At 54.1% G+C, this 51,101-nt stretch overlaps 2 protein-coding genes and 1 long non-coding RNA gene across 3 annotated transcripts; 2 read left to right on the plus strand and 1 right to left on the minus strand.

The window, feature by feature from the left end:
- Positions 1-1,800: 1,800 nt before the first annotated feature.
- On the plus strand, positions 1,801-17,183 carry PCDH1 (protocadherin 1). Its single transcript, XM_025924825.2, has 3 exons — positions 1,801-2,008; positions 10,210-11,072; positions 14,333-17,183. Exons 1-3 carry the CDS (start codon positions 1,969-1,971, stop codon positions 16,610-16,612), a joined length of 3,183 nt encoding a protein of 1,060 aa, XP_025780610.2. The 5' UTR covers positions 1,801-1,968; the 3' UTR covers positions 16,613-17,183.
- Positions 17,184-20,313: 3,130 nt separating this feature from the next.
- LOC147584401 (protocadherin-9-like) lies at positions 20,314-28,219 on the plus strand. Its single transcript, XM_086701796.1, has 3 exons — positions 20,314-21,180; positions 21,736-21,955; positions 24,183-28,219. Exons 1-3 carry the CDS (start codon positions 21,145-21,147, stop codon positions 24,575-24,577), a joined length of 651 nt encoding a protein of 216 aa, XP_086557922.1. The 5' UTR covers positions 20,314-21,144; the 3' UTR covers positions 24,578-28,219.
- A 1,667-nt stretch (positions 28,220-29,886) lies between these two features.
- Positions 29,887-31,907, minus strand: LOC147584402 (uncharacterized). The gene is made up of 3 exons (XR_015249399.1): positions 31,485-31,907; positions 30,786-30,875; positions 29,887-30,637 (listed from the first exon to the last, which is right to left on the minus strand). It is a non-coding gene; the product is annotated as an uncharacterized LOC147584402 (long non-coding RNA).
- Positions 31,908-51,101: the final 19,194 nt, after the last annotated feature.

Raw genomic sequence — 51,101 nt, forward strand, 5'->3', positions numbered from 1 at the left:
TGATGGTGGTGGAGCAGGGAGGATGGAGGAGAACATCTGGGAAATTAGCATTTCCTGCCCAGCTCCGCGGCTGCCTATCTTGTTCAGCCCTGAGCAAGGGATGAGAACAGAGGAGCCTTTGAATGGCTCCCAGCAAGCCAACTGGGGAGGGTTTGCTGCAGTGGGCAGTGGGCACATGCTGGGGGCAGGGAGCCTGGGGCAGCTCCTCTGTGGAAGATTTCTTCTCTCTGGGCCACTAATTCCTTCCTTGGAAATGTGCTCAATCATGAGGAGAGTGTGAGTTTGGCGGGGGCAGAGGTAGAGAAGCCTGTTACAGGACAGATCCTCCTTTCACTAGCTCATCCCATCCAGAGCCTCCCACGTGGGCTCCTGGGGTTGAGGGCTGGGAGTAGGCACTAGAAGAGGGCCCAGGTCAGAAAGGGAGGCTGAGTGAGGGAGGCTGCTCTGCACGAGATCTTTGGCAGTCCTTGGGTGCCCTCTTAGCTGGCCTGAGATCCCACCTTACCCAGAATAGTATTCCACAGAAACGTGGGGAGACAGAAGGGAGGGGGAGGTGGAGGAAGAAGAAAAAGGGAATAAAAGTGGTAGGGATGGGAAAATGGGGGACAGGAAGGGGACAGAGGCTATGGCAAATAGAGGCCAAACAACCAGTCATCCCATAATAGGCTTTTCCACACCCAGTGCCAGGCCTTGCCAGGGATAGTCTTCCTCATTCTTTTGACCTAGAACACCTGCCTAGGCTTATAAGTGGCAAAAGGCAGGACGTCATATTGAAGTGGAGCATTTTGGATCCTGGGATACCAAACCCTGAGCACAGGAAAGGGAGTTCCCAAGCTTCTCAGAGACCTCTAGATGGCGCCAGAGAGCCAGAGCTGAGAGGGAGAAACCAGAATAGGAGTGTGTAAGACACGGCGTGTGACACCGTGTGTGACTCGGTGAGTGTGAGTGTGACAGGGAGCGTGTGGCACTGCGAGGGCGTGTAACACAGGCCGTGACACTGAGCGGCCTTGTGGGGCAGAGACCCGTGTGAGTCTGTGAATGTGTGTATGTCACTGGTAAATATGTGGGGCCACAATTCCATCCCGCCCTGAGGGCAGGTGATAGGGGGACCCTCGAAGAGCCCAAGCTCCGGCGCTTCACCTCATTCTCACTCTTGTATATATCCCCCATCCTTATTCTAGAGGAGCCCCCGGGTCACATTACCCTCCCCCTCCTAAGGTCCCCTCCATAGCCCCACCCCCACGGCTTGCTGCGGCCTCAGAGGCTGACCGCTCTGCGGCTTCGGCCAGAGGGGGAGGGGTGGACTTCCCCGGAGCGCAATGGGAAGGGAGGGCCACGCGGGGTGATCTGGGGGTCTGGTCGGGAAGAAGGTGGATCTGGAGGAACGGATGCCCTCCAGGGAAGAAGGCACTGGGGGAGACATTTCCCCTGCCCCAACTTCCCAATTGGCAGGGTAGGGGACAGGTGTTTGAGTGAGGTTAGGAAGGGAATTCAGGAGGGGTCCCAGATGGGGGCTCTAGTGGGATAAGTGCAAGGTGAAGAGCCAGGGAGGGGTACTGCCTGTGTATCCGGGCCCGGGGGAGTGGGGAGATAGCGAAGGGGAGTCGTGGCTTTGGGGAGCAGTGCTCGGGGTCCCCTCCCGGAGGGACCAGAGCGGTCCCGAGCTCCACCTCCCGGCCGGGGGGGGGGGGGTGAGGGCGGGGAGGCGGGCGGGAGGCGGGCGGGCGGGCTAGGAGGGAGGGGGAGGGAGGGGGCGGGCCGGGCTGTGCGCTCCGCTCGCTGCTGGCTCCGCCGCCGCCGCCGCCGCCGCCGCCGCCGCCGCCTCACACACTCGGGGAGCGGGAGCGCGGCGCGGACACGAAGCCGCCGGGGCTGCTGTGCCCAGAGCCAGCCGGAGCCGGAGCCTGAACCGCAGCGCCAGCCCGAGCCGTGCCGAGCCGCAGCCCGGGCCGGGGCCGGTGGCGGCTCATGGACAGCAGGGCCGGCGGCCGGCGGTGCCCCGAGGCGGGTAAGGATCCGGTGGCGGTGGAGGCAGCGGCGGCTCCCGGCCAGGAGCGGCCATAGCCGGCGGGAGCTGAGGGAGGGGCGCTCAGCGGAGCGAGGCCACGGGGGCCCAGGCTGTGCTCAGCGCGCTGGGGCTGAGCTGGGGGCGGCTGAGAGCTTGGGCTGGGGGTTACGGCCGGGGCACCCTGGCCTCCAAAGTCCGCGGCGAGGAGCGGAGCGAGGAGAGGGGGTGCTGAACCGGACCTTTGCCTCGGCGTCCCGCACCCCTGCGCGTTTGGACCCGCGGGGAATAAGGCGACTCTAGGAGCGCGCCGAACCGAGGTGGTTGGGGGAAGCGCGCAGCCCCCAGTTTGAGGGGGGGGGGCTCCCCGAGGACCAAGCAAGCAAGGACCCTAATACACAACGCACACACACACTTGTTGGGCGACCAGCTCGGATCACTTAGGTGCTTCAAGCTCCCCGCGGGCAACCAGAGGGCCAGACCACGGACATATGTACACGCATACATACATCCGTACATATATGCACACAGACATACCTCCCGCACACCAGCGCCCACTGGGGCACCGTCACTAGCACATAATCCGCTTCAGCGTCTGCACGCTCAGCAGCACGGACACACAACCCTTGGCCACAACAGAGCGACAGAACATAACCGGGTGTGACATTCGGCGACATGGACACACAAACACAATCCCGTGCCCTCATGTACGAGTGTCACAGCCACAGTTCGCCGAACGAACACTCAAAACCTAGCCTCTCACATACATATTCCTTTAAGGAACACACCCTACCATAAAATATGTTACGCACTCCTTGGCCAGAACATAGATAACACAACACAGGTCTCGCTTGCCCCCCTCAACTGCACCCACATAAACACACAAGCCTAGTGTCTCAGCACACGCCTTGACGGCACACACCCTAACACAGAAAGTAGAACCTACAGCGGCGCCTCACGGGCACAAACACTGAATCTACTGCTTCACACATCTTAACACTGGGTGTCACACACACCTTACACCAACAGTGTCACATTACACCTGCAGCCAATACACACAAATACACACTCAGTCCCTCTCCCTCCGAGGCCAGATTCCGTCCTGGGAAGCCGCTGGGCGGTCCGGCGAGCCCCCAGCGCCCCTTCATCTTAATCACGACATTGTTATTGTAAATATCAGCACAGCGGGAACCCTGGGGGCTGGCTGGACCGGCTTCCCTGCCTGCGTCTCCCCCACCCCCACTCCGCGGCCAGCCCTGGCCGGGTATTCCCGGAACAGGCTGGACTGGCAGGCCGCGCCACCCCGGCTCCCTTGGGCTTCAGGGCCCCAGGTCCCTTTGCAGAGGGTGCAAGCCTGCGGCGGTATTTGCGACCCTCCTCGGGCCTTTTAGCTGCGTTCTGCGAGCCACCTGGGTCCCCAGCACACCTGGGTCCCGCACACCTGTGTCCCTCTCACACCTGGACGCCCCCTCCGCCGGGTGCCGGCTACAGGCCAGTGTCGTGTGCGCGGGCAAGGCCCTGCGGCCCGAAGGGAGATCGCTGCACGCGCTGGAACAAAATTGGTAGGCGAGACGGACTCAGCTACCCTCGGGAGCCAGACTTCTGGCCTCAGTTTCCCCAGCAGTGATTGACGACTGTTTCTTCTAGCTGGAAGTATTCGGTGAGGCGTTGAGGTCTGTGAGGATTGAGTGCGGGGCAAAGACCCCTTTCTGCTAGCCTGGAGAGGGTCCTTTTCTGGAGAATGTCCCCACCCGGCTTGGCTCGCCACGCTTTGTGATTCCGGCGCCGGCTCGCTCCCCGCCCCCTCCCGGCGCCCGCTGCTCGGCTCCCGCCGGCGCCCGCTTGCAGGGGACCCTAGGCAGAGGGCCGAGACGCGGAGGAGGAGGGATTCCCCGCGGCGGCCGCTGGGGCCGGGGGCGCAAGGGGCCCGCTAGCCGAGGCACATTCTCACCGCTCCCCCCTCCCCCGCCTCGCCTTGAGCTCCCGGAGGCCCTGCGTCGCTGGGATGGGGGTGGGGCCGCCTGAGTCCGAGGATGGTGGAGGAACAGCCGTTCCCCACCACCACACGACTGCGTCCTCTGGGAGGAGATGCCCACGCTCTGGGTGTGTGCGGGGAGCGCCCGCTGACCACGGAGGTGTAGACAGGAGGCTGCCCCGGCGATGGAGTCCAGGACACCTTGCCGGAAGACGCTGGGGGCCTTCCATTACCTGCTCTGGGCCAACCTCCCGTAGCTGCCAGGAAAGAGGTCGCCCCGAAGGTGTTTGTGACAGCCTAGAGGTGGGGGCTAGTTTCTTGACGTAGAGGTCTAGGAGGATTGAAATCTGTAATTACAAGTAGCCCAGGGCGTGGGGTGGAATGGGGGAGAGGGATGGCCTAGGGGTAGTGTAGTAGAGGAGCAGATCTGGTTGCAGTTCTAGCAGCGTGTTTCCCCTCTCCTCCGACCCAATTCAGTAAGTGACTTCATCTGGAAGAGGGTGTCTTGCTGGTCTGGTATCTTCCTAGCAGAGGGGCTGATGCTGCTGTGGCTACTCGGTCAGGGGATCTGGGCTAGATAGAAATAGTGAGCTTACTGCTGGGAGGAGAGGGGTGGAAGCACCAGGAGAAGGCCTGCGGGGGCGGGGGCAGGGGTGGGGGTGGGGGTAGGGGGTCGGGAGGGGGATGGGGAGGAGATGGAGAAGGCTTTTCTGATATGGGGTGAGGGCTACCCCTACCTTGAGCAAGGATAGCTGGTGCTGCAGAGTGAGATTCTTTCAACGATGTATTGAGCACCTGCTATCCACCAGGGCCCATGGTGGGTGGTGAGGATGCAATACAGTGGTAAGATACACACCAACCTTGTCTTCATAGGTCTGCTCAACTGGCAGGGGATGGGTGCATTTATTTACTGAACCAGTGAGCACCTACTGTGTGCCTGATGCTGGAAATAAAATGCTATATGTATGTATATATATCTGTCCTTTACAACGTAATAGACCTCAGTGCCACAGATCTCATTTAATTCTCCCAGATACCTTCCAAGGGGCAGAATTTATTATTTCCATTCCACAATATGGAAGTAGGTTCAGAAAGGTGAAGTCACCTGGCCAAGGTCATATAGCTAGGAAGTAAGTGGTGGAGCAAGGGTTTGAGCCCAACAATCTGACTCAAGAATGCAGGTGCCTGGAAGCCCTGCAGAGGCTAATAGAGGGTTGTGAAAGAGAAGGGAGAGGAGCTGAGGGCTGTGCACTTGTTCACTGTGGGAAGTCTCTGAACAGCTCCACCCCACACAGCCCTGCTTGTTTACCCTACTCTCCCAGAGGTTGGCTTTGTCCTTTGTGGTTTTTGTTTGTTTGTTGTTGGTTTTTTTTGCCCCCGGTGGTAGTGGCTGTTGTGTAACAGTGCAGGGGTAAGAAGGGTGGGGGTCAGAGCTGACCTGGTGCTGCCTCTAAGTGTTTTAGCATTCATCAGAAAGTGGACCATGGTCCCTGAGGTGGACTGAAACTGAAGGTTCCAGGTGAACCCTCACTGCTATTCTCCTCCCTCCCCAGATGTTGACACAGATGGCGTTTTCCTTGGCCTTCCCTGGACTCTGCCCCCTCATACCTTATTGCACTCCTCAGGCCTGAGAAGAATGAATCACTGTGTATGCTGCAACTCTGCTTCTCAGAGTGCCTATGTCACTGGGCAGAGGTGGGGACACCCTTGCCAGGAAGGCAGCCAGTGCCTGGGCAAGGGCAGATAAGATGCTAATCACTTCAAAAGCTGCCGCCTGGGACTAATGACTCCCAATAACCAACCACCTGAGCAAAGTTCAGGGATGATGGGGGCCAGGGTTAGGGCTGCCTCACTGCTGGTCCTGGTTCCTCTGACTCCTGCATCCCTAGGATGGCATGCGCCTTATGGTCGGGGGCGGGGGAGGGGGGAGGCCTGGGAGGCTTGGGGTTCAGTCCTTGAACCCCAAGCCCTCTCTTTCTTTCCTTTCCAGGCAAGTTGGTAGCCCGGAGTGGGGAGAGGGAGGGAGGGAGGATATGCTACATAGCAAACACATTCTAGCCTCTGTGACCTTTGTTGATTTTTTCCCCCCCAGACTCTGGGCCTTGAAGAGACATTCTTATTTCCCACGTCCTGACTCTTCACTTACTACTTTTGTGACCTGAGACAGTTCCTTATTCTTTCTGAGCCTCAATTTTATCATCTGTACCATGGGGAGCTGGGTAATAATAAAGTACCCGTTTCAGAGGGTGGGGAGGATTAGATGAGATAATGTATGCAAATGGAGTAAAATCTCAGGGAGTGTTAACTGGGATGATAATGATAGTGATGACAGTGATGATGATGGTAAAGGCGACTGTAGAATTTGCACTTCTTTCTTAACTCCAGGGACCTAGTGTTTCCTGATATTGTATCCTGCTGTCTGGGGTGGGGTGTTCTCTAGGTCCCTCCCCCTAGAATCAGAATTCCTGGGGTGGGGGCATCATTTTAAAGCAACTTTCCAGGCACTTCATGGGCCTTAAAGCTTCTTCAACTCTGGCCCTCACTGTGTGTAGCCACACCCCCAAACCTATGTTCCCCTAAATTCCTACTTCCTAAAAACACCTTCCCTATACCTTCCTGGCCTTGGATATTCCTCTGTGGTTCTCTTTCCAACTCAGAAGTTGTATACCACAGTCCTTTCCTGACTCTTCTGCTGGATGGAGGTAAGGGATCTCCTAAGGGTGACAGTGTGAATGAGTGAGAGAGAAAAAAATGTGTGTGTGTGTGTGTGTGTGGCGGGGTAGGGGGTGGTTACTGTGTGCGCTGCCTGGGAGGCCTGAGGGGTTAGAACTGTGTATTGTGACCCTGAGAGGGGGAAGGAAGGGCTTAGCCTGTAGCTATTGGAGCCGCTACAAATCAAAATCACCCTGACTCTGTCAGACCACAGACCTCTGAATTTATAGCCAAAATGTGTGAGCATTCATTTTTTTCTTGGAAAAATATGCACCATGGTTTCATAAAATTCATAAAGGGGGCTATGATCTAAAAAGGTTAAGAATCCCTGTTCTGAAGAGAGTGAGTGGAGGCAAGCAGTCACTGCCTTATTTCTCCTCTGTGTCAGGTTTAGGGTAATTCCCATATAACCCCACCCTCCCAAGATTTATACATAGAATTGGTGTGCAAGAGGATTCCATCGTGTGTGTGTGTGTGTGTGTGTGTGTGCTGTTCCCCTCCCACCCCCATGGGGGGACAGAGGCTCAGGTACCCAGCAGGGAATGAGGTTCTTTGGTGAGAGTCCATTGGAGGTGTGATTGGGTTGGAGCTTGAAAGTAAGATGAGCCTTGTGCTAGGTCCATGCAGGTAGAGGTGAAGTGATGGGAGGATGGTTCCACATGGGGCATTAGATAAATTCCTCCTTCCTTTACAGAGATTAAGATTGCAACTCAGAACAAGCACACACACTAATCTGATAGCAGCCTCACACACTCTGAGCACCTTACTGTCAAGGAGTGACGGTGGGAGCTGGTGTGGTTCGGGAAGGCTATGTGAAGGAAGTCAAGTGTTTGACTTGCGTAGGGAATCTGCGTTCAGTGAACATTTGCTAAGAGTCTACTGTGGACCTAAACAGAGAGGGATTAAATTTGACCCCGGTAGGTTCTCAATGGAGTAGGGGAATTGGGTAAGGAAATAAGCAGTAACCACCCAGAAAGTGCCAGGATAAGCTAAGCCTGGGAGCTAAAATAGTCACTCTAGACCTCTTTCTGAGTGCCTGCTGTGTCCTGGGTCCAGAGCAGCATCCTGGGGATGTAGGAGCAAACAAAGCAGAGCCTCTCCTGCTGTATGTTCAGTCTTGTAGGAAAGACATTTGACAAATTACTTCCCAAACAGTCACATAACTACAATCGTAGGTGCTTTGAGGGAGCATTTGTTGACTATTTACTGTGTGCTAGGCATTTAGCCCACAAAATTTCAAACTCCCTAGACAATAGGTAGTATTATTCCCATTTTACAGATAAGGAAACTGAAGCTCTAAATCATTTCCTCCTGCTCAGCAGCCAGGAAATGGGCAGTTAGGGTTCACCTCAGACTGTCTGATGTCTTCTCCATCCCGCAGCCTTACATATGCCAAATGATTGCAACCAAACAAGATTGACAAATAGTCATTGAGGTAGAACTGTTGTGAGCTCCACGGTAGCAGACTGAGTCTATCTTGTATGCTGTTGTGTCCCAGTGCCTGGGACAGAGCCTGGCATGTTGTAAGTCACAATAAACATTTGTTGAATGCATGGTGCCCATCATTGTGAAGGTGCGTGGGTTGGGGCAGGGAGATGAATGTAGGGAGCCTGGCCCTACCTTCAAGGAAGTTTGGCGTTTGCCTGGAGAGCCAGAGAACGCAGGAATAGGTGCACAGTACTGGGGTTGAACAACACAGGCAGGAGGGCGGTGTCCCAGAGAGCTCAGTGATTCATTGCCACAGGATTGGAGCAGACAATAATGGCTGTGAGTTGGAGAAAGGAGAGGTCACCATGGGCTGGAGAGGCCTGGGAAGGCTTCTTGGGGGACCAGAGTCTGCCTTTGGTGGGATAGGTGCCATCTAAGACAAGGCTGGGTAGGATTTCCAGGTGGGAGGCAGGTACTTCAGGTGCAAATGGGGAGGTGGGAAAAGGAGAGTGATCCTGAGCCCTCTGCAGGAAATGCTTGACTTTGGATTTATTAATAGAGGGGCTGGCCATGGCCATGGCCTCCTATAGGAAGAAGGGGTCAAGACTGGGACAGTAGTAGGTCTGGCTGGGGTCTGCAAATGCATAGCCTCAAAGCTGGAAGAGATGGGCAGAAGTGAGTTATTGGGGTGATGGGAGTGCAGCTTGTGGTTGGCTGTGACACACAGGGGCTCCAATTGGAAGGACCTGGGGGCTGGCATGGAGAAGCATGTCTGAGATGTGACTGGACCAGTTAAGGGGGGAGGGGCAAGGTATGAAATAGGAGCCAGATGTCTGTGAGGAGAGGGGTCAAATAGGAGCCAGATGTTTACTGAGAGACTCTACATAGGGCCTGGAGGGGAGTGGTCAGGGAGAGGCTGGTGGTGTGGTTGGCAGTTCTGTCCCAGTTAGACCTGCTGGGCTCGCAGTTGCTAAAGACAGGCCAGGGCAGCTCCCGATGCCACTTCCAGGGCTAGTCAGCCCTGACCACAGTCCTGACCCCAGTGTGAACCTCTACACTGTTCTTCCACACACCTGTCAGTGTCTGGTCTGCCCGCAGTGGAAGTAGGGGAGGGAGGGAGGAGCTGGAGTCCTGGGAACTGGCCAGCACAGCATGTGTCTGAGGGGAGGTGGGTGGCTAACTCCTTCTCTTCAACTCCAGCTATCTCCAAGCCTTGATAGGTGCCTAGTTTCAGCTGGTCCCCCCATGCGGGTGAAAGCATTGGGCACTGTAGGTGATTATTGTCAGAAATGAGTCATTTGAGGGTGCCTCGGTGGCTCAGTCAGTTGAGCGTCCGACTCTGGCTCAGGTCATGATCTCACGGTTTGTGGGATCGAGCCTGGAGTGGGGCTTTGCTGACAGTGTGGAGCCTGCTTCGGATCCCGTGTCTCCCCCTCTGCCCCTACCCTGCTTGTGCGTGCGCTCTCTCTCTCTCTCTCTCTCTCTCTCTCAGTAAGTAAATAAACATTAAAAAAAAAAAAAAGGCATTTGACATGTCACATCTCATACACATATATTGACTGGCATTTCAGAAGGGAGAGAAATGAGAGGTCCTTCCCACTCTCTCCAGCCATCCTGAGTGGCCCTCCTTGTGGGGTCTGGGGAATGTAAGGGGTGCCTGTGTCTCTTTCCTACCACGTATGTGGGGGGTTGCTTAAGGCCTTCCCCTTCCACTTGCTGTCTCTCTGTATCTCAGTATCAGGGTAATTACCATGGGTGACTAAGGCAGGATGCTGGTGAGAAGGAGGTGTTGGGCAAAGCACAGAATAGAGAGCAGGGAGGAGGGAGTGTCAGGAGGGTCAGGGCGTTCCATGGGCGGGAGCTGCTCTAGACTTGTTCCAGGCCCCTTACCTGCTCCTCCAGCTGGGGCAGACACTGCTGCTACACCCAGCTGTGGGTGAAACTCAGGGTTCCGGGTTTTGGAATCAGGATTCTGGGCTGGAGCTGAGCTCTCCTCATGGGTTAGTGTATAGGTGGCAGAGGGAGAGTCAGGGGCTGGCTTGGGTTCCTCCTCCCAGCTGACCTCCTGTTTTGCCTCTTCCCCTTGCAGCCCTCCTGATTCTAGAGCCTGCCAGGATGGGGCCCCTGAGGCCTAGCCCAGGCCCTGGGCGGCAACAGTTGCTGCTGCCTCCCTTGTTACTGACACTGCTGCTTCTGCTGGCCGCATCCCCAGGCCATGCCACTCGGGTGGTGTACAAGGTGCTGGAGGAACAGCCACCCAACACCCTCATTGGGAGCCTCGCAGCTGACTACGGTTTTCCAGATATGGGCCACCTGTACAAACTAGAGGTAGGCGCCCCGTACCTGCGGGTGGATGGCAAGACGGGAGACATCTTCACCACGGAGACCTCTATCGACCGCGAGGGGCTCCGTGAATGCCAGAACCAGCTCCCCGGTGAGCCCTGCATCCTGGAGTTTGAGGTGTCTATTACAGACCTCGTGCAGAATGGCAGTCCCCGGCTGTTAGAGGGCCAGATAGAGGTACAGGACATCAATGACAACACGCCCAACTTCGCCTCGCCAGTCATCACGTTACCCATCCCTGAGAACACCAACATCGGCTCACTCTTCCCCATCCCGGTGGCTTCTGACCGTGATGCTGGCCCCAACGGTGTGGCGTCCTATGAGCTGCAGGCCGGGCCCGAGGCCCAGGAGCTATTTGGGCTTCAGGTGGCAGAGGACCAGGAGGGGAAGCAGCCACAGCTCATCGTGATGGGCAACCTGGACCGGGAGCGCTGGGATTCCTATGACCTCACCATCAAGGTGCAGGATGGTGGCAGCCCCCCACGTGCCAGCAGTGCCCTGCTTCGAGTCACTGTGCTTGACACCAATGACAACGCCCCCAAGTTCGAGCGGCCCTCCTATGAGGCTGAGCTGTCTGAGAACAGCCCCATAGGCCACTCAGTCATCCAGGTGAGAGGCCCCTCCATCTAACTGTTAGGGTTCCCACCTTTAGAAATGGGAGCCCAACCCAGCCTGATGAATGTTCCCTTTACTTAAGGGGAAACTGCCAGGGTACTGTGGTAAGAGCTTTTTTCCCCAGTCCCAGTGAGATCTTCCTATAAGCCCCACCCTACCCCAGAAGGTGATATGGTTTTCCTCTATCAAGCTACTTAGAGTGACATAGCATAGCACAGATAGCATATGAACAGCAATCCCCGCCCCCCCCCCATTCCCAAGGCCGACTCAAGTTGAAGAAACCTCTGAGAAGTGAAATCTCCTCCCAAGTCAAATGATATTCTCCTCCCCAGCTGAGTGAGCAAAGTTGGAACAAGAACAGTCTCTCCAGAGATGAGAATATCTTCCCAACCAATGGCCCTTTAGCCACATGAGATTCTCCTGAAACTAGAGGACAGAGCCTTACTTTGCCTCTCCCTGACAGTCGAATGAGATTATTTTAGCCAAGTGAGTCCTCACAGTTCTAGAAAACTGCAGTCAGATGTCTGTCTGTACACCAGCTTCCTTCCCTGGTACAGGGTGCTCTTGAGTATGGGATGCTTGGTACAATGGAGGGTCGGTTGCTTCTACTGAAGTTCTCAGCACCCTTCTCCATGGGAACTGCCCCAGGGGCTTGGGCAGCTTGGTGGAGCCAGGGCCTGGGAGGGAGCAAAGAAAGCGTCCCTGCAGACAGGTGGGCGTATCTCCTGCTGTCATCTCAGCCCTGGCCTCCTGCCAGCCCCAGCTCCTTTCTCCTTCCCCCTGGGCTGAAGCTGTCTGTCTTTGAAGTGAGGGAGCTGAGGAGGGCACGGCCTGCCCTGTATACCGTTACCATCCTGGGAAACCCTTCATTCTGTATCCTTAAACTGAAGCAGGGCATGGGAAGGAGTTTCAGTCCTGTCCTTTTTTTTTAAGAGGCTGGTGGACTTGAACGTGTAGAAGAGAGACTGAGGAAGAATAGGGAGACAGACCATCAGAGATGGTGAATAATAACAGCCTGGGTGCCAGGCAGTGTTCTGAACACACTATGTGTATTATGTCATTTAATCCTTACAGTACAAGGTAAGCATTATCCCCATTTCACTGATGGGAAACTGAGCCCATAGAGATTTGGAAACTCACCTGATCTCACCCAGCTGATGTGTTCACATCCCACCCTGACCCCATCCAGCAGTCTGGCTTCAAAGCCTATGCATGTAACAGCTTACATCCCCTTCCAGTGGGCTGAAGCAAGAGAGCAGGGCAGAGATGGGGCTAGAGGAAAGGCAGAAAAGAGAGGATGAGAAAGGACAAGCAATGGGAAAGAGGCAGGAAGAACTCAAAAAGGCGGGGAGGGAAACAGAGACAGGAGTGAAGAGTCATCCAGACAAAGGGAGGTAAGATGGCAAGACAGGTAGATAAGAAGCAGGGTGACCAGTCTGGAGACAGGGAGAGGTGGAAATCATAATGAAAAGGTAGGGGACAGATAGACCGGGGACAGGGCGGTTGGTGAGAAGAAACAGGTTGGCTCTCACAGGGGTTAGCAAATACCAGGTTGCTAGGAAGCCCTGCCCAGGTGTCTCCACTGTTGAAAGAGTCCTGGTTCCCAGCCAGAAGGAGAGGAGACTAGCCGTGGTTTGAGGGCGCACCAGATGTGGTGTCCAGCACTGTGTTAGCACAAATTTTCTGAGATGGACAGGTGGATGGACAAAAAGAGGGATGAATGTTGGGGTGTGTGGGTGGCTCAGTCGGTTAAGCATTTGACTCTTGAATTCGGCTCAGGTCATAATCCCAGAGTCATGGGGTTGAGCCCTGCGTTGGACTTTGCATTGGGCATGGAGCCTGCTTACATCTCTCTCTCTCTCTCTCTCTCTCTCTTTCTCTGTCTCTCTCTCTTTTTCTCTTTTTCTCTTTCTCTTCTTCTGTCCCTCTCCCCAGTTCATGCTCTCTCTCTCTCTAAAACAAAGCAAAACAAAACAAAAAAGAGGGATAGATGCTATTTAGGGAGCTCTTGCCACGTGCCAGGCAGTGTTAGGCAGTTTTAGAAGTATTATCTCACTTAATTCTCACCACAACCCCGTTAGATAGGTTCTATTATCATCCCCATTTTATACATTTTGTAGACTGAGGCTTGAGGAGGTTGAGTAATTGGCCCAAGGTCACATAGTTAGTTGGAAAGTGATGGAGCTGGGATTTGAACCCAGGACTCGTCCACTGTGCTTCTCAGAGACTCTGCCAAGTTATACCTGTCTGTTTATCCCCAGCACCCACATCCTACTGCCATCACGTTCTGTCTGGCTGTGACGTAATTCGAACCCTCTGTTTCTCCCTGACCAGTGGTACCTCATAGCCATTCCCACCAGGTTCCTGTTGCCCCATCACCACCCATATTTGTAGAGTTGGGCCGAGTATGCGTCGGCATTGGCGTGGGAGGGCGTGCCCACTGCAAAGGGACAGACAGTTCATTGTTTGGTGCTGGGATCCCAGCCCACTGCCAGCAAGCTCTGTGGCCTGCACCAACCCCTCCCTGTTGGCCGCAGCTCGGCCGCCCAGATTCCTCAAGTTGGTGCCTAGCCAGGGCCAGGCAGGAGGGAAGAAGCTGCTGAAACAGGTTTCCCCGGTTTGAGAGAGCAGTGGCCTGGCAGGCTCATTCTGACCCATATCCCCACCTGGCTCCTTTCAAAAGAAATCCCCTCACCTGTGGCCTCCAGGTGGGGCATGTGGGGCTCTACTCGTGTGCAAATACACAAGCGCACAAACACGTACCTTCTCACACAATAATAACCCCAGTCTTGTAACACATGTGTGTGCATGCGTGCATGTTATACACATATGTCATGCATACATGCCATTTCCACTACTCACACCTTTCCAGCTCTCCAGAAGGGTTGAAGGCCAGTTTAACTGGCTGGAAGGGCTGCCCCAGTTGCTAGCTGGATCCTCATCCCCATATTTGGGCACACTGGAACAGGAATGGTAAGCAGAGTTGAATTATGCCCCATCCCATCTCTACTGGTTGCTTGTAGCGCTGCTGAGGATTTGCAGGCTGCATCTGTGCTCCTCCGGGAAATAGATCAGTGATACCTGCCACAATGTCAGGGTTGGGAAAAGGGCAGTATAGGTGCTGCTTTTGGAAATGGTGCCATGTTCAATGAATTATATCTGCTGTGCTCATTGGAAAGGCAGCACACGTGTCCCTGACTTTGCTATCCCCAGACTAACTCATTCCTGTTTTCCTCTTCTCCCCCGCCCTGAAGGTGAAAGCCAATGACTCGGACCAAGGTGCCAATGCGGAGATTGACTACACCTTCCACCAGGCGCCTGAAGTGGTGAGGCGTCTTCTGCGACTGGACAGGAACACTGGACTTATTACTGTGCAGGGCCCCGTGGATCGTGAAGATGTAAGTACCCTGCGCTTCTCAGTGCTCGCCAAGGACCGAGGCACCAACCCCAAGAGTGCCCGCGCCCAAGTGGTGGTGACTGTGAAGGACATGAACGACAATGCCCCCACCATTGAGATCCGGGGCATAGGGTTGGTGACCCATCAAGACGGGATGGCGAACATCTCAGAAGATGTGGCAGAAGAGACAGCTGTAGCCCTGGTACAGGTATCTGACCGAGATGAGGGAGAGAATGCAGCTGTCACCTGTGTGGTGGCAGGTGATGTGCCCTTCCAGCTACGCCAGGCCAGTGAGACGGGAAGTGACAGCAAAAAGAAGTACTTCCTGCAGACCACCACCCCACTCGACTACGAGAAGGTCAAAGACTACACCATAGAGATTGTGGCCGTGGACTCTGGCAACCCCCCACTCTCTAGTACCAACTCCCTCAAGGTACAGGTGGTAGATGTCAATGACAATGCACCTGTCTTCACCCAGAGCGTCACTGAGGTTGCCTTCCCAGAAAACAACAAGCCAGGTGAAGTGGTCACCGAAGTCACTGCCAGTGATGCTGACTCGGGCTCTAATGCTGAGCTGGTTTACTCTCTGGAGCCTGAGCCAGCCGCCAAGGGCCTCTTCACCATCTCACCTGAGACTGGAGAGATCCGGGTGAAGACATCCCTTGATCGGGAACAGCGGGACAGTTATGAGTTAAAGGTGGTGGCAGCCGACCGGGGCAGCCCCAGCCTGCAGGGCACAGCCACCGTCCTCGTCAACGTGCTGGACTGCAATGACAATGACCCCAAGTTTATGCTGAGCGGCTACAACTTCTCAGTGATGGAGAACATGCCGGCACTGAGTCCAGTGGGCATGGTGACCGTCATTGATGGGGATAAGGGGGAGAATGCCCGGGTACAGCTCACGGTGGAGCAGGACAATGGTGACTTTGTTATTCAGAATGGCACGGGCACGATTCTCTCCAGCCTGAGCTTTGATCGGGAACAGCAAAGCACCTATACATTCCAGCTGAAGGCGGTGGATGGCGGTGTCCCACCTCGCTCAGCTTATGTTGGTGTCACCATCAACGTGCTGGATGAGAATGACAATGCGCCTTTTATCACCGCCCCTTCCAACACCTCCCACCGGCTGTTGACCCCCCAGACCCGTCTTGGTGAGACGGTCAGCCAGGTGACAGCTGAGGACATTGACTCTGGTGTCAATGCTGAGTTGACCTATAGCATTGCTGGTGGCAACCCTTACGGACTCTTCCAGATCGGGTCACATTCAGGTGCCATCACCCTCGAGAAGGAGATTGAGCGGCGCCACCACGGGCTGCACCGCCTAGTGGTAAAGGTCAGTGACCGTGGCAAGCCCCCACGCTATGGCACAGCCTTGGTCCACCTTTATGTCAACGAGACCCTGGCCAACCGCACCCTGCTAGAGACCCTGCTGGGCCACAGCCTGGACACGCCACTGGACATCGACATTGCTGGGGATCCGGAATACGAGCGCTCCAAGCAGCGTGGCAACATCCTCTTTGGTGTGGTGGCTGGTGTTGTGGCTGTGGCCTTGCTCATTGCCCTGGCAGTGCTCGTGCGCTACTGCCGGCAGCGGGAAGCCAAGAGTGGCTACCAGGCCGGTAAGAAGGAGACCAAGGACCTGTATGCCCCCAAGCCCAGCAGCAAAGCCTCCAAGGGAAACAAAAGCAAGGGCAAGAAGAGCAAGTCCCCAAAGCCTGTGAAGCCAGTGGAAGATGAGGACGAGGCCGGGCTGCAGAAATCGCTCAAGTTCAACCTGATGAGCGACGCCCCTGGGGACAGCCCCCGCATCCACCTGCCCCTCAACTATCCACCCGGCAGCCCTGACCTGGGCCGCCACTACCGCTCTAACTCCCCACTGCCTTCCATCCAGCTGCAGCCCCAGTCACCCTCGGCCTCCAAGAAGCACCAGGTGGTGCAGGACCTGCCACCCGCAAACACATTCGTGGGCACAGGTGACACCACGTCCACAGGCTCTGAGCAGTACTCCGACTACAGCTACCGCACCAACCCCCCCAAATACCCCAGCAAGCAGGTAGGCCAGCCCTTGCGGCTCAGCACACCCCGGCCCCTACCCCACCCCTATCATGGGGCCATCTGGACTGAGGTATGGGAGTGACAGAGCACGTGTATCAGACCTGTGTGCTCACCAGCCCGTAGGGGCCGACCCGAGCCAGTGGTGGGAGGTGGGACCAAAGATCTGGGGATGCTGGGGCCTTGGTGATGACACTGCTGCCTCACCCAGGCTCAGAGCATTAGGCTTAGTGAAAATTGAGGGAGGGTGTGCTCTGTGGCATCCTCCTCCTTGCCCCCGCCCCACTGGGAGAAGCCTGTGATTGTCAAATCCCGAGACACTAGACCCCACCTGGTCTAGCTGGTGGGGGCTGATGGGTGGGTGAGCAGAGGGGTTTGAAGGCAGAAGATGTGGGAGGGAAGTGAAGAAGTCTATTCCAAACCTGGGTCTCTAGCTGAGACCCGCCATTGGTGCTTCTCTAGAAGGGAAACAGGGAGACCAGGGGTCCTAGGGGGTAACTGATAGGGACTCTGTCAGGGAAGGGGGCCTCCCTATTTGTGCCTCTAGGTGTGCTGTGTCAGCCTCCTCCCCACCCCAGGCTCCTGTGGCTGGGCCCCAGCTCCCCTTCCCCAGACCCAAACGCTTACCTCTGACAATAAAGTTCTCTATTTTTGGAGTTTTGGTTTCTTATTTTCCGGGAACTGAGAGAAGGAGTGAGAGAGACTGGAAACAGCCCTTTGTCCTTAGGTTTCCACCCAATTTCCCCATCCCTTCTCTTTGCCCCTTCCCACTTCCTAGACCTGTGTTCAACCCCAACCCTATCTTAATTTACTGTCATCCCATCTACCCCCACATCTGACAGCATGTCCCCTCATCCCATGTTTGTGAAGCCTTCTCCCTAGGAATGACGTCCTGCGCCAAGAAAGGGCAGCTGCACCCAAGTGAAATGCACCCAAGTCCCGCCCTTTGTCCATTGGCTGAGACTTGACCCTTCCAATCTGCTCACATTGAGCAGTCCCTGACAGAGCTCAGGCCAGAGCACTGGGTGAGGGAGGAGTACAGCGAGGAGTACTGCCCGCCCTTGATTATACCAGCCACCTTCCCCCAGGGCACGGTCTCCCCAAGTCCCTTTCCCAGCTGTTTCATCCCAACAGCACTCAATTCCCAACAATTACTGGGCCCTGCCCTGCATGTCCTCACCATGATCGCCAGCCTGGGCTACTGGGAGGGAGGGCCCAGGGAGACGGGAGGGAATCCTGAGGTTCTTTGGATTTGGCCTGCTCTGTATCCCCACTCTTAGGGTGCTCCCTTCTGACTGAGGCTGAGGTATCCTAATCCTACCCCTCCTCACTTCCCTTCCTTCAGCTCCTTGCTCTGGCCACCCCTGGGCTGCTGGCTCTCACTCACTCTCTCTCTCTCCATCTCTCACTTCTTGCTCTCCTGGGTCTGCCCTGTCTCTGGCTGTGCCCAAGGGGGACAGGGGCTAAAGCCTGGGTGAGGGGCCTCAGGTCCTGGGAGAGTCTCTGAGGCCAGAGGCAATGCATCTCCATGGTGACTGAAGAGCCTTGAGACACTCCCAGGAGGTTCAAGGCGCCAGCTCTCTACCCTGATTCTGTCCACAAACTCCCCAATGCCCTGGGCATACCCCCAAAGTAAAAACTCCTGGGGGCTTTGGAGGAGTGGGGCATGGGCAAGGGAAATCTAGTTTCATGTCATTTCACCTGGACAAATAAGCATCTCTAGGGGGACCTCCAGCAACTCCTGACCAACCATTCTTTCTCTTTTGTTCCCATGCTTGCTGCTGCCAGGTGCATCTTTCTCTTTTCCCTTTAGCTTCTTCATCTCTTTTTATTTCCCAACAGCTGAGGGATTATCCCTTACTCAGCTGCAACCCGACACATCCACGGAGCCACATTGCACATCTCCCAACATTCAGACACAACCAAACCACGACACCATGGTTGCCACTGAAACACCTAGGCCAAGTTTCTACTGTGTGGTCAGCGTAGTACTAGACCCTGAAGGGAAATGGTCGTATTTGTATGACACATGCAAGGCGAAAGATGAGGCAACTGAGAATCTTAAATGTCGAATGGGACATAGTAAAGCTTTTTCCAAGTTGTCCCACTATAACTTCTGCAACTAGATGCTTCCATTTTTTTTTTTTTTTTTTTTTTACCTTATACTAGGTACAATGTACCCTACTCAGCACTTTATGTGAATTAGCTCATTCAGTGCTCATAAGTCTTTGTGACAGAAGTCATTATGATGCTCATTTTCCAGAAGTGAAAACTAGTTAGCGATGGAGTCAGAATTCAAACGGAAAGCATCAGGAAATCTGACTTCCAGAGTCTGCTCTTTTCCATAATACTATACAGAAGGGGTCCTGTGATTAAGTTAGTTTGGGGAGTAAGAGATGCACTATCACATTAACCTATTAAAGGCTCTGCCAGTCCTGTGAGAATTGGGGGGAGCCTGTTACACTTTGTATAACTCTGGGTTTTCCCAATTTATTTGACCATAGTGCCCCCTCCCTTTCTTTGAGGAATGCAGTATAACACCTGCAGAGGACACGGGAGTGGGCTCCTGGAAGGAAAATGTCAAACTTGAGCCAGCTCTTCAGTGATGAGCAGGAGCTGGGCAGGAGGTTCAACCAAGGGAACCAGCTCCTGAGGCAGCAGTGAGCATGGCCAACTTGGGGACAGGGAGAGGGCAGGAAGCGGAATATTCTGGTTGGCATGAAGGCTATAGAAGAGAGCTGAGAGAGGAGACGGGAAGAACTGTAGGTTGTAGGTGACACACATGCCATGCCAGAAGTTCCTGAACAGGAAATGGGAGCCCCTGAAAAAGCTCATGAGTTTTGGATGAACTGAGTTTTAGAAAGTCCAGTGGAACGTATGGTGGATATAAAGGGGGTAAAGGTGAAGGTACAAGACTGAAACTCTAAGGTCTGGACTAAAATGGTGGCAGTGGGGACAATGAATGGATGGATTTGGCTAAACTTAGGGAGAAACAACCTGTAGGGCTCACAGGATGACTGGATATAGGGTAAGGAGGGGGAATGAGCATGACACCTACCAGGATTCCCAGGTAAACATTTTCCTTCTGTGTCTGGGTGATGGGACAGTGATGAAGTTGCTGCCCATGCATAAGCTGGTGAAAGAAAAAGAAGAATTTGGTTTCAGATTTGTTGAATCTGAAGGACCAGTAGGGATGGCCGATAGGAAATACCAAGCAAATGTCTAGAACTTCAGGACTGGAGTCAGAGAGATTTGGGATCTAGGCTTTTTAAGATTTGATAGTGATAAGAATTACAGGGAATGTTTAGGGTTGAGTATGATCCAACCCTTCATTTTACAGAAAAAAAAATCCAAGGCAAAAGAGACCAAGGGGCATGCCTAGTAGGCAAGTCTGAAGCTTTGGATTACCAAAGGTAGTAGGTTCTTTGGGGAGGGAGAGTTACTGGCTGTCATCTTGGAGAAAACTGGAAGGAGAAGCACCTGACAACCAGACGTCCCTGTGCCTCACAGACCCCCTCCTGGAGACCGTTCACTTCAACACCAGGTGGACGATGCTCCTTTACAACATCCCAGCCCCAAATGTCCAGGTCCATTTTGGGGACCTCGTCTGTCATCACCCAGACCATTCGGTGTTTTGGATAACAACATGGATCCCAAGAAGGGTTGCCTATTCCTGAAGACGAGGTGGGAGCCAAGATGGGAAGGTAGTTCTGGGCTGCCTTCCCAAAAGCTTCAGGGCTCCTTGTCCTGACAGCTCCCGTCACCACCCCAACTGCCTTGGATGGGATGGAGATTGTTATGGTATCAGGAGGGTGGGTCTGCAAACTCAGGACCCCTTCCTCTGGCCTTGTTGATAAGTTCCTATTGAGGGCTTTAGAATAAAGACAAAGCACCAGTGAAGTCTTAGAGGATTGGAGGGAGCCTGGAGACTCAGCCCCAGGAGAGCCCTGGCCTGAGCTACTCCCACCCCTAGCTTCCAGGGACCCTGGGTCTACACCCTCCACAACTCCTGATTTCTGGTTGGCAGGAAAATCAGTGGCAGTCCCAGGTGGGTGTTTGGGTGACTGGTTGGTGGCGCCAAGTGCCAAGCTGAGGTTGCCAGGTTCCTGGGATGATCATTAACCTGTGGCAGGCAGACAGGGCTGCCTGGAGCCGCCTGTCACGGTTCCACTGCCCCAATCCCCACCCCCAGTCCAAGCTTCTAAGTCCTGGCTCCACCAAGCCACAACCCCTCCCAGAAGCTCCTTCCCATTTCCTAGAAGGAGAATCCATTTGAGGCCCACCTTCCTAATTCCTGATGGATGCCAGGCCCATCCCCCTATGCCCAGGTCCTCCTGGGCCCTACCCTCTACAGTTAATACTGTTTTCCTGATCTGGAGGATGGAGGAGTTTCCATTGTTCTGCTTCCCCACCCCCAAGGGGCCCTGGTTTGTTATCAGGCTCCCCTTCCTTCTTCCCTCCCACCTTTTTCCATTCCCAGGCCTCTGTAGAGGGGGATGAAGTGGGGACAAGGGGCTTGAGTGGGAGGGGACGCAGGAGGGAGTCCTGAGGCAGCCGGCAGCAACACACAGCAGGGGTAGGAACAGAGGATCAGAAAGACCTTGTGATCTCATTTGGATGGAGGCAATGGGAAGTTACAGAGCAATGAGACAGGTGAGGAGCTGAAGTTCGGGGATGCTATTTGGAAATTAGGGAACCGTTCTGGTATCGGTGAGCTGTTTTGGAACAAAGAGTTCATACTGCTTTAAGGAAGCTGTTCTAGAAATCGGAAGCTTGCTCGTGTTTGAAGGCTATGCTGGAATTAGGGGAGTTGGCTGGTATTGTGCTATTCTGGTGTGGGCTGTTCTAGAATTAACGGCTGTGGCAATACTGGGAAGCTGTGCGGCGGTGAGTGGTTGTACTGGATTAGGCTTACTGTGGTAGCCTGGGGGCTCTAACAACACCGGGGCCTATGCTGTGTTGGGACTTTCAGTGTGGCCTTGGCTATCCTGGGAGCTGTCCTAGAATTAAGGGGAAGTCCTCGACTGGCATCTGTGCTTTCTTGGGGGCTCTGCTGTTGCTAGGGGGGCTGGGCCTCCTCGGGGGTGCTGCTGAGGCCTGGGGGACCGGAAGCTCTGGGGCAGGCCTGGCAGGGGCTGGGGTTCGCGGTGGTGGTGGGCCCCCTGGGACCAGCCCACCTGCCAGCAGTGACACTCCTTGTCCCCGCAGTTACCTCACCGCCGCGTCACATTCTCCGCCACCAGTCAGGCCCAGGAGCTGCAGGACCCGTCCCAGCACAGTTACTATGACAGTGGCCTGGAGGAGTCTGAGACGCCGTCCAGCAAGTCATCCTCGGGACCCCGGCTCGGCCCCCTGGCCCTGCCCGAGGACCACTACGAGCGCACGACGCCTGATGGCAGCATAGGAGAGATGGAGCACCCTGAGAACGGTGAGGAGCATCAGCACGGTCAGGGCGCCCCGGGAGTGGGCAGGAGCTGAGAATGGTGACCGGAGTTTAAACATACCTTCCATTTATTGAGCTCCTGCTGTGTGTTCAGCAGTAATCGCGGTGCTGAGTGCTTTCAGCCATATACCCATTTAATCTTCACAACTTCTCTCTGATCTGAGAACTTTATTGTTCTCTTTATAATGGAGTAACGGTGAGCTCAGAGAGGTTGAGTCACTTGCCCAAAGTAATACGCAGGAAGTGACAGAGCTGGGAGGGATTCAAACCCAGGCTTCTCTGACTCCTAAGACCTTGCATTCAGTACCACATTATACTGACTTCCTGGGAACAGGGACCAGGAGAATGGTGGCCAGAGGGCTCAGGTGGTGGTGAGGGAATCTTGGGGGAACCTCGAGGTAATGAGGGTCCTTTAATGGGGTCAGAGGGCCTTGAGAAAGGGGAGGGGACCCTGGATGCTGTGAGGAGCTCAGAAAAGGGTATGATGATCCCCTGAAAGGAGGAGCCGGAGAGGGTTTAGCTGAGGAAAGGGAGCGGGGAGGTGTGGGGAGGGGAAAGGCTTGTCTGGGAGGGGTTTGAAGGGTGATGGCAGAAGGGATGTCTGGGCCAGAGCAGAGGTCAGTGTGGGGATAGATGGTGGGTGTGCTGTCAAAATGTGTGTGTCTGTGTAGTGCGTATTGCATGTGTGTGTGTCTGAAGGCATCCATGGTAGCTTGTGGAGGGGGAGACTGAATAAGCTTCCCCTTAGGACTGAAAGACTCTCCACCTTATAGCTGTCTTTGGGTCTTGCCCCCTCCCTCCGTCCAAACTACCCCCCCAAAAACGATGAAAAGTTCCACTCCCCAGCTCTCAGGAACAGGGCACTTGTCTGACATCCCAGGCCCTAGGTCTCAGAGGGCCCTCCACCCCACTATGCCCCTCCATGCTCTATCTCATGCCCATCTCGTCCTTTTTGTGCCCGCGCAGAGCCGGCTGGCCGGAGCAGGCCCTGAGGCGGAGTGCCAGGTATGTGGGAGCTGCTCTGGGGTCTGGGGTCTGTGGGACTTGGCCCAGCACCCAGCTCCGCCCACCCAGTGCCCATGCTCTGCTCTGTGCCAAGTTGGGTCTCCCAACTCTGCCCTGAGCTGAAGAGCCTTGGTGCTTTGAGGGTTAACAACAGAGCTGTCCCCTCCTCACCTTGCACTGGCAGGAGGCCAAGCCAGGGTGGGTGGTACCAAGGGAGCCCCTGCCCCAGGCAGTGCTGCTCAGTCATGTCCCTGAGGGAGGGTCACCGCCTGGTACCGTCCCTGAGCAAGGGCGGGACAGGGGCAACTGTGACAGGAAGTGCTCATGGCCCAGCCGTTCCCATGGAGACCCCCGCTGCCCAGCAACCACACCGGCTACTGATGTCAGGCGGCCAACTCCTGTTCCCGTGGGTGTTCTGGGCAGGGAGCCGGAGCTAGGCCAGGGGTGGTGGTTGGCATAGGGGGCTGGAGTGAGGTGGGGAGGGGTTGCATGAGTGTGCTTGTGAGTACCTGGGTGTGTGCTTCTATGTGAACTGTCCACACAGAAGCTCATCCCCTCTCCCTGGCTTTAAAGAAGGGCCTTGCTATGCTGGGGAAGGGTGGGGTTCCAGGACAGCTGGGAGCATGGTGAGTTTGAGGGGGTTCAGAAGGTATGTGCCCACCTTCGTCTGAGGATTCAGATGCCCAGTGTAGATCTGTGTGTCCATGCCTATCTGAGGATAGGGGTGTGTGTGTGTGTGTGTGTGTGTGTGTGTGTGTGTGTGTTTGTGTGTGTGAGAGAGAGAGACAGACAGACAGAGATATTGTGCCTTTAAATGAGGATGGGGGTTTCACACTCCTAAGGGTAGATTTGCTCGTTTAAGCCGGTCTGGAGATAGATGATGGGGTGTGTAGATGGGTTCTGTGTTTATGCACCTGTCTGAGGGCAGATTTGGTGGGCGTGTTGATAGGAGAGCTGGGGGGTGGCTGAGGATGGAGGAACGCATCTATTTAAGGATAGATTGTATGAGAAGGAGAGAGAGAAGAGCATGCGGTGGATGGTAGGAGGGTGTGTGTCTATTTGCAGGTGTGTGTACCTGTGAACTCAGTGGGCAAAGAGGGCGCGCACCCTGTTCTGAGGCAGAGTGTGGGCACCTGTGGGAAGACACGGAGTGGAGCTTTGTGAGGTTTCTTTGCCTGAAGACTGTCCTCCCCACTGTCTCCTGCAGACCTGCGCCCTTTGCCTGATGTTGCCATGACAGGCACATGTACCCAGGAGTGCAGCGAGTTTGGCCACTCCGACACGTGCTGGATGCCTGGCCAGTCGTCTCCCAGCCGCCGGACCAAGAGCAGCGCCCTCAAACTCTCCACCTTCGTGCCTTACCAGGACCGAGGAGGGCAGGAGCCTGTGGGCGCCGGCAGCCCCAGCCCCCCGGAAGACCGGAACACCAAAACGGCCCCCGTGCGCCTCCTGCCCTCCTACAGTGCCTTCTCCCACAGTAGCCATGATTCCTGCAAGGACTCGGCCACCTTGGAGGAAATCCCCCTGACCCAGACCTCGGACTTCCCACCTGCAGCCACACCGGCATCTGCCCAGACAGCCAAGCGCGAGATCTACCTGTGAGCCCCCTTCTGGCCTGTGGCCATGCCCCTCCCCCAGCCACCGGCCAGCTCCCAGATGGGCCCATTCCAGGGCCCTGCTCCTGACCCCTCCAGCGTGGACTTCCTGGCCAGGGCCCTACGTGGGGGTGAGTACTGGCCTCATGACACGCAGGCCCTTCCCCCATGCAGGGTCCAGGTCCTTTCTCCTCACTTCATCCCCCAGCCCCTGGGAGCCCTTCTTCCCCTTTATGGGGCTCCCCCCAGCTGGTGCCCAAGAGGGCTCCTCTACAATGTCTAGGCTCCCTTCTCTCAACTTCCAGGGAGCACCCCCTCACTTCGGGCAGATGGTGGAGTCAAGGGTGGGCAACACACTTTTAACTCATTGTTTCTCGCATGGCCGACTAGGGTGGAGACAGGATGTCCCCATTCCGGCCCTGCTTCAGGGCTGAACTGGGGAGCCCCTCTCCCTGGGAACTCCCAGAGGAAACTCTTGACCCCCAGGGGCTCCCTGAAGGGCTTTTGTTACCAAAGGTGGGGTGGGGATGGGGGTGGGAGTGGGGCGGAGGCCTTGTCTTCCTATACTGCTCCTGGGCTGGCCCACCTGCCTGCCACATGCCCATGCCTGATCCCATCTGGGCACCCCCCTTCCCTACTGGTCATGCAGTGTCTGTATATAAGGACCTTGGAATGATGTCCCCATTTCTGCCTGATTTGCAACTTTTCTTGTTGATGTTGTGTTGTCTTGGGGGACCCCTCGGAGGGGGGGCTGCCCTGTGCCCCCTCCTCCCTGCCGCAGTGCCCCCCACCCCAGGCCTCTACTGTTCCATGTTGTAAATACCCCTGGGGCCGTAGTGGGATGGGGGTGCAGGCCAGGGAAACAGTGGGTGGGTGGGGGTGGGAATGGGGGTAACATTCGCCTATCAGCAGAGCTGGGCTTTTATTTAATTTTTTTTAAAAATACAAATCTCTATTTTTTTGGAACTGTTGCGCTGTGCCCTGGGGGGGGGATCCCTGCTCAGGCTGGCCCCCCCACATCCAGATGAGCATCACAGAGGGGCCCTGAGGCTGTGGGGGGCAGCTGGACAGGGGTGGGATGACTGTGCCTCTGGCCTGGTTGGGTGAGTTGGGAGCAGGAAGGTTTGCTCAAGGGGTGGCTGGTCGCTGCCCCCAGCAGGGGGAACCTGCACCCTGCCCCCTCCCTGCCCCCCAACCCCCAGCCCCTGCCATGACTGACCCGTCAGCCTGTAAAACCACCATTGCCTTGATCTCAGGGGGTGGGAAGGGCTGCCTCAGGGCACCCTGGGCTCCAGGCCCCCTTCTTCCAGTTGGGCTTCCCTTTGCCAGGGTCAGGGGTCCCATGGGGGAGGGGGTGGGGAGATTGGGGGGCAGAGAAGCCCAGTCAGCCATGATGAGGTGGGATTCCTTTCTGCACCTCAGGGGGCCAGGGTGTGAGGGGCATCCTGCAGAGCCCCCATCTCCCACTGTGGCCATCTCAAAGCCTCAGTCCCTCTCCCTTCCAGAAACCCCCACTGCCTTGGCCCATACCTCTCCAGCTCCCCAGGGGCCCAGGCTGGGAGGCTGGAGACTCAGGGTATGGCCTTTGCTTGACTTAGTCTAAGCTTGGGGGGCAGCCCAAGGGTGGGAGGGGGTGGTTACAGGCTGCTGGGTCGTCTGGTGCCTTTGGGAGCTGTGCTGCTGGGGTCTTGACTCCTGTAACCCCAGAGACCCCATCTCCACCTTAGAAAAGCCAGGGGCCTGAAGAATCACCCTATTCTCTGCTCCTTGCCCCTAACTTGGCTTGGGGTAACAGTGCTGGGAAGGAGAGCATTGTTAGGCTGGTGGCCTCAGCATACACAGCCCTTCTATTGAGGGAAGAGGGTAGAGTGGGCTGGGGTGGCAGCAACCAGGTCTGGGGGTTGGCCAAAGGCTCCTTTCCCTGGGGGAGGCCCAGAAGTGGGCTGGGGGCTTATTAAAGAGACAGCCCCCTTCCCCTGCACAAACAGGGCAGGTGCAATAGTGGTGGAGTTGGTAACATGAGGTGCCCAGCTGGTGGGGCAGTAGCCTCAAGGGCTGTCCTGGGTCCTGGAGGTCAGGATTCTGGCAAGAAGATTGTATGAGGCCCATTTGCTTGGTGGAGAGGGTGGTCCAGACAGGAGGCATTCCTGGAGTCAATGGACTCCCCTGGAAGCCCCTGGTGGCCTGGGCACCTTGCCCTGGTCTTGGAGACCCCTGAGCACTGAGTGGAAGGGCAGAGGAGCATTTTGCACAATGGAAAAGCCAGAAGGAAGGGGGTAGCCCAGATGGCTGGGAGGGCTGAGAAGCACAGAGGGGGAGCCCTTCCCACAGGCCAAGGCAGAGTCCTGGCCCCCTGGTTGGGGTCAGGGTGCTGAGTCTTTCACCACCTGGGCACTCGAGAGGTGAAACCAAAGGTGGGCAGGGGATGGGTGACAGCACTGGGGATCACCCCCATTGGTCCTAGGTCTGTGAAACCCTTCCCCAATGCCTTGTGTCGCGTACAGTTTTATGTACAAATAGGCGACATTTGGCCAGAGGAGACCCCCTCAAACCCGGCCTGACCCAGTCAGTGTCTTCCTAGAGGGGACCTAGTTGGTCCCCAACCCCCTACTTCAGAGCATGTCTCTTGGTAGGGGGAGGGTATATGGGACCTCTCCTGGGGTCCCTGAAGCGTGTCTCACATCCCTGGGGGAGGGTCTCTGGGGCATCTCTCACCTCTGGGGGCTCCCTAGGCCCTATCTCTCCCTTTGGGAGTCTCTGGAGGGACATGTATTCCCTCTGGGGACCATGGGAGCATGTCTCCCCCCTACCCAGGCTCTCTGGGGAGCCTGTTTTCCTCCCAGGGTTCCTGGGAGTACTTAAGGCATGTCAGTCTTGGGCCATCTCTCTTCCCAGGGAAGGGGGCTATCTCTGCAGCATGTCTGGGAAGGGATGTTTCTGGCCCTCCCTGTATCTCTCCTCTGGGGGTATCTCTGACCTGCAGCACTCTGGGAAGAGACTGGGCAGCTCTGAGTTGTCTTTTCTCCTGGAGGCTCTGGGATACCTCTCTCTCCTGAGGACCCGGCCTCTGGAGCCATTTCTTCCCTGGGTGTGGGCTGTCTCCTGGTGTTGGAGGGCTTTTGTTGGCCATGAGAAGGTCTCTTAGGGGGCATCTCCATGCGGGACTTCTCTGGGAGGGGGGACTGTGTCTCGCCCATGGGGTTCCCGGGCGGGTGTGTCTGCCCGTGGGGAGAGGGAGACTGTGTCTCCTCGGGTTATCTGAGTGGGGAGGGGGGCCGTGTCTCTCTCGTGCGTTGGGGGGTGGGGTTCGGGGAGGGGGGTTTTGGGCTCATCGGGTGCCCACACTGGGGTCGTGTTTCTCTTGGTTCGTGCCACTTCCCACCGCCTCGCTCCTCCCGGGAAGGGCCCCCGCCCCGCCCTCACTCGCCTCCCATCCCTGGCGCTGCGAGCACAATCCCGTTGATTTGTAATGATTTCTGTCTCTTTCTGTCTTTCTCTTTCTCTGACCCCCCCCTCCCCCGCCGCGAGCATGCGCAGGCACCGCCCCTACCCCCTCCGGTTCGGTTCGTTTCCGGTTTGTTTGCTGAGCTGTCAATGGAAGACCCGTGTAATTATTCCCGAGCTTTACAATAAAAGTGTGAAAACCGGACCCCACCTCGCTTCTTCCGGGCCCTCAGGCCTGCGTCCCGGGAAGACTGGGGGCTGAGACTGGGTTAGAGGCCTTTGAGGGGGCCAGGAGACGCGGCCGAAAGGAGGGACGGAGACCCATTGAGATCAACCGGTGCCACTCTGGAATGGGGGCCAAAAGGACGCAGATTGAGGACAGACATCTACTCTGTGCTTGTCAAAGTGGCCCCTCCCCCAACCAATCCGCTGGCCCAACCCGCTCCAGGCAATCCCAGCCCCGCTGCGAGCTAAGGTGCGGGCTAGGGATGGGGGGGGGGGGGGGGGGCGCTGGGGAAGGTCACGCTGTGCTGCCTTCTTCCACGGGGCATGTATCCTTTTCCATTCCCCTTTCATTTAGCAACAAGTATGAATTACGGATCTAAATGGAAGAAGGGGTGAGAGATATCTGTCGCTGCGTCCCACACTCAGGAACCAGGGTTGGAGATCGATTTAGGGGACCTGAGAAAGTCTCACCCCAGTCTCCGACTGCGCTCCCCTCCCCCCGCTTCCGGGCCCGAGCGGCCCCGGCCTCCTCCGTCCGGCTCCCCGGTAAACACTGGCTCCGGAGAGGTCGAAGAACAGAGACCGGATCAGCCGGTTTCCCGGCCCCGCCTCCCGGGGTGCCCCTCCCTTCTTCCCCCTCCCCCCCACCCCCGCCCGCCTGCGCTTCCGCTCCTCCTGCGAGCCCCGTCCTCCCGCCCGCGCAGAATGGGCCTGGCTCCTCGACCCCGGGGTCGGTTCAGCGGCTGGGAGGCTGGGATTAGCCGAGCGCAGGGACTAATCCTGGATGAGCCTCCGTGTAAACCCGGATCGACTGCGGGTACAGCGGAGGTCGCAGGCGCCCCTTCATCCGTTCCCATACGCAGGCTTCGCAGGGCCGGGCGCCCACCCCAGGTCCCCTTACTACATTCAGTGACCAGTGGCTGGATCTTCTGTGAGGGACGGGACGGGCTGGAGTGGGGGGATGAAGAAGACACCATCAAGATCAGGCTTGGACCAGGGGCTCCAGAGCCTGGGGTGGGAGGAGGCCTGGAAGGGCTGAGGCACCTTTGGCAGCCTCTGAATTCACAAGGGATCAGGTCAGCTCTCCAGCTCAGTGAGCAACCCGCAGGCCCCCCCACCAATCCTCCAGTTACAGAATCACAAACCCTCCCTCTACCTGGCCAGAGTGACCAGCCCTAACCTTGAGGCTTCACTTGATCAAAGGAAGCAGTGAATCAACAGGAGGACCTCACAACATCCCCACCCCTGACTCAGCCCCACGTTGAGGGTAAGGAGCTCCTGTTAAGGTCTAACCCTGGAAAAGATGTCAGGGGTCAAGAGACATGGATATTAGAATCACTTATTCTGTAAACACTTCCTGAGCCTGTCCCTTGTGCCAGCCCAGCATAGGGTACCGGGACACCCCAAGAATGACACACGGTCTCTATGGGAAAGGCAAACAGGTAAATAATAACCACAGCATGTGTTCAGCCCTGCCCTGAGCTGTAAATTTAGGCTGGAATGCTAAAGGAGGTGTCTCCTCCAGTAGAGTCCAGAAGGCTTCCTGGAAGGGGTGGTGTCCCAGCTGGACAGATCTGGCTGAGGGAGTTGTGTGTGAAAGGACCTGGGGTAGGAGGAGGGGAAGGTAACTGAGGAGGGCAGGTAAAGTTGAAAAGGAAGGGGGATGGTGGTGGTGCAGAATTAGAAGGCCCTGCTGGTCAACTTAAGGAGGGAAAGAGGAGCCATTGAGAGATCCTGGAAAAAAAGGTCAGATTCACATTCTTTTGTTCTGTTTGTTTGTTTGTTTGTTTGTTTATTTTTGAGAGAGAGCAGGGCAAGGGCAGAGAGAGGGAGACACACAATCCAAAGCAGACTCCAGGCTCTGAGGTGTCAGCACAAAGTGTGTCTGGGGCTCGAACCCACGAACCATGAGATCATGACCTGAGCCGAAGTCAGACACTTAACCAACTGAGTCACCCAGGTGCCCCAAATTCACATTCTTTACAGGTTTTAACTGTCCTTCTCGCTTTTCTGCACAGGTTTCTGTGGGGATGCCTGGGATGGGAGTAGAGACACCCACAGACAAACAGGAACAGGAGCCAGGTGCATTGAAGGTTAGGAAAGATGGTCCCTACCTCCTTCCCTCACATCTGGAATCAGAGACTTACATTAGAAATCTGGCTGTACTGCTTCCTAGTGGTATGACCTTGGGCAGGTGACTGAGCCTTCATTTCTTCATCTGTAAAATGGGAATAATAATGCTCACCATCACCGAGGATTCTTGTGGCACTTCAGTGAAAGAATTTGTCCATTCTTTTACTGAACACATATTTAGCACCTACTATGTGGTAGGCCCGGTGCCAGGTGCTGGCATTACAGCACTGGATTAGACAGGCATGATCCCTACTGTCTCTTGGAACTTCCATTCCAGTAGAGAAGACAGACAATAAACAAACAAACAAATGAGATAATTACAGATTGTGTTAAAGTGCCGTGAAGGAAACAAACAGTAGGACATGAAGGAGGATAACTGGAGGTGGGGGAAAGGAAGGGGCTGCCTTACTCACTGTGGCCTGAGTAGCTTATCTGAGGAAACCTGGAGATGTAGAGCTCAGAACAGAGCATTCCAGGCGAAGGAAAGGGCAGCTGCCAAGGCCCTGGCGTGGGAGACAATAAAGTGGTTAGCCTGATGCCTCTAAGATGCTAAGCTTCCTGAGGGCAGGAAACTAGGTCTCTTACCTCTCCCAACCGGCTGGACAAATACAGGGTAAGATGTATAGAAATGGAGGGGATTTTCCAGCTTGCTGGTCCAACTTCCTCCCCACCCGCAGCCCCTGGAGTGGTGTTGGGGGGTTGCTGGCCTCATCAGTAGGTCCATCTGCACAGCTTAATCTGTACTCCAGCTGTTCTGTACAGGAAAGTCCTCTGCCCACTCCTGCTCCTTTCCCAGGGTTCCCAATCCTCTCCTCAGACAGGAGGGGCAGGTTGGGCCCCTCCAGAATCTGCCGGTCCACAGTCTGGACTGAACAGAATTTAGTATCTGACCTGCAGGGGCTGCGGGGGAGGATGTGTCCCTGATGAATATCACCAAGTGTTTTAGGATCATTGGGGCCTTTTGGGAGTCTCCCCCTTGGTCTGGGTCTCCCTTCAGGGAAAGAAACCTTGAAGAAAGATTTCTTGCACATGGGTACGTTTCACACGCAGCAACCGGCACCCCCACCCCGCCCCGTGCTGCAGAGCACACACAGCTCCTCTCACACACTCACCATCCAGCTGCACACTGCGTCTCCATGGCAACCAGTAGGCCTGGTCCACGGATGTTAGAAATAAGTGCCAGAGGAAGAGAAGAGAGAGAGGGAGAGACAGAGGAGAAACATCAGAAATAAAGAGACTCAGAAAGACAGCCTCCCAAGGAGGACCCCACTCTTTCCTTGCACCACCACCACCCCCCCCCCCCCCCCCCCCCCGCCAGAGACTCTTGAATGGACTCAAGGCCTGAGGATGGAGGGGCTCAAGACGGGGACTAAGCAGTGGGCTGGGGGCTGTCTGGAAACAGGTAATGGGGCACAGTGGGCAGTGAGGGAGGAGGAGTATCAGGGAAACTTGAATGACAGTCTGGAGTCCTGGGCTAAGAATACTTGGTCCAGGTAAAAGACAGATGAGGGGGTTGGGTGGGGGTGGGAGACTTGGTGGGGGGGGCTCCCTTCCCTTCTTCCAGGCCTAATTGGCTGCTCAGGCTGAAATCTCCTCTTAGTCACTTAGTCTAATTAGAATTGTTCCTGAGAAGATGGTGGGGGAGGGGAAGGAGAAGCTCGGGTGTGAAGGTGGAAGGGTGGGTGGAGACAGAGCTGGGGGTGGGGAGTAGGAGTTCTTTCTATCACCTTCCATCCATTCCATCACCGGCCAGTGGATGGGCTGAGCTCTAACTGTCCAGGTTGTGGGTCACTGTACATCCTGGCCTTCTGTCACCAGTGCTCCCTCAAACGCCCCTGCTTTCTGCTTGGCCCCTGTGTCTCTCTCTGTCTCTTGCTCTACCTCTTACTCTCTCTGGCTCTCCCTTGTTATCTCCTCAGCTTCCTCTTCACCTTTCCTCAGGGTCTCCCAATCTCTGGCCAGCAATATTTGAATAATAAACAGGTGAAGTATTTAGGAGTTCTGGCTGGGGCTGAACCAGGGGCAGGGAGAGCAGGGAGAGGGGATTATACTGAAAGCAGCCTCATCTTCTGGGAGTAGGAGGGAAGGGGACAGACACTGCCTGGCATGACTCCCCTGACCCCCTCCCCCTTCCCAACCCCAACTAAGGAGAGACCTCGCTGGAGTCTGTGGAGCTTAGCTTCTGGAGCTGGACTGTCTGGACTGTCTTGAACAAGTCACTTAACCTCTCTGAGCATCAGTTTCTTAGCTATGAAATGGGGATAATAAATCCTAAATTTTTTGTGTGGATTTAAGGCGATGGTGCATGTAACCAGCTTAGTCCAATAAATTGTAAGTGCTCAATAAATGCAACTTTTCTCATCACTCCCAGACTCCTTTCCTTTCCCTTCTGGAACCAGGACATCTGCATCTTCCAAACTCTCTCCTTATTCTGCTTCCTCAGTCTTTCAGGCTGAAAATGACCTCTTAGCTCTTAGACTCACCCTCCTTGCCTATGCAGTGCGGGGAGGGCTATGTGAGAAGTTAGGCATGGATCCTGCCCCCTTGCCACAGGGTTAGGACAGACCCTCCTCCAGTTTGGGATCTGATCTTCCCTTTTCTGCAGTACTCCAAGGGAGGAAAGGGGACAGCCATAAATGATGTAGGGGAAGTGTACTTGCTGAGGGGGACAATAAGGGATGAGCAATGTCCAGAAACCTAAATATTTCATGGGGCTGCAGCACTGGGAAGGGCAAAGTCCCCGAGCTGTGTTTGTGAATATGCTTGCAATTCCATGTGGCTTGGAGCTCTTCCACATGCCCAGTGCCCTCTGCACGTGCTCCAACCCTCAAAGTGCTGCGCCTACAGAAAATTGCCCCGATGAACCCTTTCCTGGCCATGATCCCTCCAAAACCCCTCAGCACATGCATATTTTATTTCTTACAGCTGTAGTAGTTTGTTCAGGTTTGAAGCTGTATTTTGACATGGGCACGCTTTTCTTGCTCATTCAGTTTCCCCTTTCGATCCCCCAAGGACAGATGCTCTTGCCCCTCACCTCCTTGGCATTATCAGGGGAGCCCAGGAGCTGGAAAGAGCCGGTGGGGTGGGAGCAGGGGCGGGGCTGGGGTGGGGATGGCAGGGGGGAGGTCTGAGGAGGTTGACTGAAGAGGAAGGTATCCATTACAGCAGGTGGGAGTGGGTGGATAGCAACAAGGTCTGGCCTCAGAGTGCACTGCTTACAGATGAGCTGGGAGGACCGCCTTTGCCAAACCTCTGCCTCCAGGTGGCCCCTGTTCCCCACTCTCTATGACCCTTCTGCCTCCATAACTAAGTAGGGGATTAGAAGGTGCCCTTGTGGTCTCTGTCATAGCTCCCCTTTGTCCTTTTCCTTAACCTTATCCCAGTCTATCGTCATTTCATTTATTTGTTTATGTGTTCAATTTCTGTCTCTTCCCACTAGAATAAAAGCTTGCAGGGGGCAAGAATCTTGTTTAACTTCTTTATCACCACTCAAAATGTTTACTGAATGAACGAATGAATAAATGAAGAGGAAATCTATTTGGGGATTCTGTAGGAACGGCAAGAAAAGGGAGCAAGAGAGAGGGCTGGTGGGCCACAGCTGAGTAGGGATAAAGGCCAGAAGGACTGAGCACAGAGCAGGAAGGAGGTGTGGAAGGTGGGGGGAGGAGGTGGCCTGGGGATGAGAGGTGGACTGGGGAAGTGGGTGTGAGGAGAGAGCATCGGTGGAGGTGGAGGAGCTAGAGCCTGGGGGCAAGAGATCTAGGGGAAGGCATCCAGGCTCCCAGAGGGGCTAGGGGCAGGGGCTTTGGGCAGGAGGAAGTTAAGCTTGGATAGGGGCCAAGGATAGGGTCTGCTCTCACCAAGGCTAGGCTTAGAATTTGGGTCTGGGGCTACAGTGGGTGGAGTGTAGGAAGGGCTGAGCCATGGCAGTTTCCCAGGGCCTTCAGGTGCCATCAGTGTGTCTCAGACACTGACCCACCCTCACTCCCAAATCTGGCCCAGATGCCCAGCCTCAGTTATCCTTCCCTTACCCTTCCAGGCCCATAAACAGGAAATGGCCCAGCAGGGGCTGGCCAGTTCTTCCCTCAGAGCAAAAGCCTGAGATACTCCTGAGTAGGGGCGGTGCTTGCAAATAGAAGAGAGGTCTTAACCCCTTGATTACCTATGGTATACCCAGAGAGGCCCCTTCAGAAGCCTCCATCCTGCCAAACCAAAGGTGACAGCAATATTCACTCGTTAGCTCTAAGCCCCACAGGAAGCTGGGGATGAAGAACGAATTCTTTCACGGGACTCTGCCTTGTCCCCTGGCCCACTCTCCAGCCCAGAAGGCAGGCAAGGGACAGTGGTGGTAGCCTGGGTGAGGACAGAGAGACTCCCATCAGAGAGCTAGTGTCCCCCCCCCCCCCCCCCCCGCCCCCAACCGAATTGGCTAGAATGGCTATGTGTCATGGGGGAGCGGAGGAGATCAGAGGTGCACACCTGCAGTGGTTGTCATGGCAACCTGACTTGGATCCCAAGAGGGTGGACTCTCCCCCAAAGCCCTGTGCAGCCTGGAACACAAGAGCAGAGACACATGGGGGGTCGGGGTGGGGGCAGGGAGGTGCACGTGTGTACATACACACACACACACACACACACACACACACACACACACACACACACACACATTCTGGGCTTTGCAGAACTCTACTTCTTAGAGAACCCTGTCAGGTTCCTCCCTCTTCTCTCTACTTCCCTGGGTGAGGCTGAAACTAGGGATGGCGCCATAAGAGGATGTGTTGGGGCCAGGGAGAGGGAGGCACCCTACAAGGGTTGTGTGTGCTTCCCAGGTGTGTTGGTGTAGGACCCTGTGTGCAGTGTGCCTGGGGGCGGGGGGTGGGGGCTGTCCCAGTTGTGTGGAGGACTTGTGTATACTCAACTGACCCATCCCCAGTCCCAAAGCCAGACCACACAGAAGAGGGATTTGGGAGGGAGAGGATTATTAACAAAGACAACAATAATCACAGTTAACCTTAATTGAGAGCTTATTAAATTCCAGCTATGTGACTGTGGTGAGCATTTTATAGGCAGTGTCTCATGTGATCCTCACAGCAACTGTACAAGGTAGGAATTATTAGCCCCATTTACAGATAGGAAAACTGAGATTCTAAGAGGTTAAGTAAATTGCGCCCGGTCCAGGAGCTGGAAGAGAGACAGGGAGAGACTCTGCAGGAGTCTGCAGGAGGAACAGAGGATCAGGGTAGCAGCCACTGAGGCCACAAGTCCCATCCCTGGGCTCCACAGGACACTCAAGCTCACGTGCTCCCATGCTCCTCGGCAAGGCTGCTCGGTGATATGCCAAGAGGCAGGACCTGGCAACCTCAGGTAGTGATGTCCGCCTGGCCTGGGTTGGGGCAGCTGAGGGCACCTGTGAGGGTGTGGGGACACCGAGCAGCGGGCATCGTGATTGGCACGAGCCAGGGGAGCGGCTGGCAGCCTTGCTCCTGGTAAACACGAGGAGAGGTTACTTCACAAGGAAACAGTAATTAACTTTAATTAGCACCTTGCATCTCGGAATATTATTAACATCTCAATTTCTCTAATCAAGGCAGCAGGAGAGGGGCGGCATCTGCCTTGCCGACTCCTTCCTGGCCGTGCTCCCTGGCTTGGCGTGGTTCCTGCCCGGCCCCCACCCGCTGGATGGCACCCAGGAGCACCTCCTCAGGGGCAGGTTGCCAAGGGGAGCCAGGGAGTGAGGGGACGGGGACTGGCAGGGCCAAGAGAACAGGTCCAAGCCAGGGACATGTGAACCAGTGCCAGCGACAGGGCAGGAGGACAGGGGGTCTCCTTATCTTTCCAAGAAGACTATGGACACCAAAGGCAGGGCTAGGCTTGTGTCCCCTGACCCAGAGAACAGACATGGCTGCCTTGCTATTTCCCTCTTCCTTCCTTCTCCCTGCTTCTCCTCTCTTTCCCTCCCTCATTGAGCTAGCCTGCCCTTCCTCTCCCTCATGTCTTCTCTACCTTCTCTCTGTAACTCCCCCTCTCCTTCTCCTTCTTATAGAAGGGTGATGGTCAGGGTCCGTGTGCTGGCTTCCACCACTGGGACACAGAAATGGGCACAGGATAAATCCTGTCCCCAGGGAGTTTAGAATCCCATGGAGGAGATAAGTCTTGGGAATAAAGAACTCTAATTGGGCTCTGTACTGATAGGCATCATAATAGAGGAGAGATAAAAGGCTGTGGGGGTTCCAGGAAGGAGGCAGAAATGGGAGAGGCAGGGACGCTAATTGTGGGTCACCAAGACAAACACCATCTGGGGGACCAGGAAAGCAAAGATCCTGAGGCAGCAAGGGCACTTGGTGCCGACCAGCCCTTTTCAGCCCTCTTCAGGAAGCCATCATGGAGGGAAGGCCCCGAGGGCACAGGAGGTGATTCTCTGTTCATTACAGCCACCCTCAGTGGCTGTTAACCCTGCCTCGTGTCTGATATTAATAACTGACTATCCTCCTTGGTCTAATTACAGTGGCCTGCTGCTTGCACAGTTTGGGATTTATTTGGCAGTGTCCTCGTGGCCGTCTCCCCCGTCCATCCAATTTGTATTTATTGAGCACCTATTATGTCTTGAGGGCAGGGTCTGCCCTCGAGTAGACTCCAAGTGCTGAAGTTCCTCTCTACAGGGACTGGAGGGGTCATGGTGGAGGCGCCTACAGGCCTGGACATGTCAGCACAACGACAGCAGTGTCTGCCGGACTTCCCCACAGGAAAGAGGCTGGTTCCACATTGGCTTCGTCAGCACCCCTGGCTGCTGCAGCAGCTGCCTACAGTGTCATCCTTGTACATCCCCTCCCATCTCTGTTTTTAGACCATCCAGAGGACAGCATCAGAAGACTACAGTTCAACTGTAAATCTTGTCCAACATTAACTCAGAGGGCAGGTTAAATGTTCAGTGGAGACTCCAATCTCAAACCCACCTAGTTGGGGAGGGCACACACCATTTGATTTTACTATCTACCTTGGTTCAGAAAACTGATCACACGTCAAATTGCCAGGTGCAAGGTGGGACCAGTTTTGTCTGACCACCCTAATGTGGGGCCACGGAGCGGGGATGGGCACTGGCTTTGCCTTGGCTATCACTCTGTTTGCCCAAGTGGATCATCTTCACTGAGGCCTATGGGATCTCATTTAATTTTTGCAAGAACCTGGAGAAGCAGGAATGTCGATGCCCATTTTATAGCCTGGGAAACCAGACAAAGAGGTGAATCTACGCAGCTGGTAAGAAAGTGAAAGCAGAGCAGGACAAGAACCCGCTGTGGCCAACTCAGGATCACTTTCTTATTTGCGTCTCTCTGTTTTATTTGTGAGCCTACCCTCTGTCAGAAGCTGGGGCGCTGGGCGGGGGGGGGGGGGGGGGGGGGGCGGGGGGGGGCCAAGTGCGGCCCCTGCCCTCAAGGACAATAAGAGAATGGCCACTTGTCTCTTAGCAAACCCTAGCTCTCCCCCTCCCTCCTCCAAACTCCTCCTCACCACCCCCCTCCCCCCAGCTCCCCAGGGCCCTAAACTGGGCCTCAGTAATTGTAGAGTAGCCCGCACAGGGCGGGGAAGAATCTGACGTTTCCAAAGGCCTTTTTGATGTTGATGATTATGGCGATGATGATGCTGTCCGTCTCCTACCAAGACTGGGGCCTTTCTTTGTTTCTCTCACCATCAGGGTCTTTCTCTCTCCCTTTCTCTCCCTCTCTCTCTCTCTCTCTCTCTCTCTCTCTCTCTCCCTCTCTCTCTCTCTGCCCTGAGGACTGGGGTTATCAGAGGACCAAGAGTTGCTCCTCCTTGGGGGATGGAAGGGGACAAACTGGGCAGAAGTGAAACGAGGGGAATCAACCCGCCCTTCACCTTCCCCAAACTGGGCCCAGGGGTGTGCTGATGTGTCATTAGCATAACATTTGCATAAGGAACAATTGAGGAGATTGGAGTCTCGCCTCAGAGGAAACACCTGCAAGCAACAGTGAATGAAAGCTTCTCCCGCCTCCACCCTTAGATGCAGCCCACCCCACCCCAGGATGGGGGACGTGGCTGGAGCCCACTCATGTGCCTCGCAGTGAGGATGACGGCGATCGCAGTTATCATTCACGGAGTGCCTACTCAGTGCCAGGCACTGAGGTGGATGTTCTGTTTCTCTTCATCTTCGCAACCACCCTCAGTGGTACATTTTATTATTGTATAATACAGCTTACAAAGGAGGAAGCTGGGGCTCAGCCACCTCGAAGTCATACAGATTATGTTAGCAGCGACAGAGCTGGGCTTTGGAATAGGGTGGTATGATTCAGTGCCTGTGCCCTCAACCACTCAACCACTCACAGCAGATTGGGGTGCTCGGGGCTCACTTCAGGCACCCAAATCCAGTCTCAATGGACTCAGGGGATCCTGGAAGGCTTAGAACAAGGGCTCCAAGACAGGCCGCTACCCAAAGGCACACATGCTTGCACACACACATGCACAGCGCTCTGCCCTGCCCCCACCTGTGCTTCTGGAGGCAGAGGAGCTGGGCTGACTTGGCCCATAACCAGGTTAGCTAAGATCCAATTAACTAGTTAGCGCAGGCAGAGCTGGGGGCAGGCAGGGCGCGCTGGAGAGCGGGACGGATGGGTTGGGTAATGTGCAGAGACAGCCAGAGACAGCGGCTCCGCTCTAACCTGATAAGCAGCTCCCAACATCACTGCCGCCCAGCCTGGCAGGCGGAGTGGCCTCAATCCTGGGTTGCTGGGGAGGGTGCTGGGACGGTCTCCGACCCCCATTCCTCCCTTCCACACACACACTGCCCTCATCTTCTGGCCTCTCCTCAGCAACACTCACTCCTGCTCTGCCCCCTCTAAGGACTGTGAGGAAGGCAGCTTCTTCTGCTAGATGTTTTCATCCACTATCTGCAGTCATGAACAGAAGGTAAGGGTGAAAGATCCACTTCCTCCAGGTGGGAGGCTGGGGGTGAGGAAGCTGGAAGAATTAATGGAGAGGGGAGGTGAAAATAATAGCAGCCACTATTTGTGGAGATTGCCACGTGCCAGAGATTCTGCAAACCCTGTATATGTACTCTCTCATTGACACTCACAACAACCCTCTGCTGTAGGCACGATCATAATCCCCGTTTTGCAGATGGGAAAAGTGAGGCCTGGAGAGGTTAGACACCTACCTGACTATCAAGATCCTTCAGGCTTAAAACCACCATCCCTTTGAACTATCCCTCTGAACCAGGTCTAGGATTAAAAACAATATTACCGGTAACAGTGTGCTTCTTGCTTTTGTATAATCACTTTAGAGTTTACAAAAGCTCTTTGGATTTAATCCTGACAAGTCTGTAAGGTAAGTGTTTTACTGCTAGCTCCTATTTTCCAGATAAATACACTTGAGGCTTGGAAGGGCTTGTGCCCCCAAGCCTCACAGCTGGTGAGTAACAGTCAGAATTTGAACCCAGGCCAGGTCTTGCTGACTCTTAGTCTAATGCTCTTGAGGAGACAGTGGAAAAAGTCTGTAAGTCAAGGGTGGGTCATTCATCTATTTACTTGTTTATCACGGCTAGTTGGAGGAGTATGTGCAAGGCACCACGCTGGGCACGCTTACTCCGGGCTGAAGAAAGCAAATGGCTTCCTGCCTTCATGGAACAGGTGGAGAGGAAGGCCCTGAACTTCCATGTCTGGGAACTTAGGGCTGCCTTGGTCTTGGAACTCCAGGGAATGAAAGACCATTCTGGTCTCATTTCCTCATGTTTCTCAAAGGCTGCATCTGAAGCCCGGAGGGTTAAGTGACTACCCAAGGTTATACAGAAACAGGCAGGCACACCAGGTCTCCTGGCTTGACCTGAAGTTTCCTCTCAGCCCAGGGCCTCCCCTTCATTGTAGGATGGGGACTCACTAACCCTGTAAGCTTTGGGTTCACCCACTGGGGAAGGAGCAGATGCTGTGCCAACCATCCCTGGGGTCAGCACCCCCATTTCCCTCTGTGCTCTGGGAGAAAAGAACCTCCTGAATCCTGGCCGCTTCAGGCCATCTGGGGCTGTGGGGTCAGGACCCAGGGATGAGTGTATTGAGCAGGACAGCAAGAGGAAGCTTGCACCTGTGGGGGCCACCCGTGTGAGAAGATGTGTGCACCTCTGTGTTGCTCTCTCCTTTCCCTGATACCAGCACCAGAAGGGTTAAGCTGTCCCCGGCCAGTCCCCAGCCTGGGGGGCCTGAGGAGTAGGAGTAGTCAGTGCAGGAAGCTGCTCTCCCAGTCCCCAAGGCCCAGGGAGGGGGAAGGGAGACTTTCTCTGTCTCTTTCCCAGGCTTCTCAGCCTCCCTGGGGATCCAGCTACATGCCTAAGAGGTGACCCTTGACCCATCCCCCTCCACAAGCCTCCCCTCCCCTCTCCCCCCCGACCCAGCCCAGCCAGAAAAGACTCTGATCATCACTCCAGGGCACTAGTAGAGTGGGATCTCCCTACTTCCTCACCTCATTTTCCCCACCATCTCACTTATTCCCCTTAGTGCCTAACTTCACTTCTGTCCCACAGTCACTATATTCAGACCCCTGAACTTCTTCCCCCACCCTGGCGCTGGGCCCCCAGGCCCCTCCTCCCAGCCCCCGCATTTGTAATCTTCTAAAAATAAAAGCTTGGGATTCAAGTAGGCAACTCCGGAAATATACAGTCCAGCCCAGGCATCCGCCGGGGTGGAGAAAGGACCCACATATGGAGAAATACCCAGACGCAGCAACGCCCCCACCCCCTGCCTCTCAGGTAAACACAGGAACACAGTCTGTTCCTAAAGAGAAAGAAGGCAAGAGGAGGAGGATGGGCCCCAAAAGAGAGGGTGTGGGGGCCCCTCATGGGCTCCTCTGTCTGAAATCGTAAGTGATGGCTCCCCTCCTGCTTTCTCACTGCTTGGAGAACTAGCGGGCTGTCTCTTGCCATGGCCAGCTCTGACATCCTGTCAGGACTGAAACCCAGGGAAATTCCAGCAGGTTTGGGCCTAGTCCCTGCTCAGTTTCCCAGGAGTAGGCAGACAGCCACCATGGGCAGCACATGTATTCTTTATCCCTCTGCCTCCCCGTGGACCCTGGCCAGGACAAAGGCTGAAGGGGTCAAGGAGGGGCATCATCTGAGATCTCTTTCTGTTTCCCGGCTGTATGATCAGGTGGCCCCGGGAGAAGGGGTTTTGCAGTGTCCTGCCGGGATACTTCAGCTCCTCTATGACTGGTCCCGGCCACTTCCTCAGGATGGCAGAAGGACGAGGACCAAATCACACTGGATTTGATAAGATCCACTCCCACACTGGGCCTGATGAACTTCCTGGGCTGGAATTTGTGTAACTGCTCAGTAACACATCTTGGGACCTCATGAACAATGGTCATAATTAGAAGAATAATAGTAATATTTTTCAAGCACTTGCTCTGTGCCAGACCTGGGCCAAATACTACGTATGCATCATTCTCACTTAATCCTGTCAGGAGCCCATTTTTATTACCCTTAACTTATAGGGGAGGAAACTGAGGCACAGGTTGCTCACAGAGCCGGTGCTAGCCTTAGGTCACACTAGTAAATGGCAAAGCTGGGATCCGAACCCATGGCTGTGTGACTCCCTAGCTTTTCCTCTTTGGCTCTGTGTCGTGGCCTGAGGGCACGGTGCCCTGCTGATGGGACATCTTCAAAATAACTGTGGTGTCAAGGCTCAAGTGGGCACCACTCACGTCCTGCGGGTAGAAGCCTGCCGGGAGGCTGGGCTTTCTTCCCACCTGGCCTGGGCCTTCTTTCTGCATGTTGGCAGACACATGCACAGAACACACGGGGTTCAACGGGCCCTGGCTCATTCCATTCGTACCACCTCAGTTCAAGCCTCAGCAAAACGACAGAGGTCAGCTTGGGGGGATCTGGGGAGCTGCCCCATCAGCCTCATCCTGGGATCCCGGTCCCCAGCACCCCCACCGCTGGCCCACAGCCTGGCTGGCCCTTGCTAACCCCAGCCAGGCAGACTCCTGCAGCAACCTCACAGGCAGCAGCACAAACTGTTTGCCTTCCCATTTCCTTTCGCGAAGGAGGGGCTGCTGAGCAGGCTGGCAGCCTGGACTTGGAAGCCCACAGCACGACTGCGAAGGAGACAAAGACTAACTTGAGAAGCAGCCCCTCTTGCCAGCATCTTGGAGCCCCTTCCCAGGCCCAGTCACCCAACCCTGGCGCTATTCTCCACACCTGGCTTTTGCGTGGTAGGCAACAACCAGCCCTTCCTCTCAGGCCCGAGGGGAGCTGTCCAGCTCGTCCTACACCATTGGTAATCCCCACCCAAGAGCAGGCATTTTGAATTGCAGCCTTTTCGGTTTAGACAAGATATATCTGTGATAGGGGAATTAGATGGTGTGCCCGGGAGAATCACACCAGTAAAGTTGGTAACACAGGTAAACAGGCCAGCACCCGGTATATATAAAGTGAGTGGATTAGGCGGTCACTCCTGGGACCCCTTAGATGGGTCATCACCCACCATAATAATGCTGGCTAGCATCACCAACTTACCAGCTACTGTTTATTATCAGTCACAAGCCTCCTGACACTGTGCTGAGTACTTCACACACATTCTTTTTTTTTTTTTTTTAAGTTTATTTCTTTATTTAAGTAATCTCTACAGACTCGAACTCATGACCCTGAGATCAAGAGTTGCTCACTCTGGGGGCGCCTGGGTGGTGCAGTCGGTTAAGCGTCCAACTTCAGCCAGGTCACGATCTCGCGGTCCGGGAGTTCGAGCCCCGCGTCAGGCTCTGGGCTGATGGCTCAGAGCCTGGAGCCTGTTTCCGATTCTGTGTCTCCCTCTCTCTCTGCCCCTCCCCCGTTCATGCTCTGTCTCTCTCTGTCCCAAAAATAAATAAAAAACGTTGAAAAAAAAATTTAAAAAGAGTTGCTCACTCTGACTGAGCCAGCTGGCCAATCCCAACACACATTCTTATTTAACATTTACGATGACCCTATGAGTTAGGTGTTGCTTATCCTTATTTTAACGATGAGAAATCTGAGGTCATAATCTCACAGTTAGTAAGTAAATGAACTGGGACTTGAACCCAGGCCTGCAGATACGTGGTTTTCTTGTGGTCACTCTTCTCCCAGCTGGTTGGCCCCTGTGCATGTTCATATGCTCCTCAGATAAAGTGGGCAGGACTTCCTGAAATTCTGAAACTGCTCTAAGCAGTTCTGATGGAAGAGACATGTCCTGCCACTTCGGTGAGGCTTTGCTTTTAGCCTCTAATTGGCTGCTGGCCAGCACTCACCTTCTTGTACCAAACTCTTCTGATCAATAACTACTGGATGCTTTTATATGCAGGAAGCGCCCACCAAAAGTCCCTATCATTATCACAACTCTTTTTTTTTTTAAGTTTATTTATTTATTTTGAGAGAAAGAAAGACAGAGCATGTGGAGGAGGGGCAGAGAAAGAGAGAGAGAGAGAGAGAGAGAAGGGGAGAGACAGAATCCCAAGCAAGCTTTGCCTGCCCTGTCAGCACAGAGCCCAATGCGGGGCTCAAACTCACAAACCATGAGATCATGACCTGAGCCGAAGACCCACGCTTAACCAACTGAGCCACCCAGTTGTCCCTATCACAATTCTTAATAGTGCCTTCGAATCAAAGAATCCTTTTGCCCACTTAATGTTTGTCAACTAATTTACATGCCCCCTTTGACCTTCTCTTTTAGATCCTACCTGGTCCTCCCTCCCACTGTGACCTTGGGGGTCCAGGATAAATTCCATTCAAACTGCCCCTCCGTATTTCTACCAGTATGGTCTTAATACATAAATTTAACTCTAGCCCCTCTGTCTGCCCACCCTTTATCTCTTTCTTAATATCTCTCTGGTCATATCAACCCTGCTCCTCCTCTGACTATCTCTGGTGTCTCTATCACTGCCTCCCTCCCCAGAGCCAATGCCACGGAACCACCCAACATATGTAAGTGTGACTGCCTGGAAAATGTAACTTTCAAGGAGCTTGCAGTTGAGTGACAGTAAACAGAACCTTGGAGACCCAGACATCATCTAGGGTTTACATGGACTCAGCAGCAGGAGCTTAGAAATAAGGCAAGAAGAGAGAGGGAGAGGAATGGGGATGATCAAAAGAATGAGCTGGAGGGAGAAATGGGAAGTGAGGGGAGTGATATTGATTCAACCAGGCCAAAAGCATCCTTGACTGTCAATGTTGGAAGGGCCCTTAGAGATCAACCAGCCCAGAGTGGCAAAGAAGTTTCAAGTCACGAGTTAATGCTGAATGATGAGTAGCAGCTGCCTGGAGTGTGTCCTGAGAGCAGAGTGCTACTATTGATTAGCAATGTCTGCCATGGGCACTGGATTAGAAACGGTGGCATGTGTGCCAGAATTTACTTCCCTGATCTAGTTTCAACCTCTTCATTGTGGAGCAACTGAGGAGCCCAGAGGGCAAGAGACTTGTCCAAGGTTTCCAAAGTGAACTGGAGGGAGATCTCACTCAGGGCCCTTGCTGTCTCCAAAACCCCAGGAAAAGTTGCACAGCTAGACAAAGACAGGGGACCCAGGGAAAGTGGGTCTTCTGCATAGGATAACAAGTAAAGGAGCAGCGAATCTGAAGCTGTGGAGAAGACTGTGGATATCACAGATGAGACACTGGGTGCTTGCTCAGTTCTTACCGGGTGGTCAGTTGAGTGGATGTGCCCAGGAGCCTGGTTGTGCCTCCCCTGAGCTCTGGCTTCTCCACCAATGCCCTCCCAGGGAGGACAAGGAGGCTCCCTGGAGCAGAGGTCTTGGCTGTCTCTCTAGTCCTAGAGAAGCCAGTCAGAAAGAGGCAAGAGGAGGGGAAAAGGGTTTGGGACAGGGATAGCACACATTGGGGCAAAGGCACTGGCTGTGCAGCCATGGAGAGGGCCCCAAAGGTGGTGGCAATTAAGAGGTGTCAGACAGGAGACAAACACAGAGGCACCTGTGTGCAGGTTCCGTGTGTGGGCCAGAGGAGAAGAAAGAACCTCCAGGTGACAAGAGCTGCAGAATAGGGATAATGATACCCTGACAAAGCAGTGGGGGCTTGGAGCCCAGCCCATCCAGGGTGCTGGCACAGCTAAGCTGTGACATACCACTCATAGGCTGGGGGATGTGGGAGGGAGGAGGAGGGGGGGCCAAGGCGCCCAGCACTGGCACAGCTTTGTAAGTTTGCTCTTGGGCTTCTGTCTCTCTTTCCTTCTCTTCATTTCCATCCTATCTCTTCCTTTCTCTTACCTCCCTCCCTGCCTGGCTCTATACCACAGAGTCTCCAATGGGAGCAGAAACAGGGAAAGGAGTGGTAAGAATGGCAATGACATTGAAAGATGTGGGAGCTGCTCTAACCCAGGTCGCCTGCCCAAGGCTGTGAGAGGAAGCCAGGCTGTGAGACGTCCAAGAACAGAGAATCCATCTGGATGCCACACCCAGTTTTTCAAGAGAGACAACTAAGAACTGGTCAAGTGAAGCCTTCCTCCAAGTCAGCACCATGTTGGTTTGCCATCCCACTTTCCCATCTTCCTTCTGCTGCTAAGCACACCCATATTTTCCCTAGGCAACCATCCCTTCCTCACTTCTGTCCATGTGGTTTAGGAAGGGCTGACTTTACCCCCGACTAGCCGAGATCTCAGGGTGCAGCTCAGGACTGGAGCTGGCCCATCTGTGCCTTTCATCCCTGGGCCACATGATTCAATAAAAGGTGATCCAGTATGATCAGCACTAAACAATTGGAAAAGGTGTGCTTTCTATGGGGTTTACCACCCTGGTAGGTTTAAGCCTGATGCTATTTAAAACACTTGGGGAAGAGCTACCAGAAAGTAAATCTAACACAAAGGAGAGCAGACCTGAGAGTTGGAGAGAGACAGATGCCAAATGATCAAGTGCCTGGATCCAGCTATGCCTGAAGTTTACAGCTGGGCTTTTCAGTTATGTGCATAAAAAAGCTTAAGCCAGTTTGAGTTGGATTTTTATCCAAGAGACTCTAAGTCAGCTTAGAGAAACAAAGGAGAGAGGGGGAGAGACAAGTACCTGCAGGAATGAGGACAGAGTCTGTTGGGAAAGCAGGGGTGTATGTGTGGGGGGTGGGGAGTGCATGAAGATCACTGAAACTACATTCAACAGTGAAGCAGGATACCAGAATTTATTGGAAAGAACACACAGCCAAAGTTGATTCTCCAGGTGGGCCAATCTGAGGTGGGGTGGAAACTTTTGTACTGGTACACAAGCTATCGTATCTGTCTGTGTAATGACAGAAGTGCATCTGACCCCCAGTGTGTATGCGGTGTGGATCTGCACGGCGTGGGGAGGAAGTCATGGTCAGTTGGAGTTTATCTTGACGGTCAGCACCCAGGTGCAACGGATGTCCCTGCTAACAGCTCTTATGATGTAAACTTCATTCCAAGACAGATATTTAAAGACAAATGAAAACATTCAACCAATCCCTGCTGATCACATGCACTCAGCATCTTCCCAACCCCTTCCTTATCAGATGTCCCCAGATTTCACCTCATTTACAGAACATTAAACTTAGTGATGAACAAGAGACAAGAGGAACAAAGTCACAAGCTTGGCTCATACATGGGGCAGGACATGGAGTTGCACAACTCCAACACATCACCGGATGACTCCAACTTTCCCCCTTACCCTGGAGTGGCAAAATGTATGGAAAACCTATTGATTATAACCTAAGGAGAAGATCTCCTGGAGCCTTGTCTGCACTGCTAGTAGGAGATGCCAGGTGGGGATGGGGATGGCAGGAGGAAGTCATGCCCAGCAAAGATAAGAAACTCTCTTCCCTTGTCACAGGCACACGGATGTCTGTGCTTGGAACCCTCTGGGGTCAAAGGATGGACATAGCCTTAAAAAAGACAGCGAGGGTGGAGGGTCTGATTCCTGGTGCCTGGGAGTTATTTAACTCTCTCTTTGTTTTTAATGTTTATTTATTTTGAGAGAGAGAGAGAGACAGAGAGAGAGAAACCCAAGCAGCCTCTGCACTGTCAGCACAGAGCCTGATGCAGGACTTGATCCCACGAGCTGTGAGATCAAGACCTGAGTGAAAACCAAGAGTCAGATGTTTAACCAACTGAACCACCCAGGCACCCCAGAAGTTATTCAACTCTTTATACTTCCCCACCATTTCCCACTTCCCCTTACTGGGAAACAATTGATGCCTTAAGAAAAAAATCTACACAAACAAAATACATATATGTAATATGTATGCATACATAAAATACAATGTGTATGAACATACACGGATTCAAATGCAGTCTTTCTCCTCCCCTAACTTGCTATTTTAGAGAGATTTCGATCCTGTCCAGTTAAGGTCTGCCTCATCCTTTCTTCCAGCTTCATGGTAATTCTGCTTATTTATCTAATCCCTTACTGATGGACATTTAGGTTGTTTTGGATATTTTAAAAAATATTTTATTTTTTAAATTATTTTTAAGTTTATTTAATCTCTACACCCAACATGGGGCTTAAACTCATGACCCCAAGATCAAGAGCTGTGCCCTCCTCAGACAGAGCCAGCCAGGTACCCCTAATTTTAATTTTTGTCTGTTGCACATATAATCTAAACATCTAATACATTTTGTGCAGTGGACACCTAACACATCTTATGCACACCTAATACATCTTGTGCACATATATGAGTGTTTCTTGAGGATTCATTCCTAGGAGAGATATTGTTGGCTCAAAGTGTGTATGAGTTTTCCACTGTGAAAGACACTGCCAAGTAGGACTGGAGACCTTTTGCCTGTGAAGGAGCCCTCCCTGGGGATGATCCAGGGATCAAGTCACCTGGGGTGGAAAGAGCATGGACTTCCAAATCAGACATGTTCAGGTTCAGATCTTGGCCCTGTCATCTTCTTCCTGTGTGACCTTGGATAAGTCACTTAACCTATCTGAGTTGTTGTTTCCTTAACTGCAAAGTGGGGGACCATAAGAGCTGCTCCACAAAGCTGTTGCAAGGATCAGATGGCATCTCTAGGTAAAGCCTCTAGTATGGGCCTGGCACACAGTAAGCTCTTGGGTAATGTTAGCACCCTTTCCCTGAATAGACCCCCAACTTCATTCATCCTGGGTGGCCAGCTCTGGGGAAAGGCTGGGGAAGGTGATTAGTAAATGTCACGCAGAAGTCAGGACTCCATGGTGGCTCCTTCTAAAGGTCACCTAGACAATACTTGGAGCTAGGAACCATTCCAAGTAAAGCATGAAGATATGCTTTTGATAACACAGGCTGGGGGTCATCTGCTGGAGAAACTTTCACTAAACGATCCCTTTACCCTGGTCACTGCCCTCCAAGTTCTGTCTCTGCAGAGGAACAGAAAGAAAACCTTCCTCAAGAAAAAAAGTGGGCTGCCTGGATTTGATCATAGGGAGTATGGAATGCTATGTGCACAGAGAACAGACCAAGGATACATGCAGCAGACAGGATTGAGGTCGGGCAGCAGAGTGAGATCTCTGTCTTGGGGAGCCAAGGTGCATGCTCGAGGAAACCTGCAGGGCTGCCCTGCTGGAGACCCTTGCCCAGGACATGGCCCATCCATCTCTGTTAAAGAGAAAGTAGTTCCGTGAAGGGTCTGGAAAGCAGGTGGGGGTGGCCATCCTTTGGGGGTAATGGCCAGATTGTGTCCATAGTCCCAGAAAGATGCCAGCAATCTTAGGGCCCCTTAGCTACAGGTTGCTGTGCTCTGCTCTCTTGAGGCCCCCTCTCCCAAGCTTCAGGGCCATTGACCCTTCCTTCTGGAGACTACATGGGCCATGGAATCCAAGACTGAGCTGCTCTTCCTGGAAGAAGATGAGTGTGTAAGCCCAGACACTCCTACAATAGGGACCAAAGGGGTGAGTTTGGCAAAAGAGGTGGAGCTGAGCAGCCTGGTGACAGCAATGGTGACAAGGGTTCCAGTAGATGTAGTCATGATGAGTGATGGCTTGGTTGGGGAGGCTGTGGGGGCCTGGTAAGAACGAGCTCTGTGATCTGAGTCTGAACACTTGGGTGTCAGTTCCAGATCTATCTATTGCAAGCTGTGTGGTTTAGGGGAAATGGCTTGCCCTTTCTGACCTCAATTTCTTCATCAGTAAAATGGAGAAGCTGATACTACCAGTTCTATCTTCCTCAATCTCTTGAACCAGCAGGTGTCTTTAACATGCCAAAGGGTGAGAGAGAATTCAGATGGTACTACTATGCTAAAAACAGCTTGGGAGGGGAGAAGATGACTGAACAGAACTGGTCACATTATCCCAAGAATGATTTCTTGTGTCCCCTGGAGGCTCTTGTTACCATGACTGTATTTCCTGGTTCCCAATTCCTGGACTCTGGGGTAGCTGGGATCTCTGGCTCTCTCCTCACTTAGCATTTCACAGTGAAGTCCTGGCTTGTTGCTCAGGCCCCACTCATGGGTGCTGATGCTGACCCTGCAGGCCCCTGGCTCCCTCTGCCCGGCTTGAAGACAGGGCCCGGGCTCTTTGGAAGAACTAACAGGAAGCTTGCATGAAAAGCTGAATGTTGTGCATAACAGGAGCTGATTATGGCGGCTGAGGGCTGGGCCTGCACAGGCTCACCCAAGGAACACTTCACCCAAGCGCCCAGAGGGTTTCAGCGCTATGCCTAAGCATGATTCTGGGCTGAATGGGTCAGGTATCAGGGATTTGGCAGGGAGATGTGTCCTCCAGGTGATCCCTAGGCCCATAATGGAAGTAAGTTCTAGAACATGAGGCTTCCCTGCTTTGTCCATGCCCTTATTCATGCTCTAGAGAGATGGGCAAAGGACAAAGTATAAGAATAAACTCCCTATGATGAGGTAGGAGATGGGGGCCATTTAGGCCCTACCACTGCAAAAAGAATTTTTAAAAAGGAATAGGATTAGGGTTCCTGGCTGGCTCAGTCAAAATGGTGTGCAATTCTTGATCTGGGGGTCATGAGTTCGAGCCCTACAATGAGTGTAGAGATTACTAAATAAATAAATAAATAAATAAATAAATAAATAAATAAACTTTTTCTTTTTAAAGGAGTAGGATTGACTAATGCCTGCAAATAAATGGGAGGGGGCAGTGTGGGGGTGATGACCCTCAAGGGGGAGGGACAGGAAGCAAAGGATACTTTACTGGGCACCGAGGAGAAGCCCGATACCGCGTCTGCACGGTTTCAGTCCTCCTTACGACCACCTTGTGAGGTGTGTAGGTAGACACTATCTCCATAGGTCCATTTAGCAGATGAAGAAACTGAGGGTCTGAAAAGTTAAGTAGTGCTGCTAGGAGGAGGCTGACCTGGAATTTAAACCCAGGACTGACTGTCTGACTGCTAAATTGGTGCTTTGTGTTCCTTGCCTACATCCCCAGGTCTTGGGGACATCCCTCCTGCATAACCCCATCTCCTGGCCTTGCCTCCAAGCACCAGCCTCCTCCAATTGCCCTATTCCCAAGAGCTCTTTGAATCTCTTCACTTACTCCTCACTCTGCTTCCTCTTTGGAAACCAGCCACAGGCTTTTTTCTTCCATCTGAGGGAGAGAAAATGGTCTCATTCCCCACCCCCAGGTCTTTCCATCCTCTCATCCATCCAAACCTAAGCATCTCTCTCTCCTCCCCTCCTCCCTGCCTTCTTGTTTTTTTTTTTTTCTTTCTGTTTATCCATCACTGGAATCCATCCCCCCTTCCCTCTTGCCTGTAGGTTCTGTGGCTATAATCAAATCATAACTTTTATTAAATTTAAGATTACTTTTTAATGGAATCAATTTCTTGTGTG

Source organism: Puma concolor, chromosome A1 (genome assembly GCF_028749965.1).
Source record: "Puma concolor isolate L17-30 chromosome A1, mPumCon1.1.hap2, whole genome shotgun sequence".
NCBI classification, from domain to species: Eukaryota; Metazoa; Chordata; class Mammalia; order Carnivora; family Felidae; genus Puma; species Puma concolor.

Coding starts and splice junctions, on each gene's coding strand:
- LOC147584401 (XM_086701796.1), top strand. CDS start 21,145: ATGGAGGCAATGGGAAGTTACAGAGCAATGAGACAG. Junction 21,181..21,735: donor GTTACAGAGCAATGAGACAG/GTGAGGAGCTGA, acceptor TTGTCCCCGCAG/TTACCTCACCGCCGCGTCAC. Junction 21,956..24,182: donor GATGGAGCACCCTGAGAACG/GTGAGGAGCATC, acceptor TGTCTCCTGCAG/ACCTGCGCCCTTTGCCTGAT.
- PCDH1 (XM_025924825.2), top strand. CDS start 1,969: ATGGACAGCAGGGCCGGCGGCCGGCGGTGCCCCGAGGCGG. Junction 2,009..10,209: donor CCGGCGGTGCCCCGAGGCGG/GTAAGGATCCGG, acceptor TTCCCCTTGCAG/CCCTCCTGATTCTAGAGCCT. Junction 11,073..14,332: donor TAGGCCACTCAGTCATCCAG/GTGAGAGGCCCC, acceptor CCCGCCCTGAAG/GTGAAAGCCAATGACTCGGA.